Source organism: Lacerta agilis, chromosome 14, assembly GCF_009819535.1.
Source record: "Lacerta agilis isolate rLacAgi1 chromosome 14, rLacAgi1.pri, whole genome shotgun sequence".
NCBI lineage: Eukaryota > Metazoa > Chordata > Lepidosauria > Squamata > Lacertidae > Lacerta > Lacerta agilis.
The window spans coordinates 17,641,748-17,712,336 of NC_046325.1; the positions used below are offsets into that span (position 1 = coordinate 17,641,748).

General features: G+C 47.7%; 3 protein-coding genes across 3 annotated transcripts in view; all 3 read left to right on the forward strand.

The window, feature by feature from the left end:
- Positions 1 to 1,151: 1,151 nt before the first annotated feature.
- Positions 1,152 to 6,674, forward strand: TMEM86B (transmembrane protein 86B). Its single transcript, XM_033169935.1, has 3 exons — positions 1,152 to 1,225; positions 3,823 to 4,075; positions 6,259 to 6,674. Exons 1-3 carry the CDS (start codon positions 1,175 to 1,177, stop codon positions 6,657 to 6,659), a joined length of 705 nt encoding a protein of 234 aa, XP_033025826.1. The 5' UTR covers positions 1,152 to 1,174; the 3' UTR covers positions 6,660 to 6,674.
- A 6,970-nt stretch (positions 6,675 to 13,644) lies between these two features.
- Positions 13,645 to 41,250, forward strand: PTPRH (protein tyrosine phosphatase receptor type H). The gene is made up of 18 exons (XM_033168394.1): positions 13,645 to 13,710; positions 14,031 to 14,067; positions 17,596 to 17,802; positions 19,070 to 19,318; positions 20,889 to 21,140; positions 22,123 to 22,395; positions 24,423 to 24,698; positions 26,261 to 26,524; positions 28,737 to 28,818; positions 30,915 to 30,962; positions 31,126 to 31,216; positions 32,406 to 32,496; positions 33,152 to 33,228; positions 34,341 to 34,475; positions 36,165 to 36,287; positions 38,086 to 38,246; positions 38,615 to 38,750; positions 40,937 to 41,250. The coding sequence occupies exons 1-18, from the start codon at positions 13,645 to 13,647 to the stop codon at positions 41,072 to 41,074; spliced, it is 2,706 nt and encodes a 901-aa protein (XP_033024285.1). The 3' UTR covers positions 41,075 to 41,250.
- Positions 41,251 to 48,603: 7,353 nt separating this feature from the next.
- The window catches only part of SYT5 (synaptotagmin 5), a 26,874-nt gene continuing 4,888 nt past the window's right edge, over positions 48,604 to 70,589 (forward strand). The window contains exons 1-3 of the mRNA XM_033169646.1: positions 48,604 to 48,919; positions 67,939 to 68,097; positions 69,628 to 69,809. Coding sequence (XP_033025537.1) covers positions 67,947 to 68,097; positions 69,628 to 69,809 — 333 coding nt within the window. The 5' untranslated portion in view covers positions 48,604 to 48,919; positions 67,939 to 67,946. The remainder of the gene's footprint in view (positions 48,920 to 67,938; positions 68,098 to 69,627; positions 69,810 to 70,589) is intronic.

Consider the following 70,589-nt stretch of genomic DNA (forward strand, 5'->3'; position numbering starts at 1 on the left):
TCAGGATGAAAGGGAGAAACATGCTAAGAGGAATGCACGCTTGGCGAACCCTCACCATGATCAACCCCCCTCCCGGAAACTTATGTCCCCACTGTGGAAGGACGTGTGGATCCAGAATTAGCCTCCATAGTCACAGAACAAGATGTCGGCTACATCCCCATGATCATGAATACTCTGTGGGAGGCTAATCTCAGCATTCCAGCTTGGCCTTAAAGAGAGGTATGCTTGCTATAAGAGGGTCCTGTTTGCCTTCCCTCTTCCAATAAAATTGTGCATACCTTATGCTTATGATCTGGAAAGCAGCTATGACATGCTGCCCATCAAGATCCACAAGACCTTGTGTGTTATGTGCACACAGGGCTGTTTTAAGCATATGCGATGCCGGGGTGCAAAGATCCACCTGGCGCCCCCCCCCCAGTTGCCCAGTCCCAGGCACGCAGGAGGATGGAGCCGGCTGGCCGCCTCAACATCTCGCTGGCTTGGTCGCCCCTGAACTTGTGGCCCAGAGCTGCGGTGATCTGACTGACAGGCGGGCTCTTCCCCGGACTCAACTCTCGGGCCCCGGACTCTCGGCCCGCCTATGGGTAAGACAGCCCTGTGTGCACATGTGATTAGCCAGGATCTTTCATGACCCACCTCTGCAGCCCCTCATGCCAGCTATTTAATAAATGGCTGCAGCCCTTCGGAGCGCTAAGGAGAAGAAAGAATTTGCCAATCCCCTTGTTCCTCCTGGCCTGCCTATGTGAGCAGGGGCTTTCAGGTCCGAATGGTGAGTATTGATCAGCTTGTGCTTGGTAATGGTTTCTTTTAAACAGAACATGAGGGTCTAGAGCAGGGGTGGGGCAAAGCTTTTATTATTATTCCCCCGTTGAAGGAAGTTTTTAATGTCTGGTGTTTTATTGTATTTTTAATATTTTGTTGTAAGCCGCCCAGAGTGGCTGGGGAAACCCAGTCAGGTGGGTGGGGTATAAATAAATTATTATTAAAATTATTATTATTATTATTACTCTGGTACCTAGCAGAGACAGTGTGACGGGTACCGATTGCCGTCTTATCAGTTGGCACCTTGTACCCTGAGGGAGTTGAAAGTCCACTTTGCAGCGAGGTGCAAGGATAGCTGGCACCCGCTTCAAGACCAGGCAGCGTCTGTTACCCCCCAGCGCTAGGAGTGGCCATGGATATCCTGGAGCTAGATGCCCACTACAGGAAAAAGGCAGCGGCCAACGTAAGAGTCTGTATATCTGCTACAATGGGTGGATGGAAGGGGACAGGAGAGGTACTGGTGGGAGACGGGGCTCCCTGGGAGGTTTATCGACCTGCTAGAAAACCGTGGAGAGGCCCATAGCTCAGTGCTTTGCTTGTCAAAGAGCCAAGGTTCAATTCCTCGCATTGTCTGGTAGGGCTGGGGAACAACCTTGCCTGCAAAGAGCTGCTGTCAGGGTGGACAATGCTGAGATAGATCAGTGAACTAGATCAGTGGCTCCCTGGCGTGTGGGCAGTGGGATTTCCGGGGCTGGGGGCCTACTGGAGTTTTAAATGATTTTTTTTTCATATCACTGTATCAAGTTCATCCTTTTTGTTGAAGTCAACTAGATAGCTTTTATTGGATTTCAAATAAATGTGCAATTAATTGTTACTGCTTTGAATTTCATTGTGTCACCATCATGTGAACATTCTGAATAATGCTTTTCATATAGGTCAGGGGTCACTGGGGGGTGAGTTTATGGAACCAAGGGGGTGGTGGCCTCAAAAAGTTTGGGAACCGCTTAGCTCAACCCACTAACTGTCCGGAGCAGGTTAGGGCAATGTCTTCCTCTGAGAAACCTGTTGATGCCCCAGGTAAGATGCCTGGATTTTTGACTTCTTTTGCTGCACGCCTCTCCTTCATGGAGAAAGCGGGAATCCTGGCTCCCTTTGTGTTGCTTCCTGTTAAAACAAACACTGCACAAAACTCCCTGGTGCACTAAAACCCTACCTTTGAACCCAGGTTTCCTCCAATGTCCAAGTCCTTAAGGAGTCCAGGTATTTGAGTGAAGCCCCACCCAGCTCTGCCAGCCCCTCCAGTGCCAGGAGTCCTGTCATTCATCTCCCCTTTGGGTCACTAAAATGATGGAGAGGGTGGTTGGGTGGAACAAATGGAGAGTTTCTTCCAAAGCCCTCCTGTGTGCAAAAGAAGCCGGGTTCCATTCCATGAAGCTTGACCATGGGAGATCTGGGGACAGTGCATAAGTAAACTGTAGAATTCATCGCATAGGTAAACTATGGAGTTTGGTTCCACATGATGTAGTGATCTCCACCAATGTGGACAGCTTTAAAAGGCGATAAAACAAATTCGTGGAAAATAAGACTCAAGGGCTACTAATTTTATGAAGGTTGCCTATTGCCTCCGGTGTCGAGGTTTGTATGCCTGCAAATGCAAGTTGCTGGGGATTGTGGGCCAAGGAGGAGTGCTGTTGCGCTCATGTCCTGCTTGCGGACATCTCAGAGGCGTCTGGCCGACCGCTGTGAACACAGGATGCTGGACTAGAGAAATCAGACCTAGCAGGAGGATCTCTCTTATGTTCTAAAGATGGCAGCTTCGCTATCATGAGTGTTCAGAGTCCATAAAATTCTGTCAACAAGAAGAGACAACTGGAACACTCCCATTTAATAGCAGGGAGAAAATGGGTGTCTTATTTGGATTTTGGTCCCAGGATTTTTATTCCCTAGGATTGGTGTTTATACTAGCACTTTCTTTTTGTTCTTTGATACTTTTACACACACACACACACACACACACACACACACACACAAACACACACAAACACACACACTTGGGGTGGGGATGGGGAAACAAGCTTTGCAATGGATTCAGGCCTGCCTCTCCCCCCCCCCCCCTCTCTCTCTCTCTCTTTGGTCTGAATAACTATTGTACTGGGAAACTGCAATCTATATTACTTGGCCAACCATCAAAATAATGAACAGCAAAAGCTTTGGGGTTGGCAAAGGCTGCATCCACAGTTTGTGTTCCCCACTGTACGATGAAAGAGTGAGGACAAGGAATTTGCATTCTCTGTCAAACTTTGGCTTTGGAGTATACAAGTTCTGTGTTTGCATATTACAGTTCTTGGATATTTGACTAGGTGTTGAAGAAACCTGATATAACCTGCTTGTCAGTTCAGGCCAAGCACAGCACACAATGCTGTTTGAAATCAAATGGGGAAACTGGAAGTAGCAGCATAGCGGGGGTTGCCGGCACCCAGGGCAGGGCAAGCGTTGTGCCCCCCGGTGGATTGGGCAGCTGGAGTGGGGTGGAGGTGTGCCAGGGAGGCACTCAAGGAAGGTGAACAGAGCCCGCCTCCAACAGGCTCCTTTCCCGCTGCCTCCATCCACCTGCCCACTAGCAGAAGTAATTAAAAGACACAGAAAACAACAGTACCAACACTATTAAAACAGACTAATCAGTGTTAATTGCTGCCTCTGCCCGGGCAAGCTAGCCTGGCATCCTTAAGAAATAATAATGGTGGTGCCTGGCCAGATTGCCTGAGTGAGGACTCCTACTGTTAAAAGCATAAAAACAACTTAAAACAGCCACCATCTAACATAATGCACAGTTAAAATGATAAAACACCAACCCTATTCGGCTGAAAGCAGATTAGAATAATCACGTCTGTAAGGAGCTTTGAAAAACAACCAATGGAGGAGCAAAACACATCCTGCAGAGGAGGCGGGATTCCACAAGGAAGGGGACACCACAGAAAAAGCCCTGTGAGTTGGTGGGGAGAAGAGGCTAAAAGGAGGGGGGAATCACTGAAGAACTCTCTTTTCATGTCGCATCCTTAGAAAAGGAGTTTGCTGTATAAGCTGCTGCCTTTCGCCATCTCCTGCACGTCGTACTTCATCCTCTGGCTTCCTGAGAGCAGTGTGCAGAGTGCCACCGTCAAATGCCTCCCAGTCCTTTCCTTGGCATTCTTCGTGGCTTCCCATGCCTACAGTGTGGCTGTTTTCACACCATATGCCCGCCACATTTTCCGAGGCCTGCTGTTCTCAGCGGTAGGGGACATCTGTTTGGTGTGGTCAGAACTTTTCCTTCCAGGTATGAGGTTTGAGGGACCCGCGGGGAGGAGCCCTGTTGTATTCTGTTAACCACCAGTTTGCATTTTACAAGGTTTGCACTGTGGGGATTCAGTGAGGAGGGGGAGAACCATGTCCACTGCTTTGAGCTCCCTGCAGAAAAGATGGGATAGAAATGCAGTCATATATTAAGTGCCGGTTTTGACCTATAAAGCCTTAAACATCTCAGGACTGCAGTACCTCAAGGACCGCCTCTTTCCATATGAACCTACCCGGACCCTGAGATCATCTTCTGAGGCCTTCCTTCGTGTGCCTCCTCATCAAGATGTCCAGAGGGTGGCAACACGAGAACGGGGCCTTCTCTGCAGTGGCTCCCCATCTGTGGAATGCTCTCCCCAGGGAAGTTCGTCTGGCGCCTTCATTATACACCTTTAGGTGCCAAGCAAAAATGTTCCTTTTTAATCAGGCCTTTGCTTTGATTCACATCCTATGCCCTTTTGGTTTTTTTTGGGGGGGGGGGTTGAGGGGGGAGTTATTGGGTTGTTGTTCTTATTTTGATTATAAATTTTGTGGTTTTTATATACCGCTCTGAGACCTCCGGGTATAGGACAGTGTATTAAATAAATAAGTAAATAAATAGAAAAAAGCACCTAAATGCAGCAAAAAGTGCCCAAAACAACACCAGCAGATATCAAGACGACAGCAGGAATCTAGGCAACCTAGTAAAACAGGGCCCAAATAAGAAGGGAAAAAATGAATATTTATCAGCACTTCAAAATATATGTTAGCCACAGCAGATGAGTGCAAATGCTTGATGTTTTTTATTATGTTTTTAGATATGCTGAAAGCCGCCCAGAGTGGCTGGGGAAACCCAGCCAGGTGGGCAGGGTATAAATATTATTATTATTATTATTATTATTATTATTATTATTATTATTATTATTGACTTGTCCAGTCTGCAAATCTGAATTCACCCACCCACAAATACTATCTCTCGCCACATGGGGGCACCAGCAATACACATACTGTATCACGACAGACGGGATCATTTCCTAGAAAGGCCAGGAATAACATTACCCGTTGGAAAGATCTGGGGCTATTTTTCCTCGGGGACCTGCGCCGGCTGAAGGCAACATCCATTCAACGGATGTTAAAATCTAATTTGCATCCTAGAACCTAGATAAACGGGTGCATCAGATATTAGTAAAATCTAAGGATTAATGTGAAGGGCTGAGTCAGTCGTGGATGGCATGATGGCTCTTACTTGCCTCCCTCTGGCCAAAGGGCTGCCCCATACCAGGGCGAGGAGAGATGAGGCGGCAGCAAGACTGTGAATGCCACAGGTCCTGTCTTGGCCATTTAAAGCAGTCTCATGCCACTTCAGGTGGTCATGGCTTCCGTCTAGGAAGTGTCGTTTGTTAAGGGTCCTGAGAGTTGCTAGGAGACCCCTATCCCCCCCCCCCGCTGCCCCCCAGCTACAATTCCCAGAGTGGTTTAAATGACAATCCCTCTATTCAGGGAATTGCACCTCTGTCGTATAATGTAGGTAAGGCCTTCGTTTCTCGTTTTCCAATCTTAAATCCAGTTCCCCATTTCTGTGTTGGTTTGCGATTATTCCTTTTTAAGTCCTCACAAAAACTCCCCATCGTTTTAGTGCAAATGTCTCCTAAAACACAGTTCTGCCTTGTTTACAGGTTCTGCAAAGTGGTTTCCCTTGAATCTAATACAGTGTCTTACCTTGGTTGTTGAACGCCCTGGAACTCAGACCTTTTGGCTCCCAAACGCCGCAAACCCGGAAGTGGGTGTTCCAGTTTGCGAACATTCTTTTGGAACCCAAACGTCCGACGGGGCATCCGCGGCTTCCGATTGGCTGCAGGAGCTTTCTGCAGCCAATCAGCAGCCGCGATTGGATTTTTTTTAACGTTTTGGAAGTTGAACGGACTTCCGGAACGGATTCCATTCAGCTTCCAAGATACGACGGTACATTTTTGTGTGTGTGTGTGTTTCCACCAAAGTAGGCGTTTTTATGCACACTGAATTTACTGCAAAATTCTATGAAGTGCAAATTTCGAAGGATGGCTGCGTTTTGGTCTGTGTATTTGTTCCGGAAAATGAGAGCTAGGTAGATTAGCCTTTAAGTGCAAAGTGATTCGAATTTCTCTGTGTGTGTGTGTGTGTGTGTTTTCTCTTTTTCTCTCCTCGCAGGGATGGCTGCTTTTGCCGCATGCCAGGTCTCCTACATCTTAGCCTTTGGCCTGAGCCCCTTTCGGCCCTTCACCTTCCTGGTGGTTCTGGGGCTGGTGGCCACGGGGTACGTCACCCTCGTCTTTCCCTGCCTTGAGGGCGTCTTTGCCTACGCCGGGGCAGCCTATGCGGCCGTCATTGGGACCATGTGCTGGCGTGCGCTGTCCCGCATGGAAGCCCAGCTGAGCACTTCGCTTGGCAGCGTGATCTTCATCGTGTCCGATCTGTTTGTCGTCCTCCATCAATTCTGCTCCTCCTCGCTGCCTCATGCCCGCTTCCTGATAATGAGCACCTACTTCACGGCCCAGGCTTTGATCGCGGTGTCTGCGGCCTCCCGGAAGGTCTCTCAGAAGGAGAACTGAGCGCGGGACTTGGGCTGCTGTCGAGTTTCAACCATTTTGTGTGCAGGAGAGAGGGCCGCAGGCAGGCATCCGGCCTCCCGACTCCTCCCGAGTTCAGCTATAAGTTTCTAGGATCTGTCCTTCCTCTCAAGTCTCCTCCCTTCCCCCAGATCAATTTTGCTTTCTCGTCTCTTCCCTTCATGCACTTTCGCCAAAGCAGTGGAAAGTAGTTTGTTTACGGTAAAGCAATAAGCTTTCACACTATAATGCACGGTGTTTGCAGATCTACAGGTACATTCAATAGCGACAGCTTAGCATGAAAAGCAAAAGCAAGATTGTGGTGGTGGGGGGGGGGAATAAAGGGAAATGAACCCAGGTAATAGCTGCTCTCTCCATCTCACAATCTGCTACTCTCGGGGCCAAAAATCATTTATGAGGGGCGGTGTCATTTGGCATGTCACAGACCCATGGAAATCAGGTCTGTTAATTTCAACAGGTCTGTACTAAGTAGAACTAGCCCCAGATACAACCCTTGGCTTACAAGAACAACCAAAAACCACACTAGGATAATACCTTTTAGGACCCACTGGAATGTCACAAACCGCGTGCAGGCTTCTCAGTTCTCCTTTCTCGTCTTCACTTTAGAATGACAAGCAAAACAACAAGTTGGGGGAAGGTTAAGGGAAACGGGCAGAGCTTGTCATGATTCTGAAAGCCATACTGAAGACTTCGCTGTCCAGCTTTGCTTCTCCACCAACACCCCCGCCGCCTCTTCTTTAGTGTGAAGAAGAGTTATTGAAAAGACAGAAGCTCTGCTCACTCATTCAGTCGATTCTAATAAAGGCATTACCCTACTACTGTGTCTTAATGTAGATCAGGGGTATGTTCACATTACCTTTTACTCTGCATCCAGTGAGCTCCTACTGCTAGATTTTGAAGTCATATTCACACAACATTAGCCATATTGATCCTGCACTTTATTTATTTTTATTTTTTTACTGCTGTTTGATGCACATTTCCCCCTTCAAACCAGTTTCAATTCAACTACAAAACTGGATGTGGAGTAAGCAGTGAATGTAGAAGAAGAAGAAGAAGAAGAAGAAGAGTTTGGATTTGATATCCCGCTTTATCACTACCCGAAGGAGTCTCAAAGCGGCTAACATTCTCCTTTCCCTTCCTCCCCCACAACAAACACTCTGTGAGGTGAGTGGGGCTAAGAGACTTCAGAGAAGTGTGACTAGCCCAAGGTCACCCAGCAGCTGCATGTGGAGGAGCGGAGACGCAAACCCGGTTCCCCAGATTACGAGTCTACCACTCTTAACCACTACACCACACTGGCTCTCCCGCAAGCTTCATGAATACAAGTTCTGGGGGTTGTGCGGCTGCAGAGGCAGGGAAACCAAAAAGGTCACGTGTGTAGGATGAAGACACCCCTGTCCCTTCTCTGATGTGAGCAATACCATGCAAACGTGGCTTGAAATGCAGCAGGGGGGGAACTGACCTTGCTGTGTTTTAGGCCTCTAATGTGAACAGACTCCATGCCTGCATAACTGGTGGCCACCCAGATGTTGTTGTACTACAACCCGCATCACCCCCGATGCTTGCCCATGAGGGCTAGGTCTGATGGAAGTTGCAGCCCACAACACCTGGAGAGCCACAGGTCAGCTCCCCCCCCCCCCCCCGTTTAGGTGTTGAAACAGCAACCTGGGCTACTTTTAAAACCAACATATTTACCCACATTATTTTAACACAGGGCTGGGGAGCCTGTGGTGCTCCAGATCATAGAATTGTAGACTTGGAAGGGACCACGGGGTTCATCTAGTCCAACCCCATGTAAGGAATCTTTTTGGCCAACGTGGGGCTCGAACCCACAACCTTGAGATGAAGGGTCTTGTGCTCTTACCAACTGAGCTATCCCATCCCAGATATTGTTGAACCCCAGGGTTTCTGGCAGGGAGTCTGAAGATGTCAGGGATTTGAACTGGCAGCCTTCTCTGTGCAAACCAGATACTCTGCCACTAAGCTACGAAACAGAGAGAAAGAGAGAGAGAGAGAGAGAGAGAGAGAGAGAGAGAGAGAGAGAGAGAGAGAGAGAGACTTGGAAAAAAACAAACAAAAAAACAGCTCTCTCCAAGTCTGGGCAAAATAATGGGGAGCTGTTTGCCCAGTGGGTTGCTGCTGGTGGTTTTGCCACTGGCTGATTCACTTCCTCCTGAGTTGTGGGTGTGGAAGGAGGAGGGGACAAAGCTGCCGCCCAGCCAAAAGGGAACAGGTGCCACAGCAGGTAGAAAGGAAGATCAGGAAGAGAGTGGCCAAAGGCGCATGGTGTCCGGATGCTAACTTCCTTCTGGGTGAGCTGGGCATCGTTTACAACCCTGGGGCCTGTTGGCTGATGGCATCTTGCATGCTACGCCCAAGAGGAGGTTGGCTGCCCTTGCTGCTGGTAAGTGGATTTAAAATAAAAATAAAAATAAAAACAAAAGCAAACCCAAACCCAAACCCACTCCCCCTACTCAGCTGTTTCTTTGGCATAAAGAGCTGTTCCCCCATCCCTGGGGTTGGTTGCGCCTCCCCGGTAAAGGAAGGATCCCTGGATATAGACCCACTGCATACCAGAAGTGGCTGCAGCAGTGTGGTGTAGCGGTTAGAGCGAGGTTTGAATTCCCACTTGGCAGTGAAGCTCACTGGGTAGCCCTGAGCCAGTCACTGCCTCTCAGCCTAACTTACATCACAGCGTTGTTGTGGAGACTAAATGAGGAGGGGGATAACCATATATGCCACCTTGAGCTCCTTGGAGGAAAAGGTGGGATATTAATGCAACAAACAAACAAACAAACACAGGAATCTGGCTTATACTGAGTCAGACCATTGGTTCACCCAAGTAGTGTCCACACCAGATAACAGCACCTTTCTAAGGTTTCAGACAGGGTTCTCTGGTGGCCTTACCAGTGCAGATGCTGAACCTGGGAGCTTTTGCATGCAAAGCAGGTGCTGTACAGCTGAGCTATGGCTCTACCCCAATCTAAGACTGTATTTGCATCATCTTGCCCACACCCAGCAAGACACAACACAAAAGGAAAACACATTTGGGAGGGAGGAGGAAATACTCAGCCACTAGTTCTTAGTCTTGTTCTTGAATGTGGGGCCGCCAAAGCAGCTAGTTTAAGAGCTAGTTTAAGAGCCAAACCAGGCATGGCATTTGATTGTGTAGTGTAAATGCTGTTAATGCAGTTACTTGGCCGGAGAACTGGATTGTAAAAATGGAGTGATGTGAATTTTGGAGGATGGCTGCGTTTCAGTTCACGTATTGTTCTGGAAAGCACAAATTCAGTAGTTTGCCTTTAAATGCAAATTGAATCTCATTTCTTCCCTATCCCTAGACTCTCAACATTTTAACTTCTGTTCTGTAGCTGAGAACAGAACTGGAATATTGGCAGGGCAGGATCAGGAGGTAGTTGAGGATGGCACACCAAGAGGAGTGCGTATGTTAGAGGAAAATTAACACAATGGGAAAGTCATTATTTGCAATTCAGAAAATGACAGAAGGACAGAGCACCGCAAAGTAATTGACTGATGCACATATATAAATGTCCACATTTTTCCAAAACCATTTTCAAAAATGCATTTTTGTATGTCATTTTCACAAATATATGCGCAATAAAATATATAGGATTTTAAAATCTTGCAGCAAACCAGGTTCCAGTGTATTTCAAAGGGATCTGTTCGTCAGAAGGAATTTCAAATACAGTAATATCCTTAGACTCAATCCTTGCATAGAACAATTAAGAGGTATTAAACAGCTGTTTGTGTAAAAACGGCAAGATGTTTTAAAGGGCATGTTTTATTATTATTATTATTATTATTAAACCCAGCCATGGTTTTAATCTACATGTGACGAATTATTGCATAGACCACTATACTATTAGATATATTTTAGACTGGCTTGGGGAATCAGTTGTGTTAGTTAATCCAAGACAGAGATTGTATTTCTGGCGAAATGTTTGACTTTACATTATCCTTCTATGGGCTAAGAGTATTTGCGTGAGTTTGTTGGCGAAATAGACTGGGGGATACTGAGGGACATTGAAGATTTCCGATTGTATTGCACGTATTACTTTGTACTACAAACCTTCACACTGTCATTTGGGATTTAATTGTTTCTATTGCAAACACCACCTATTCACCAAACCACCAGATGCTCAAATACACCTGTACAGCAGGTTACAGGTGTGCATCTGTGTATTGGCTGTGAGGTGTATGTTACGTGACAGGAATGGCGGAAGGGGACTCTAAAGGAGTTGCTCAGTCCTGAGGAGCACATTGTATTCATTAATATTGATCAATGAGGGCTAGAAACCTGTGTTTTGTTTTCAGCAGGCACAGTACATCTCCAAAAGCCACATTCAAGCTCTTTAGCCCTGCTGAGGTGTTACTTTTCTGCAGTTAGTGGAAACTGGAATGAAAATGAAAATTTTCCAGATAGCAGATCATGTACCGTGATATTGTCCAGCAATGTTCTGTGACCAAGACCTGTCTATAACGTTTTCTTAAAAAGAAAACAAGTGCCATTCAGCAAAAGTCCCTGGGCAGCTTCAATTAGAGTTTTGCAGCAGGCTGAACAATTGCTAGAGACATGTATTTGGCATTCCTGGTACAAAACCTAAAGGCTGAAGGCAGCAAAAAAAGTGATATAATTGCCACCTTCACATATTTGAAGGGCTGCCTTGCAGATGATGGTGTGCCCAATTTATTTTCTCTTGTGCCACAGCAGGGATGATGGGGAACCTCTGACCAGTGTGCCAGATCTGGCCTTCCAGGCCTCCCCAATGGGCCAGAAGACACCCCCCCCCCAAGTCACCTGCCCCACACCATTTGTGATGTCAGGTGTGGGGCAATTAGAGATGCAGTTCATCCCTGCAGAAGGCAGGATTGAACTTCTGCTGTATCACCAAGCACCCTTTTGCCTTACGCAGGAATGCCCTGTCAGGAGGCGTCCTACACGCAAGTAGAACCTTGGCAGAGACACATGCCCGACTGGCATGTTCCCTCTCTCCTGGACGATCGTTCGGGAGCTTGAAAAGCATTCCTCAGCCCGAACATCACAGCGACTGATGCCAGAAGACATCAGCACACTTAGGGATCCGCAGAGGTTTGCACAGTTGCGTAACAGAACTCAGCAACTCAGCGTTTAGGCTAATCTACCTTATTTACATATAATCACGCATGGAGCACTTCAACATGGCTCCCTCTCTCTCTATCATCAGGCAGCAAAGAGAGAAAGAACAAAGGACAAAAGTCCCACTTCAGGAAACACAGTAAGACAAACATCCTGCCTTCCGTCACTTCCCATTCTGTGGAATCAAAACACATACCCAGTCATGTGATAGACAATAAACCCATGACTGCACACGGGGAATGAATCTCCAACATGCCCCACAGTCTCAGCTCACAGGCTGGAGTTTAGAAAGCAGCCATTGCTGGGCTGCTGATCCTGACCCAGAGCACAAGATGTGGGTTTCGTGAAAGGCACCCAGGTCACCACCAGCTGCTCATGCCCTCCGACTTGCACTCCTTTGGGGATATATTCCAGCACACGAGGAAACGGTGAGCTGGCTTTTTGCTCTCTCCTTTAAGTAGAAACTAGCTGAAATGCTGGTGGATGGTCTTTATTGCAGACTTAAAGCTGCAATCCTAAGCATCATTACTTGGAAATAAGTCCCATTGAACCAATGGGGCATGCTCCTGAGTAAACATATTCCGGGTGCCAGACTTTGCAGGATATATCTATTTATTTATTACATTTCTATCCCCCCCCCTTTTCCTCCAAGGAGCTCAAGGTGCTGTACGTCTCCCCACCCCTCATTTTCTCCTCACAACAACCCTGCAAGGTAGGTTAGGCTGAGAGACAGTGACTGGCTCAAGGTCACCCAGCGAACTTCGTGTCTGGTTGGGGATTTGAATCTTGAGCTCCCAGGTCACAGTCCAACACTCTAACCACCATAACACACTGGTTTTGACATCTAATCACATTCAAAGTACACAGCGAGCTACACATAACCTTTGCTTGGGAAAAGATAACATTTTTATTTTTAAAAAAATGATGCAAGCTTTTGTGCTACACAGGACTCTTCCTCGGAATGGATATTTAGGGTGGGGAAGAGTGAAAGGGGAAGAAAACAGTCCATAGTGTTTACTCAGCCATAGCAATATAATCTTTACCCAGACTTCTCTGTCGCCGTGTGGTGACAGGGCCCCTGGACAAAGCAGTAAATGCAAATATTCCCCTTGGAAATGCAAAACCATTTTTAAACAAACCCTAGTGCGTTTAGCGCAACCTGGTGCTCCACAGATCACTTGGAAGGTGCAGTGTGTGTGTATCAGTTAGGATCAGGGAGTGACAAATATTTTAGGTCCTCCACAGGCGTGTTTGGATTTTTGACTGAGTGCAGAAGGTGCCACTCTATCTGGGTAAATTTCCTCCACTGGGTCAGCCCCGCCCCCTCGCTCTCTGAGAGACAGAAAGCCTGTACATCAAGACTTCCCTTTTCCCAATGGCTCTGGGTAAAGGTTGGATCCTGCAGAATTGATTTGAGCCTTGAAAATTACACAGAGCTGAAAGCACAACTCTTTCAACTTCCTCCTCCAGCTCTATGGGCTTTTCAAAAAAAGACGTAACCAAGCCTCTTCATGACCAAGGGGGCAGTGAGGCAGGGGCCCCAGAATGCTTGTGGGTACCAGGGGAAGACACCCCCTCCCCAGGGCACCATTGCACCCATGGGCGGCATTTTGGCAACTCCAACTATAGGAAAACATTAGAATCTGAGGCTGTGTACACACCATGCATTTAAGGCACATGGCCTCCCCCAGAGAATGCTGGGAAATGTAGTTTACTTCTCACAGAACTACAACCCCCAGCACCCTTAACACACAACTCTTTCTCAGGATTCCAGATTGGGGTGGCGACGGATGTGCTTTAAATATACGGCACCTTAGAAAGCTGGAGATAATGTTGAAAACCCACGAGGTGGAGACAGAGAACCAGGGGAGCCGAAGCCACAACATAGCTCAGTCAGTAAAGCATGAGGCTCTGAATCTCAGAGTTGTGGGTTTGAGCCCCACGTTGGGCAAAAGATTCATGCGTCGCAGGGGGTTGGCCTAGATGACCCTCATGGTCCCTTCCATCTCTGATGATTCTATGAAAGTCCAGGCTGGTGGGGTTTTTGATGACGTTGCTCTGAAAAGCATGAGGTATAACTCGTACGCGCATCCTACCTATAATGTGAGCAAGGTTAAACGGTGTTCGTGGGAATCACAGTGCCAACACCTGCGAGCAAGGCCTTCTGGGAATTAGAAAACCCTACACCTTTCACATTACGCCCTTTTCCCCTGTAGGTGCTGCTGCTGCTGCTCCTTCAGCCTGGACAACACAGTGAGTTGCTTCTATGACGATAGCCAACATTTTTGTGTATGTCTTTAGCTTTGCAAGGGAATTCAGCAGGTGAAACTTTCTCCAACATGGAGATGCAGCAACGGGGAGGGGTGCACCTGTTGAAATGCTGCCTGCCTGGAAGGCGATTACAGGAAAGCACTTTACTGCATGACTACATTTGGCGGGTGCTGAAATCCTCTTCACTGCAAGGCAGGGCGATACGGAAGAGTAGCTACCCCTGAACTCATCAACCAGCCCTAAATATATATTTTTGGACTACAACTCCCATCATTCCCTGACTAAACTGGCCAAGGATGATGGGAGTTGTAGTCCAACAACACCTGTGGACTCAAGGTCAAAGAACACTGGTTTAGATGGACCCCAAAGGGCAAACAGTGCTTTACATAGAAGTTCATGTAAAGGTAGCTCAACAACCACTTTCCAGGTTGAGAACCCCAGTTTGAGAGGGGGGCAATTTGAGAGGGCACTTAACCCTTTCACCGCCAGTTGTCCCCCAGCTCCAATATGCCCCTACCCACCCACCATAGGGTTTCCAGACTGTTTAGAGGAATGAGAACTTAGTGTGGTGTAGTGGTTAAGAGTGGTATACACGTAATCTGGGGAACCGGGTTCACGTCTCCGCTCCTCCACATGCAGCTGCTGGGTGACCTTGGGCTAGTCACACTTCTCTGAAGTCTCTCAGCCCCACTCACCTCACAGAGTGTTTGTTGTGGGGGAGGAAGGGAAAGGAGAATGTTAGCCGCTTTGAGACTCCTTCAGGTAGTGATAAAGCGGGATATCAAATCCAAACTCTTCTTCTTCTAGTGTGAGAAGGGCCAAGTGGGAAACCCAGCATCCTAGTTACTAAACTACATGATGGCCATTAGCAAAGATGGCTTTTGGAAAGGGTCAGATAAATTCACGGAGGAATATAGGAATTTTGCCTTATATTGAAGCAGACCATGGGGCCCATCTTTCTTGGAATTGTCTTCAATGACCAGCAGTGACTCTTCTAGGATTTCAGACTTTCGCAGGCTTACTTGGAGATGCCCGGAACTGAACCTTCCTGCTGAACTGCAGCCTCATTCGCAAGTAGAGGGCCAGTCTATCAATGCCCACCAGCCAGGATAGACAGAATAGAACCTCCATGTTCTAAGGCAGTGTGCTGTTGACTAATACCAGTTTCTGGGAACAAACATAAAGAAGGCTGCTGTTGCCTTTGTGCCTGGACGGTGTGGGTTTCCTTGAGGTTTCCAGTTGGCCCCAACTATAAATAAGATTCTGGGATTCTAATCCAATCCAGCAGGACTCTTCTTGCTTTATTAAAAGTTTTTTTTTTTTTTTTTTTAAAGAAACGGCCTCCTTCCTTGGGTTTAAAGAGAGTCATTTTGGCACAGCTTGTTACCAGTTTGTTTCTATGCCTGCTTTTTGCCTTTTGCACTTTCTGGAGAATCTGTGTCTTTGTGTGCATGAGGGTCTTTTAGTTTCAGATGCAATTCTGTATATTTTATTCACAAACTGAATAATCCATAAAGGAGATTCAACCTCCCACATACTTGCCTCTTCCCCCTCTGCTTCGCCTCTCCAAAACAGGCAAAAATAAAGAACCCACAACTACTACAAAGCCATCCACAACAACTGCAGGTAAGGAGAATAACAACCTTTCTCTGGGCTTCTGATGTTGCCTCTTCCTGGAGTGGATTAGTCTGAGATTAACTCAATATCTTCTGAAGCAGGAAGACGAGGAGCTGGTTAATGCCGAATCAGATTATTGATCCTTCTAGCTCATTAGTATCAAAACTGGTTGGCAGCCACTCTGTTAGGGGGTTTCACGCAATATGCTTCCTATATACAGAACAGGGGAGAAACCTGTGACCCTCCAGATATTGGGAAACTACTGCTCTCATCATCCCTGGCCATTGGCCATGCTTGCCGGGGCTGATGGGAGCTGTAGTTCACCAACATCTGGAGGGCCAAAAGGTTCCCAGCACCTTGTTTACAGAGACTGGCAGCTCTCCAGGACTTTAGACAGACACCCCTCCCTCTGAAGCCTACCTGGAGATGTTGGGATTTGAACCTGAGTCCTTCTGCACGCATAGCAGGGGCTATACCAATGAGCTGTGACATTTCCCCTAAATACTGGCCTGAATCGAGGAGTGGGTCTGCCACAAACATTAGAAGCTCAATGTCGGAGCTGGTTCAGCTGCAGGTCAGAACAGAGACTCAAAGTAGATTCTTTATTCATGGAATCAGAATACAAACAGAGAAACCTATGAGCAAGACTGACCCCAGTAAAGCAGATGCCAAACTGATGATATGGGTCCCTCACTTCCTCCTAAGTCTCTTCCCCAGCAGTCTTAAGCTCCATCTGGGAGCCCCCCCCTCGCCCCGTGCTCTCTGTGCTCTTTGCTCTGCAACATGCAAAGCCCTCCATGCCCTTGGAGACAAGAGAGAAGTGTGGGAATGTTCAGGTAGGCAGGAGAGGATATATTGTTTATTAATATCCTTCCTAACTAGCGCTACCAAGTTCTATAACTTCGCAGAGTTTCACATTCCCCTTTTAAACGCACAGTGGATAGCTGGTTGCAGGCTTGTTTAAGCCCCTCAATATTAGATTCCTGGTAAGTTCCCTTATATCCCTCTTGAAAGAATAAACATGCCACGATCTTGTGTAAAGTATATAAAAGAGGTTTACTCACATCACCAGTTCACAGTTGGATCCCTGAAGGCAGACTTAGTTGCAAAGTATATACATGTGGAACTATCCCATATAGAGATAACCCCAGTGTCCTCTGGACATAGCAGACAGCTGGTTGCAGGCTTGTGTAAGCCTCTCACTATCATACAATTCAGTATTGAATTGTATGTTCCTGGTAAATTCCCTTTTAATCCCTCTTAAAAGAATAAACACGTCACTACCTTGTGTAAAGTATATAAAAGTTTACAGTACTCACATAATCAGTTCACAGTTGGATCCCTGAAGGCAGACTTAGTTACAAAGTATATACATGTGGAACTATCCCATATGGAGATAATCCCACTGTTGGCTGAGCAATTCTAGTTAAAAGCTGCTCCAACAATGGAGGAGGTCAACGAGAGAGGGTGTGCTGCGTGACTTGGCCTTTTGTTACCTGGACAGTTAAGGTCATGCCCACCTCTAGTCACATGCAAAAGGAAGTATGTCCCAGCCAGGAAGAAAAGGAATTTTCAACTGGCTGAACCAAACATTCCCCTGCATGTCCACTCTAGGAAAACAAGGAATGTTGTACTTGACTGCTACTTATGTATCACATCTCACAAGAAGGAGAGTTGAATACAGTAGGACCAGGCAGGGCTAACACCCTAAACTAGTTCCCTAACCCCCTTGGTATCCTCCAGATTCTGTTGTTGGACTCCAGTTCCCATCAGCCCCAGCCTGCACAGCTATTGGTCAGGGACGATGGGAGTTGCAGTCCAACAAATGTCTGGCAGACACCACACTGGGGAAAGGCTTCTCTAACCCCTGCCTCCATTTTGTTGCCGCCACAGATCCCTGCAAATACCCCGGGGAAGTCGGTGGAAACTTTGTCATTGTGTACTGTCGCTTGGATAATGCAAATGTCACAGATGTTTTCAGAAGACCAGAGATGATGGACCAGGATCTAGGCTGCGACGACAGCACCAGCCTTCCCACTCATTGTCAACAGCATGTGGATAAAAACTGTTCCTCACTCGCTGACTGCCTTGTGTGCGGAGGTAAGGGCCGAAATCCACATTCCACAATCTGTGTCAAGAGGGAACCCGGGTTCTGCATCCCGAAGGCGCTTTGCAAGGCAAATGAGACTGATGAAAGGACCCTCCTTTAAAAAAATATATTAAAAAGACATTTAAACATATCAGTGTAGTATACCGGTAGCATAAAAAAATTCTTTTACTTGAAGAATATGTAGCTGCATTGTTTTATACTTTCTGGATGTCCTATGTTTATATTACAAAGTAGAATCATAGAGTCGTAGGATCATCATTCTAGTCCAACCCACTGCAATGCAGGAATGCTTTTGCCCAACGTGGGGCTTGAACTCATGACCCTGCGATTAAGAGTCTAATGCTCTACCGACTGAGCTATTCCATCTTAAGTCACAAATCATGCATTGCTGCAAGTTGTTTGCTTTTGTTTTCCAGTGTATTTCTTGTCAACAAAAAATTCTATATGGCACAAGCAAATTTATACAGTATTCTCAAAGTGTGGACCAGGTTGTGGGGGGGGGGGGGGAGAAAGAGAGTTTGAGAGCCACTGACTCGGAATCCCCTGGCCCCACCATTTCCTCTTTCTCCACATCCATCACTTTCCAAACTGCAGACATCCCACTTTTTCTTTTTTTCTCTTTTAAGTGGATTTGTTGTGCTAGGGCATGGAGTGCTTTGATCTACTTTCTTTCCGCAAACCAAAATTTTGAGGCTGTGTTTGTGTCCCTCCTGCAAAATAGCAGCATTCCAAAGGCCCCCTAGAGCAGGCCCCAGTGTTGTTGTTGTTGTTTAGTTGTTTAGTCGTGTCCGACTCTTTGTGACCCCATGGACCAGAGCACGCCAGGCACGCCTATCCTTCACTGCCTCTCGCAGTTTGGCCAAACTCATGTTAGTAGCTTTGAGAACACTGTCCAACCATCTCATCCTCTGTCGTCCCCTTCTCCTTGTGCCGTCAATCTTTCCCAACATCAGGGTCTTTTCCAGGGAGTCTTCTCTTTTCATGAGGTGGCCAATGTATTGGAGCCTCAGCTTCAGGATCTGTCCTTCCAGTGAGCACTCAGGGCTGATTTCCTTCAGAATGGATAGGTTTGGTCTTCTTGCAGTCCATGGGACTCTCAAGAGTCTCCTCCAGCACCATAAATCAAAAGCATCAATTCTTCGGCAATCAGCCCCAGTGTTAGGTGCAATGAATTTGGGCCTGGTTTCCCTATAAGGAGTGGTCTGTGGGGTTGAAGTGCTTGTTGATTGCTCATTCTCTGCTTCTGGTTCTGAACAGAGCCATGCCCTGTGCAAAAACTCATCCAAAGGGACCAGACCAACCATTCTGTAACTCTTCACTGGCAAATCTCCAACGACTGCTGCTACAAGGTGCACAGAGTCAGTGCTACAACAGCCCCTAAAGCCAGCCTCAGTAACTGCACATCTAACATTGCAAAACTGTTGCCTGGGCAGAACTACAACATGACAGTGATCAGAAAACTGGATGGACGGTGCAGCAAGGAATCATCCATCACTGCCTTCACCCGTGAGTCTCGCCATTACCTTCTACTTGTGGGAAATTGCTGTCGAACATAGCGAGCAAGCTTAGGGCTAGTTAATGCATGAAGGGGTTAAAACCACAGAATTGTACTCCTATACTCAGCCAGGTCACGCCCCCTCAGCTCTTAGAGGAAAGTTAAGTTTCCTCCTTTCTTCGGTCTTTTTCACCATGTGAGATAGGAGGTACCTGAGCTTGCTCGCTACAAGCTCAGACCACATGCTTAGGGCCATTTCGCTATATTTATTATCCCAAGATTTCTGCCTGTGTTTACTTTTCCTGCTGCATGGATAAATGCATGAACCTTTGGAACTTTGTAAGCAAAGCATTTTTAAACTTACTAAGGTGTGAGGTGTGTTCAGTGCTAAGAGGGGTAGAAATGCGAAGCTCTGGTAGCAGACTAAACAGGATATTAAAAGGTTTAACAGTCTACCGGTAAATCCCCATGCTACACTGCTGCTTGCTTTGGTGACTTTTAAAAACACTGCTGGGGGCTCTCTCTTGCTGGAGAGTGTGTTTAGCTCTGCACTTTGGATCTAGGGATCCAGCCAATTCTTTTATTAATTACCCCACACAGGTGATCTATATCTATTTCCCCCCCACTCTGCAGGCAGCAGCTGAAACCAGGTCTTTGGACAGCAGGGTGGGCAACCCCTGGCCCTCCATCCTTTGTTGGACTATAGTTCCTATCATCCCTGCCTATTGGCCATGCTGGCTGGGACTGATGGGTGTTGGAGTCTTGATGGGCTATGGGTTTCCCCTCCCTTCTCTGCAAGGCACTGTATGTTAGCCAAGGTGTGTGTGGCAATGTCTGGAGCATTGAGGAATAGAGAACAAGTTGTTATCTTGTGTTAATGATAGCGTAGCCTGCTTAAATTTTCTCCTAATTTGCTTGTTTGTGTGCATGCTCATATTGATGCATAAATGGGTGGGTGGGTGGGTGGGTGTGTAGTTAGATACACAGCATATTTCATTTTATTTAAGCTATGCCCTGCCTTCCCGTTCATCAGGATATGAAGGGCAACTTAGCAGCGATATGAAAGCAAGCTTTTAAATGTAATTAAACGGGAGTCAGTATTTCAGCACAGCAGCAATAAACCAGCAGAGTTGGTTAATTGGAGGTAAGTAGTTGAGCTCTTATCCCAAGCTTTACTTGCTACCTGAACTCCAGCAGCGGAAAGAACTGTGAGCCTCCTTCGGAACAATGTCCCACAAACTAGGTAGGCACTGATACCGGGGTGCCCCTGTTGTACGTAGCCAGCGTCACATAACACAACAAATAGCAGAGGCTCTGGTCAGGTAGCCGTGGAATGATGCTACTGCCATTCCAGTAGCCAAGGGCAGATGATTGACAGATGTGGAGGCAAGGAATTGGGAAACTGGAAGGTTGTGTGTGTGTGTGTGTGGTATCATGGAAAGGGTGTGGCATGTGGGAGTCCTGAACAGGAGCTCTCCACACTGTGTCATTTTCTTCCAGGACCCGCTTATGCCTGCTGCCTGTAGGTCGGCTCATATCAAAGAGCCTAGCTAGAGGTTCCTTCTGTTTCTCCTGTCACAGGCCCTTCACCTGTCCCGTACATCAGTATACAGAATCGCACGGTGGACGCGTTGCAGATTGAATGGGCGGCGCCCAAGGACCCTCATGCCAGCTTCTATAGATACAAGGTCTGCTTGCCGGGTTGCCGCAACGCCTCCGGAAACTTGCTTTGGGTGCGCGGCCTGAAACCAGGCACAACGTACAGCGTTGAGGTGTTTGCCATTTCTGCCAACAACATCTCCAGCGTCAGGAGCGCCATACAGGCCACCACAGGTAGGCTGAGGCCAGGGGAGAAAGAGAAGCAGCAGCCAGGACCCTGAGAACTTTCCCCTGCCCCTAGTAGATTGAGTCACATAGAAATCGCTCCCAAGCTCCCGTTTGACATATCAGCACCAGAGACCTCAGCTAGCATGCAGTGCCTTGCGGAGAAGGGAGGGGCACATCATCTCATACCCTCCAACATTTCTCCAAAGAAAATAGGGATGTCCCATTCCATTGCTGTTGTTGTTGTTGTTGTTGTTGTTGTTGTTGTTGTTGTTGTTGTTGATACCACACCCATCTGACTGGGTTGCCTCAGCCACCGTGGGTGGCTTCCAACTTATATAAAAGCATAATTAAACTTAAAAAAACCCCAACAACTTCCCTATACAGGGGTGCCTTCAGGTGTCTTCCAAAGGTTGTATAGTTACTTATCTCCTTGGCTTGGGTGTCGCATAGCTCCATTACCCTCCAACATTCCTCCGATGAAAATAGGAACATCCTCAGGAGAAGCAGGACATTCTGGGATTAAACCAGAAACTGGGACAGCTTCTGTTAATCCTGGAAAATGGGGATAGTTGGAGGGTCTGTCATCACGACCGGCTCCAGGCCTGAGGGGGATTTGTAGGCCCCCAACTCTCTAATTTACCACAGCAACGCTATGTCAGAGTCACGGTGGGAAATTAAAATGGCCGCCGTTCAAATTTCCCACCACAGCAATAGGATGTTGCAGGAACTCTAGACAGCAGCTCCCAGACCCAGTCATTCAGTGGTCAAAGCACTAGTCAAAGGGGCAGGGATCAGGACTGGGCACAGCTGGGGTGCCAGAGCCCTAGCAGCTACCTGAGGGTGCCCCCATTTTGAGACGAGGCGTGAGTATTGTGGGCTGTGGCTTGGAGGGATGTGCGGCTTGGATTAAGGACACTGGGCTCCCAACTTCCACATGGCCGGCCGGGGTTGGCGTGGTGTGTTAAGTGAGCCTGCTCTTTCCCCCCAGCTCCAAATGCTCCCGAGAATATAAAAGTGTCGCACTGCGAGACCAAAAGCATCTCTGTTTCCTGGGATCGGCCCAAAGACCCCAATGCCGCAAACTATTCGTACTGGGTGAGCTGGCGCAGCGGAAAACGTGCAAACCTGTCGGGGAACGAATTGGTTGATCGCCTCAGCTACAACATCACAGAACTCCAGCCGGGGATCCTGTACTCAGTGAAGCTGGCCTCGGTGATCGGCGGGGTTAAGAGCAAACAAGCTAGCAGATGGGCTCTGACATGTGAGTGCAACTGTCATGGGCCGCGGGGGGGGGGGGGCGTGGCGGCAATGTGACTTGAACTTTGGGCAGTGTGGTGTAGTGGTTGGAGGGTTGGACTAGGGGTGGGGAGAACCAGGTTCAGATCCCCACTCAGCCATGAAACTCACTGGGAAACGTTGAGCTAGTCATGGTCACTCCACCTAGCTTTACCTTTCAGGCAAGGGTAGATCAGCTCAGTTAGTTAAGGCCAAGGTTGCAGGTTCAATCTCTGTGTGGGACAGCTGCATATTCCTGCACTGCAAGGGGTTGGACTAGATGACCCTCAGGGTCCCTTCCAACTCTGCAATTATGTAATCTACTATAAAACTAACGAAGCTTAAGCTTCAGGATCCCAGAGGCACCCCAGAAGCGACTTCAGTTCACAGTGCTTAAAACTTTTTGGGGTCTAGAACACCCAGTTTGAGTTGCATGACTCAATTTGATTTATTTTTGTTGTTGAATATATTTCCACAATCCCAAAGATTGAGAGTCGGTAGCACAGATGTTGTGAAGGTGTGGCAATCTGTCGTGGAACAACCCCATTGGAGAGGATAACAGTGGTTACCTAGACCTTGTTGCTGGTTGCGAAGGGGCCCCCCATGGCAGTTCAGTCCGCCATGACTTACAAGGTTGTTGCCAGTGCTTTTTTCCTTAAAAAAAATGTTTTGGGGTACTCTCATTTTGACTCAAGAAAACCACCATTTTATAGTTCAAATCGAGGGGAAATAAATACAGTAAATGGACAAAAGTACAAAGATTCACAAAATGTTTAGGGGTATGCGTACCCCTGCGTCCCCCCAGAAAAAAGCACTGGTTGTTGTGAACATAAATGGGGAGAGAAGTGGGTATTCCACCCTGATCAGCTTGTTCGATTACCTGTCCTTCTTTCGTAGGTGGAATAAATGCATCAGGAATCTTCCGCTGCTTAGCTTTTTAATTCCAAATTTTGTGTGGTCTAAATCAGTACAGTCTAGAAGCAGGTTTACCCCTGTTCATTTTGAGCATTAGACCCAATGCAGAGTGGTGCTGAGAATTAGAGGTGCCTGAATCAGTCAGATTCATCTGCTCACAGCTTCTTATTTTCCCACTCTTGTTTGGTTCATGACATTTCTGCAACAATTTGCAAAACACGCAAAAAATAATAACCAGCACAAAACAAAAGGAAATAAAAAATTCCTTCCAGTAGCACCTTAAAGACCAACTAAGTTTGTTTTTGGTATGAGCTTTCGTGTGCATGCACACTTCTTCAGATACACTTCTTCAGATTCTTCTTTCGTGCATGCAAATGAAAGCTCACACCAAGAACAAACTTAGTTGGTCTTTAAGGTGCTACTGGAAGGAATTTTTTATTTTATTTTGTTTTGACTATGGCAGACCAACACGGCTACCTACCTGTAACCAGCACTTTAATGCTCATTTCCCTGAATATACACATTTAAATGCGATTTTTCTTGACAGATGCATTTTTTGGGGTATTTTCTTTTCCCCAATATATGTATTTTAATGTGCAGTTTTCCCTAGTTTGTGCAGCTTTATGTGCAGTTGTGTTGCAGTTTTGGTTGGAGACCTGCACTGTGTTTCGGTTAGTGCATTGTTTTTGGAGATGCAAACCAAACTTGATTTATCTCTCTTCACCCCCTAATTGAAAATGCATCACACTTAGTGTAGGAGCAGCTGGAGAAAAGAAGTCCCAGGTCCACAGAGAGGAGAGTGGCATTTTATGAGCACACATTAAGGGAGACGCTGTGTCTAGTCTTTGAGAGACACCTCTGTAACTGGGGGGGGGCGCGAGGGGATGGGACCTGCTGTTGGGCAACGTCTTTACCCAAATGTCAGGAAACAGTGCAAGCTTTTGAGTCTGACAGAACTCTTCATCAGGCTGGATGAAGCGGGGGTGGCATTGCCCAACTGTGGGTGGGGGGCAGTTCTCCCCTCTTGTAGACTAACACGACAACCTCTGCTTTCTTTGTGACTCGGCTCTCCTGACAAATCTCGCCTCCTCCTTTCAGGCCCCTTGCCCCCTACAGATTTCAGGGTCCACAACAGCAGCCAGACAGAAATTGAATTATCCTGGAGGAAGCCGAGCTCAGCTTTCAGCAGCTTTCTGCTGCGGTGGAAGAACCTGAACGAGTCCAACGACAAAGAAAAGAGTCTTGGCACTTCCACGGAGACGACTTTGAGAGGTCTCACTCCAAGCTCCAACTACACCTTCACTTTGCTGAGCGTAGCAGAAGGAGAAAACAAGACCGCGTACAGCGTTGGCGTCCTGCAAGAAGGGGCTACAAGTACGTACAGTTTTCTTGGGGGGTGTGTGTGTCAGAAAATGGGGTGGTCGCATCCTCTCTCAAAAGGGGGGTTTGGCATGCAAGGAAGCATAGATTTTTATGGCAGGAGTTCCACAGGCAGTGACGCTCAACGGGGAGCTACACACACACACACACACAAACACAAACACACACTCACTGTGAAATGATTCATTGGCCTATGCTACAAATTAGTAGAGGGAAGATCTAACCCAGCCACACACAGATGTTGAGCCTCACTCCCCCCCCCCATCGCTTGTTGCTGAATCAGGCTATTGGTCCATTTTACCCAATAATGATGGCTGGTGCTTACTGAGACTGGTAGGGCAGAAGGCAGGGAGCCCAACACCAGGGGGCGCCAGAGAGGAGGTGGAGGGTTCGCCATGGGGGACAAAACTAGGATTAGTTGCCTCTGCCTCTCACTGGCTTCCGCCTCTGCTTCTGCTTCTGGACTTCTCTCTGCCACTATTCCTCTGCATCCAACCAGTCTGTGACATACAGTTCCTAGAGTAGTTTAGCAATCATTACCTCCACCCAGTGGTGTGAATGTCGCCTGATGTCAAGCTTTGGGGGATAGGATCCCACCCCCACCCCCCACCCCGGTGCAGTAAAGAAACAGATCCAAAGAAACAGCGCCTTACCAGTTAGTTTCTTTAATAATCACAGTGAGAGACAAAGGAATGTGTCTCTAAAAATATGGCGATGCTCCTAGTAAGGATTCACTCCTTCCATCCCCATTAATCGACGCCACTCCTACGTCGGGTAATCGGAGCTTGTTGCCGCTGAGCTCTCTGTTCTATCACTCTCAAAGCCCATCTAGTCTTAGGCGAAGGGGGGGGGCAGGAATGCTTTCCAAGGACACTGAATCTGCCAGCTATCTCTCTCCTGGTGTTTCCTCTTCTTGCTGTTCCTCACCCAGTGTTCCCCAGCTTTCCCCCTCTGGACTATACCTCTCTGCCAACCACTGTTCTAAATCTATGCTGTCCTCCTGCCCATGGGAAGGTTCAGGAGAAGGGCGTCCAGTTCCTGACACCTGGAGTAGAGGAAGCTAACAGGCACTGCCATCCCTTAGACTGGTTGTAAACAGGTGGTGCACTCCTTGGCGTCTGGATCTGCTGCCCCTGTAGATCCTGCTGCCCAAGGTCAGCACATCACAACATCAACAACAATTACCATCCTATATTTAAATGGGTACCTACTGAGAAGACCCATAAAAAAGCAACTGTACCAAAAAGAATTACTGTGAGAATAAGAAATATTCAAGGGGGGCGGCTCACCAGCCTTTGTCCTTCCCCAGGGCACCATATTATCAAAGTCTGCCCCTCCCGAGGTGGTTGCCTCATTTTGCCTCATGAATGGCCTGCCCTGTCTTTGGGAGGTGTGGCCAGGGAAGCCTAGCCAGATGGGCGGCATAAAATTTGGAACTTCATCCATTTCAGTGAGAGGTCCTATTGAAAAAAGGATGGGATTCACATGTTTGTGGGCATGCAATAGATATATATAAAACACCCCTTCACAGTACTCTCTGCTTCCCACCTGCACAGAGCCGGACCACGTGAATAATTTGAAGTGTGATTCCTCAATGTGGGGCGACCGTCTGGTATTGTCCTGGACGTGCCCAGCCAGCCAGGTCAGTAAATTGCAGGTCTGTCTGTCAGACCAGCTTGTCCGGGAATGGACGGTCTGCAAAGAGGAGACGGAGATTGACAACCTGCAACCCGCCTGGAGCTACTTGGTCCAAGTGCAGACGTTCTGGTATGAGCAGGAGGCAGTGTCTGCCCAGAAGATGTGCACCACCAGTAACGCAGGTGAGACACATCTGAGCAAGCCTTTCAGTGGCCGGGCTGGGGGTGTAGTGTGCTGTTTTAAAATGCTTCTCTATCTTGACGAAAGCAGCCGGGGACCCTAATGATTGTGGGTATGTTCAGGGAGGCAGGAGGGGATATATTGTTTATTAATATCCTTCCTAACTTGCGCTAGCAAGTTCTATAACTTAGCAGAGTTTTACATTCCCCTTTTAAACGCATAGCAGACAGCTGGTTGCAGGCTTGTGTAAGCCTCTCACTATCATACAATTCAGTATTGAATTGTATGTTCCTGGTAAATTCCCTTGTAATCCCTCTTAAAAGAATAAACATGCCACAATCTTGTGTAAAGTACAGTCATACCTCTGGATAAGTTCACTGCGGGTTGCGTTGGTCACGGGATACGAATGCGCAGAAACCAGAAATACCGGAACGGGTTTGGCGATTCACGCATGGGCAGAAGTACTGGATCACGCTTTGCGCATGCATAGAAGTGCTGAATTGCACCGTGCACATGCACAGACGCGGCGCTTCATGTTGCGTTCTGCTCATGTTGCAAACGGGGCTCTGGAACGGATCCCGTTCACAACCAGAGGTACCACTGTATATAAAGGAAGTTTACAGTACAGTGGTGCCCCGCTAGACGAAAATAATTCGTTCTATGAATTTTTCGTCTAGCGGTTTTTTCGTCTAGCGAAGTGGCAATGACAGCCGCGCTCTGCTAAACGGAAAAAAAAGACGAAAATTTTTCATCTTGCGAAGCAGCCCCATTGACTTTTTCGTCTTGCGGGGCAGCTTCCGCTAGACGAATGCCGTTCGTCTAGCGAGGCATTCGTCTAGCGGGGCACCACTGTACTCACATCACCAGTTCACAGTTGGATCCCTGAAGGCAGACTTAGTTACAAAGTATATACATGTGGAACTATCCCATATGGAGATAATCCCAGTGTCTTCTGTTGGCTGAGCAATTCTAGCTAAAAGCTGCTCCAACGACAGAGGAGGTCAAAGAGAGAGAGTGTGCTGCGTGACTTGCCCTTTTGTTACCTGGCCTGGTAAGGTCACACCCACCTCTAGTCACATGCAAAAGGAAGTATGTCCCAGCCAGGAGGAAACAGGAAGTTTTCGACTGGCTGGACCAAACATTCCCCCGCATGTCCACTCTAGGAAAACGAGGAATGTTGTACTTGACTGCTACTTGTGTATCACATCCCACAATGACAGCACCCTTGGCAAACAGGCACAGAGCACCCTGGGGTGAGGGGTCTGGGTTCTTCTGTGCAAAATGCATGAAAAGACTTGGGAAGGTTCAAAGCCGTCTTACGCCAGGGACCGGCTGCTTGTCTAGTCTGCCATTGTCAGGGTTCCGGATGCTGTTGACTCCAGTTCCCATCAGCCCCAGCAGTCACTACGAGCCACAGAAGCTATGGTGCTCTGTCTCTGTGGCCAGAGGCAGCAATACTCCTGAATCCCAGTTGCTGGTAGCCACGGGAGGCTGTTCTTGTGCTCGGATTCTGCTTGCAGGTTCCCCACAGCCATCTGGCTGGCCCCTGTGAGAATGGGGCGCTGGACTAGATGGGCCAACAAGAGCCTTTTCCGGGTCTCAGCCAGAGGTCTGTCCCATTGCCTGCGACTTGATCCTATTTAAATAATATTTAAAAAGGCATTCAGCAGACCGCTAAGCTGTGCTCCCTTCCTTTCCTGTGCACTCTGCTTAGTATCATAGAATTTTAGAGTGGGAAGGGACCACGAGGGTAACAGATTCCTGCACTGGTCACTTCCAACTCTACAATTCTTTGATTCTATGAACGCAGGGAGGACCACGAGTTTCCCATCCCCGACCATTAGGTAAAGGGACCCCTGACCATTAGGTCCATTCGGGAACGACTCTGGGGTTGCAGCGCTCATCTCGCGTTACTGGCCGAGGGAGCCGGTGTACAGCTTCCGGGTCATGTGGCCAGCATGACTAAGCCGCTTCTGGCAAACCAGAGCAGCGCACAGAAACGCTGTTTACCTTCCCGCCGGAGCGGTACCTATTTATCTACTTGCACTTTGACGTCCTTTCGAACTGCTAGGTTGGCAGCAGAAGCAGGGACCGAGCAACAGGAGCTTACCCCGTCGATCGGCAAGCCCTAGGCTCTGTGGTTTAACCCACAGCGCCACCCGCGTCCTTGGCGCACACAGACTTAGTTGCAGCATTTTCTTTCTTTGTCTTTAGGGGTCATCCTGGAAACTCTGCTCCCTGTGCTGCTTTTCTCAGCCCTCCTCGGCCTGCTGCTGTTCTATTTCTGGAGGAAAAGGTGAGCAAGCTCAATATCGCAGGCTTCCGCCACTGCACAGCATTATTGACCCCAGCGGGGGGGAGCATCAGGGCCGCCGTAACCTGAATCTGGAGGCACAAAGGAAAAGAAAACAAGCTGTGTTTCTCGGCTTGTATTTTTCCCCTGACTCATTTCCTCTGCAGGGGTGGGGGGCAAAGGGCCAGGCAGTGCACTGAAGTCTTCTCTCCAGCTACAGAAAATCGGAAGAGCGCAAGAAGAGCCCTCCTGGATCTGGCCCATCTAGTCCAGCATCCTGTTCCCACAGTGGCCAACCAAATACCTATGGGAAACCAACAAGCAGGACATGAGCACAAGAGCCCTCTCCCCTCCTGGTATTCAGAAGTCTCCAACCATGGAGGCAAAGCGTAGCCGTCATGTAGAGGAACCATTGATAGCCATGTCCTCCATGATTTTGTCCAATCCTCTTTTTAAAGATATCCATGTTGGTGGTCATCACTGCCTCCTGTGGCAGGGAGTTCCATAGTTTGACTGTGCCCTGCATGAAGATGTACTTTTCTTTTATATGTCCTGAATCTTCCAACATTCAGCTTCCTTGGATGGTCATGAGTTCTAGTGTCACGAGAGAGGAGACAAATTTCTCTCTGTGTGGATTATTTCTCACAGGCCCTTGGGCGATGCAGTAATTTCCAAATCACACAGCTCTGCTTATGGATTGGCGCAGAGGGCCTTTGGTCTAGCGCCATGGCTCCCCAGTGGGAGGTTTGGGTACTGCATGCTTCCGTTCTATAGTGCCCTGTTAGGCGTTCTGATTAGAGATTATTATTTTTGGAGGGGGGGGGACCACTAGGGTTGCCATGTTTTGAAGAACAAAAATGAGGTCGCTATGACGACTCTCATTTTAAATACCCCTACTATATGTAGAAGGGATGCGGGTGGCGCTGTGGTCTAAACCACAGATACTAGAGCTTGCCGATCAGAAGGTCAGCGGTTCGAATCCCCGCGATGGGGTGAGCTCCCGTTGCTCGATTCCTGCTCCTGCCAACCTAGCAGTTCGAAAGCACGTCAAATCAAATCAAATCAAATCAAACTTTATTCCCGTAGCGAACAGGCCATTGCGACTAAGAATACAGATAAAACAGATAAAAATACTGGAGAAAGACCAGTCAGGTACACAAATATATAAATATACTGATAAATCATATGAAACCCCCAGGCTAAAAGGTCGTTCAAATAGTGACCTCATTCTCAGAGAGTGGAAACGATTTTCTCTGTTATCGTTTCTGTTCCTGCTAGAAATAAGGTAGAAAGCACGTCAAAGTGCAAGTAGATAAATAGGTACCACTCCAGCGGGAAGGTAAACGGTGTTTCCGTGCGCTGCTCTGGTTTGCCAGAAGCGGCTTAGTCATGCTGGCCACATGACCCGGAAGCTGTACGCTGGCTCTCTTGACCAGTAAAGCGAGATGAGCGCCGCAACCCCAGAGTTGTCCGCGACTGGACTTAACAGTCAGGGGTCCCTTTACCTTTTACTATATGTAGGCTATAGAAGCTGTGATATATTGCTGGGGAGGGGGGCAGCAGAAGAGAAGAGTAAATCAAGTCTTCAGCCACCAGTTATGTCAGGGGTCAGCAAACTTTTTCATCAGGGGGCCGGTCCACTGTCCCTCAGGTCTTGTGGGGGGCCGGACTATATTTTGGAAAAAAATATATGAACGAATTCCTACGCTCCACAAATAACCCAGAGATACATTTTAAATAAAAGGACACATTCTACTCATGTAAAAACACCAGGCAGGCCCCACAAATAACCCAGAGATGCATTTTAAATAAAAGGACACATTCTACTCATGTAAAAACACGCTGATTCCCGGACCGTCCGCGGGCCGCCTTTAGAAGGCGATTGGGCCACATCCGGCCCCTGGGCCTTAGTTTGAGGACCCCTGAGTTATGTCTATGTCTCATCCAGAAAGTATAGCAAGAGACATTTTGGCAAATTTTACAAAAATCCACCCGGACAGAAATTTTACTCCTGAAAAAGAAGACATGTCCTGGTAAAAGAGGACAGATGGCAACCCGGCCACTGACAGACGTTGCTTAGTTTTCTGTCTCATTTGCAGGACGAAGAATGTCTTGGAGAAACAGAAAGCAGATATGGGACTGCCTGGGTGAGGATGAAGGGGTATGGGGTACATGGACGTAACCAGGATTTATTTTAGGGGGGGGGGCAGAACCGAGTTATCTGCGACACAATTGGTCAGTTAATTACGTATTGCCTGCTTAAACTTTGAGGTTTAAAGAGAGACCCGTTCTGTCTTTTCTCTCCTGCAGAACCCTGGACTCTGTCCCCGTGTTGACTTTCCCAGCTTACTGCCATGAGCGCTTCTCCAACAGCGGCTTTGGTTTTGCCGAGGAATACCAGGTACAAGGTTGCCGTGGCGTCTGTAGCTTGGTGGGCAGAGCACCCGCTTTGCATGCACAAGGTCCTGGGTTCGATCCCCGGTGTCGCCAGGCAGGGCTGGGAAAGAAAGGCCCTTGTCCCAAGCCCTGAAGAGCTCCTGCCAGCCAGTGTAGACATTACTGAGCTAGGTGGACCAGTGGTCTGACTGAGTACATTATAAGCCATTTACATTCCTGTGATGTGTTTATTTAAAATTAAATCACAGCCAAAATACTCTGCCACCCTTGTTTTAGATTGAAAAGGGTATTCCAGTAATTTAAGAATAAAGCCCATTTTAAAGTACCCTACCAATGTAGTCCCAAGGTGGCGCTGTGGGTTAAACCACAGAACCTAGGGCTTGCTGATCAGAAGGTCGGTGGTTCGAATCCCCGCGACGGTGTGAGCTCCCATTGTTCGGTCCCAGCTCCTGCCCACCTAGCAGTTCAAAAGCATGCAAAAAAGTGCAAGTAGATAAATAGGTACCACTCCGGCGGGAAGGTAAATGGCGTTTCTGTGCGCTGCTCTGCTTCGCCAGAAGCAGCTTAGTCATGCTGGCCACATGACCCGGAAGCTGTCTGCGGACAAATGCCGGCTCCCTCAGCCTATAGAGCGAGATGAACGCGCAACCTAAGAGTCAGACACGACTGGACCTGATAGTCAGGGGTCCCTTTACCTTTCCCTTTTACCAATGTAGCATTAAGCATCTTCCAGACATTGCTTTTTTTGTATTTCTATTATTTTTATTGATTCTGTTTGTTGATTTGCTTCAATAAGATCTTCAAAAACTGAATATAAATCCCAGTTTTCATAACAAACTTTACTCCCGTGTGTCCTTTCCATCTTGTTTCTTTTACTAATTAAATGAGAGCTGTTACCAGATGTAAGAGATTCCGGATCCTATTCAGCTACTCTTTTAAATATTTCGGCCATCATTCTGTTTTAAATACTTTACATATCCACTATTTAAATACTTTAAATATCCACTATTTTAAATACTTAGGCTGCATTCTTTTTTTTCTTTTCTTTTTTGTCAGAATTTTTATATGCTGCTTAACATTTTGAGAAACAAAGAAGAACCTTTGGGTTTGTGTTTTGCTGGAGGAGTCGCCTTGTTTCGTAGCTCTCTGTGCCGCTTGTTTCACCATTTCTCTTTTCCTTGCCCACATAACAGCAACTGCAGGACGTGGGAACAGGACAGCCCCAGAGCGTGGCAGAGCGGCCTGAAAATCAAGCCAAGAATCGCTACAGCAACGTTCTGCCGTGTCAGTTTCGTTCCCCCTGCCCTGTTTTTTCCTTTGTCGGTTGTGCTTAGCAAAAGAGTCTGCTTTAATTTTGAACATCTCACTACGGAGTGGTGGTTTCAGATAAAACCTCAAAAAGACCAGAGATTCAAGCAGGAGGAGGCGAAGGGGGGGGGCGGGTCTGACATTGGTGCTTGAGAGTCACTTGACCCTAGACCCAGAATTCTTGGGTAAGGCAGGCTTTGGCTCAGATCAATGAACTTCTTTGGAAAACTTCTAGCCTCATTCCCCACTACTTCAGATAATTTTTTCTGGCAATGGGAGGAATGTGCATTGACCCTTGAGGGCTGGATTTCTCCCTGCATCTGCCACTTTCTGACCCCCATTTGATATAATTTTTTTTTGCATACATAGTCCCCCCCCAACTTTTCCTTCACAACAACCCTGCGAGGTAGGCTAGGCCCAGAGAAAAGGAGCTTTTTGACTGAGTGGGGATTTGAACCCTAATCTGACACTCTGACCACCACACCACACTGCCTCTGCTGCTCAACTTTATTCCTGCCACTTTTCAGTTATGTAAATCCATATTTGGTGCTGCTTTACTTTCAGTTTTATCCATTTTTTCAGCTCACCCTCTCTGCTTTTACTTTTAACCCCTTTGGTTCCTTCTCTGCAGATGACCACTCGCGAGTTCAGCTCACCATCAAATCCGGAGACCCCAACTCAGATTACATCAATGCAAGTTACATGCCTGTGAGTCCCGTCCCATCCCCCACCCCGGCTGCATTTTTGTGTGAGATGTAGCTTGGGACCCTTTGTGATTCACCCTTGACAAAAACTTTATAACTTAAATTAAGTTTGGCATAGATTTGGGATTAGACTTTAGCACGCTATATTCTCAGCCCCAATATATAATGCCAACTAGTCTCCAGTTTTCTCCCAGGGTTCATTAACCTCAGTGAGCAACAATCTCATGGTTAGAGAGAGTCTGCTTTGACTTTGCACATCTCACTACAGAGTGACTTTGAGTACACTTATTCTCACTTCACGTAGTTTGCTTTTAGGCAAGCAATGAAAACTCTTTGTTTTCAGCTAGCTTTTGTTGGTTGCCATCCTTGTTTTGGCTCTTACTGTTTTCTCTGTCATTTTAAGAGCTGGTTTCATTTTATATTGACACGTTAGTGCTATTATACTAGGGGCTGCACACTTGCTTTCTTTGCCAGTCAGTCCCATCTATCCCCACCCAACCCCAACCACCCTTTGCCAAAGCCACCCAGCACTCACCTTTCACCAAAAACAGCACCCCCTCCTCTCCTAAAGCTCACCAAACCTCCGCGTCTTGCCTGAGCTGCCCACTCACTTGTCAGGGCTGTCTACCTGCCTGTCTCTGGTTCTGGTTCTCTCCTCTTCACCCTCTGACATTGCTGTGAGGCCCAACAGCTCTTGGAACCCAGTTTCTCTTGTCTGTGGCAAAGCAAAGTGCAGCGTGACGACATTCTTGAATTGTTATTATATGTGTAGATACTGCTTTATTTTTGATTAGCAGCCACTTTGAATAAATATACGGAAAGGAAAGGCATACAAATGACAAAAATCTGGGCAACACTTCTATTAGAACAGCTGAGGGCAGGAGCTGGAAGGGGTGGTGTCCCCACGTATGTGATAACTGGTGACTGTTAACGGCATGTGAATGTGTGTGTGTGAAACGCAGCCACCGTTGAAATGTGGCCTCCTTCCGCTTTCCACCACATAAAGTGGCTCTCAGTCTAAACAAGTTTCGCCACTCTTCGTTGTGACTACATTGGATTTCCCCTTGATTCCATACTAAGGCAAAGCTCTCTCTCCTTCCTCATTACTTACTCCAGGGCTTCGAGAGGGAAAAGGAGTTCATAGCAGCCCAAGGCCCACTGCCAGGGACACTGTACGACTTCTGGCGCATGATATGGGAGCAGCAGATCGTGACCGTGGTCATGCTCACTAACTGCGCCGAGAACGGACGGGTGAGAATTGTGCCGTTTGGCTGGGAGTTAGAAAACCGCTTGAACAATGTTGTGCCTCTTAGGGGGTGCCCATTGGGGGATGTGGGTGGCGCTGTGGTCTAAACCACTGAGCCACTTGGACTTGCCGATCGGAAGGTCAGCGGTTCGAATCCCCACAATGGGGTAAGCTCCCGTTGCTCTGTCCCAGCTCCTGCCAATCTAGCAGTTTGAAAGCACACTAGTGCAAGTAGAGAAATAGGTACTGCTGCAGCGGGAAGGTAAACAGCATTTCCATGCGCTCTGGTTTCTGTCACGGTGTCCCGTTGTGCCAGAAGTGGTTTAGTCATTCTGGCCATATGATCTGGAAAACTGTCTGTGGACAAACACTGGCTCCCTTGGCCAGAAAGCGAGATGAGCGCCGCAACCCCATAGTCGCCTTTGACTGGACTTAGCCATCCAGGGGTCCTTTACCTTTTACCTTTACTTGCCCATTCAAAAGGGGCAAGCCATCTAGGGCTGTACAAAATATTATCTACTTTTTTGGAGTGGGTTCAAAACCACCAGTAGTTTCAGTGGGATAGAAATCGCCCCCTCCCCAATACCTGTGAGATTGATCGCTTCTTCTTCCTTAATCCTCTTCAGTGCCATCGTTCCTCCTGTTTTCTTTCTCCTTTATGAATAAGTTGCATGGGTGTTCCTACCCCTTCAGGTTGAGGCCATGATGCTAAGCAGCCAATTCGATGGTAGGTTGTCGATTGAAGGCAACTTACACAAATTAGCAAATCTTTTTTCTTTTTTTCTTCTCTAGAAGTGATGGAATTTTTTTCTGGACATTTTTCAATGTACGTAAAAGGCGACAGTTAGTATCAGGCAAGCAGGGGCATAGCAAGGTAAATTGGTACCCGGGGGGCAAAAAAATTGTTGTCCCCCCCTGAGGCATGGGAAGGTCAGGTGGTACCCAGTGCGGAAAATTTCTTTTCAACCCCCCCCATTGATTCCCCCCCCCCACAAAAATGGTTTTATGTTATTTCATATTTTCTTACAGAGGAATAATAACAAGTAATAATAATAAAAACTTTTATTTATATCCCACCCTCCCCAGCCGAAGTCGGGCTCAGGGCTCAGATACAGAACATTGGTATAAAATAACAATAATTAAATTACCTCCTAAAAACATCTCAAAATCAAAATAAAGTCTAATTAGATTGCTTTCCACAAGGTTAGGGTTGGGAACAGTAAGTGTTCTCTGAACTGAAATTTCAGCCTTCATGACATAGGAAAACAGCCAAGTGAACAGCTATTTTGGTGGAGGAGGGTCAAGATATTAACCCATATGCATGCAATTTCATATATCGCTATATAATCCCTAGTATAGTAAGATAAGACCTTCGGAGCAGGCATTTTCAAAAAAATAAATAAAAAATTGTTCCTTGATAATTTGTCACCCCCTCCATTATGGAACCCGGGGCGACCCACCCCCACCCCCCTTGCTACGCCCCTGCAGGCAAGGAGCAGAAGTGAGGAGCTCATTCCAAAGAGCCTTGCGACTCCCCAGCTGCTGTGAGGAGGGTGTAGATGTAGACCTGGTCTTCAGGGCCCTTGAGCTGCAACAGCCCAACCAAAACCTGACCAAAGTTTGACAGTTGCTCTGCTCCTCCACAAGGCCAGTCCTTCCACTAACGTCCCCTTCCCCACCCTTCTTCTGGTCAGGTGAAATGTGAACGCTACTGGCCTCTGGACTACACACCATGCACCTACGACAACATCACGGTGTCCGTCATCACAGAGACAATTCTCCCCGATTGGACCATCCGGGATTTCACGATCAAGCAGGTGATGGAGCGGGGAGCAGGACTGCCTCCCCCCGGCGTTCAGTCCAAATGGTTTCTGCCAGAATAACTGCCCTGTGAAGCGATATTTACCCAACCGCTTTATCATTGCAACTGAGGCTATTGCCAATTCTGCAGTCTCTTTTTCTCCAGCTTTTGACACCTGAGTGGTAGATTTTTGAGGCCCAGATCTGTTTTCTTAGTTTTCCGATCTTAGTGTTGTGTTTTAAATTGCCAGGACGCACCCTGGGACCTTAGGGTGGAGATTGGGAAGTGAATCAAATTGTTATTGTTTAATGATGATGATGATGATAAATAACAATAATGGTGATGATAATTGTGACAATGATAATGGTACCGGTCGTCATAATTTTAATTAAAGATATCCCTTTAAAAATGATAGTAATGAAACAATCAATCCTTCTAATCGTGAACTTAACAAAATAAAAGGGAGTCACTGAGAGACAAGAGGGAAGTAATCCCAAGGCATGCATAAGCCAAAAATACCCTTTAAAACACTGCGGGATGGGCAGCCTTAAAAAATTCAAATAATTTCTAATTGAAAAACACATTATTATTATTATTATTATTATTATTATTATTATTATTATTATTATTATTATTATTCCACCCTTCATCCAAATATCTCAGGGTGGTTTAGAAGATAAAAATACAGAAAAAAGCAGGAAAATGAGGGCAAGTGGGAGAAGAAGGGGCATTTGAGCCCCTTGCAAGTAACCCATGACAGGCTTGCTGGAGCCCTGAGTGAGAGCACTGCTATTAGGAGGTGTCACAAGCTAATGGGATGGAATAGGAATAGGAATAATTTATTATTGGCCAAGTACATTTTCCAACATACTTGGAATTTGTTTCGGCTACATTGCAATGTAAACATACAGACACTGCTCCTCTCACAATACAAAGAAGCAAACAAACCCCACCCGTAATTTACCTCCCCTTCAGCTATACAACTACGAATTTAACAATTTAATGGCACAAGGGAAAAAACTATCCTTGTGCCTGGCCGATTTTGGATATGAAGTCCTGTAGCAACGTCCAGATGGAAGTAAATTAAGCAGATGATGACCGGGATGTAAAGGGTCTGCTACAATTCTCTCTGCTCTCTGTTAACATCACCCTGGGAACCCTGTCAGACACGGGCCCCAAGTACTTGTGTGGACAACTGTTACCTTGTGTGGTATCTTGTGTGGTGCAGGTGGCAGGCTCTGTACCCTTAGTAACCCCAGGCTGACTCTGCCCTCCTAGATGGGTTATATGATGTTTCTGGGCAGGATATGAGAGAGGCTTCCTGATCCTGAGCCACAAGATCTTACTGAGTTCTGTTGTGCATTGGGTTGTTTTTGGCCCTGATCCCAGCTTGATCCTAGATCCTACCTCCTGAAGTTCATCCTCCGGTTGTAGTTCACTCTTCCGTCTCAACCACTGGCTCATCCCACAGTACCTGATTTCCACCCTGACAGCAGGTGAGGAAGGTACGCTGCAACATTTTGTGGCAGGTCCCACACTTTGTTTTCTCAGACGCCGAGCTCAAGTGGTTGAGTTTGGGAGCGGAACAGAGCCACTTCAAAATAAACTGCAAACGCCCTAGGTATACAGAATCATAGAATTTTTGAAATAAAAACAAACAAATGAAAACTCTTCCCCCTCCCCCAACGGCGTGACAAGGACCTGAGAGCTTCCACGGTTTCAGGATGTTGAGGTGCCAATTGAAAAGAAATGGAGGTGAAACCCAGGGGTGGCTCTGAAGAAAGAGCTTGAATTGTGTGTGTGTGTGCCAACAGGTGAACCTATCCGAGGTCCACCTCGCCAGGCATTACCACTACACGTCGTGGCCGGACCATGGGGTGCCCAAGATCACAAGCACCATCCTTCACTTCCGAGACCTTGTAAGGACCCACATAGAGGAGCACAGGGGCGCTGGGCCAGCTCTGGTGCACTGCAGGTAAACCCAAGAGGAGAGGAAGAGAGGATCGGGGCAGGGGAGAGCCAGGGGGAAGTGTAACCCACAGGTTCTGTGGACTGAGGCTGCGGAGGGACCACAAACGGCAGACCCACTTCAACCCAGAGTGCCTTAACTATACATAACGCCTCTTCCCAGGGAATTCTGGGAATTGTGGCTCTGGGAGGGGAATAGGGAGTCTCTTAGCAACTCCCAGCACCCTTAACGAACTACAGCTCCCAGAATTCTTTGGGGGCAGCCGTGACTCTTTGAAGTGGCATCATGGCACTGTAAATATGTCATGTGAATGTGGTGTTTGGTCTTCTGGGTGAGATGCCTTGGTTGACGCTGTCCTCTCCTTCCCTCTCCAGCGCAGGTGTAGGCCGGACGGGGACGTTCATCTCCCTGGACTCCCTGCTGCGCCAAGCCCAGGTCACGGGTGAGCTTGGAGTCTTCTCCTTCGTTCGGAAGCTGAGGATGAACCGTCCGCTCATGATTCAGACTGAGGTGAGAGGCTCGGAATATGTCGTTACGTGAAGCAGATCTGTCCTGCGGACACAGTTCTCCTCAGGAAATGTTAACATTATCCTGGGGACCCTGTCAGAGACAGGCCCCAAGTACTTGTTTGCCATCACATGAGAAGAGCCCCACTGGGTCAAGCCAAACGCCCATCTAGTCCAGCACCTGTCTTTCCACAGTGGCCAATCAGGCACCCCTGGGGTGTCCATGAACAGGTCTTGAAGGCCCCAGCTTTCCCTAGCTGTGTCTCCCCAGCTACTGGCATTCAGCCGCACAGTTCCTCTGAAGAACCAAGACATTCCACATTCCCTAATGGCGCTTGCCTCTTCCCTGGTTTGCAGTTGCTTCAGACTCTGTCATTATTTTGGCACTGGACAAAGGCATCCGGCTCGCCTTTATTTTATTACTGGTGTATTTAGTTCATGTTCTCGAAGCTACTAACATGAGTTTGGCCAAACTGCGAGAGGCAGTGAAGGATAGGCATGCCTGGCGTGCTCTGGTCCATGGGGTCACGAAGAGTCGGACACGACTGAACGACTGAACAACAACAACAATTTAGTTCATAAAATTTATATACTGTTTGGTTGTGGAAACAACCGCCACCCTCAAAGCCGTTTATAAAACAAATCAAACAATGAAATTATTGGTAAAAAAAAAACCACCCCAATTAAAAACTACGATTTACACCCTTCGAAAGATCGACAGCAAGCTAAAAAAAAAAACCCAGTTGAAAACACTTGTCAGCATTCCGCATGCCTTGGATAGGCTTGCCTGAACGAAGATGTTTTAAGCAGGCGCTGCAGAGCAGAGAGAAGGAGCCTGCCGGATGTCAATAGGCAGGGAGTGCCAAAGTGTTGGGTGCTGCCACACACAAATACTGAATTTGTACAAATGTGGAACGAGTCTCTCACAGTGCCGGTTCCATGGATTGGAGCGGCCAAGTGGGCCTATATTGGGTAAGCCCATATCGCAATGTGCTCCGTTCCATTTGGGGTTGATTTATTACATTTCTAGGCGCCTATTGTTGCAAAAATGTTTTTCGTATATTTCATTATCACGCCCCTCCCCCTTCCTTTGTGGTGTTGTGTTTTGCAATTTGACTCTGGGTCTTTTATTGAACGGTGAGGCATTACTCCGGAAAGCGATTAAACAGACGTGGCTTTTGCACAACTGGTTTCCATGGATCGGCCTCTCCTGCACCATCACAAAACGATAGTATACAGGGATTGTGACCACCTTAAATGGGAAAAACCCAGTTTATTATATCCACTTCCTTCCTCTCCCCTTCTACTCTCCTAGCCTGCTCATCGTCTCGTTCAGGAATTCATCCTGCAAGCAAGGTGCTTGGGATGGTAGTTTCCTTCAAGATAACCTTACCAAAGAGACAGTCTCTCAAAACATATCCTCGAAAATGCAGCACAGTTCATGTTAGACACAAAACTTGCTTCGCTATTCACTAGTTACTAAAAGGGATGTGGGTGACACTGTGGTCTAAACCACTGAACCTCTTGGGCTTGCCATTCAGAAGGTTGGCGGTTCAAATCCCCACGACGGAGTGAGCACCTGTTGCTCTGTCCCAGCTCCTGCCAACCTAGCAGTTCAAAAGCACACCAGTGCAGGTAAATAAATAGGTACCACTGCGGCGGGAAGATAAACGCCGTTTCCGTGTTCTCTGGTTTCCATCATGGTGTCCCGTTGCGCCAGAAGCAGTTTAGTCATGCTGGCCACATGACTCAGAAAGCTGTCTGTGGACAAACGCCAGCCCCCTTGGCCTGAAAAGCAAATGAGTGCCGCAACCCCATAGTCACCTTTGACTGGACTTAACCTTTTACCTTTAGTTACTAAACAGCTTCCCTCTGGCTCTCTTGGAGACTTTGGTTCTCTGTTAAACGACTTAAGAGGAAGCAGGCAAACATCTGGGCCATCCATCACATCTGAAAGGAGCACGACCTATTGATTGGGGCCTCTGGTTGACCCCTGTGAGGGCAGGATGCTGGACTAGATGAACCATGGGCCTCATCCAGCAGGGCTCTTTTTGACATAAGAAGTGCTCAAAGCTGCCCTGACAGAGAGCTGAATATTCCTGAGCTATATATGTGACAAAGCAAGTTGAAATTATGTCCTCCTGGCAGTGCTCAAATCCCACACACCCTCAACACCTCTTTTCTCCGCAGTCCCAGTTCATCTTCCTTCACCAATGTCTCCTGGATGCCCTCCGGCCTCCTCCGCAGAGCGACAGTGAGAAGACAGAGCACACGGCAGTGTATGAAAACACCTGGGCCCTGCAAGGCTACGAGGTGTCCCGGGTGTGACAGCCTGTCTTCTTTGGCCATCGTCCCGGCAAGAGCCGAGGAGGCCCATGTGCCCAAGGGGCGTGGAAACCACAGCAGAGTTTGAGATGTGCTTCCCTAGGGAGGGAGAGGCTGGTTCCTAGAGGAAATGCAAACTCACTTGCGATCCCTTCCCCGGCCCAGTTTTGACATGATTGTGCCAGGAAGTGATGAGGTGTGTTTGTGTGTCCCCCCCCCGCCCCCCTTCTCTCTTTGTGGGTTGGAAGTTAAATTGCACGTGTTGTATCTGTCCGGGAACATACGAAATGGAAATGTGGAGGACCCAGCTTAGGACTGAGAAGCTGAGAGGAGCCAAAATGGAGAGATTTGCTCTTGCAGCGACCTGTCCTTTGGCTTTATGGGCGAAAGGCAGGTACGGAATTTTACAAATGAAATGAAATAACCGATCAGCACACATATATCTGAGGATACGACTGTAGTAGCTCTTCTGTAGCAGCTCAGGTGTGAGAGAGGGGGTGATTTTTGGTGGGGGAACATAATGAGGGACTGGGACAAGCCCCCCCATTTTCCCACTGCACCACTATGTCAGGCTTCCTAAGGTAAGGAAAAGTAGAGGAGGAGAATCACACACACAGGATTCAAAGATGTGCTTAATGTCACCTCAGGATTGACCAGGGGTTAAAGTGGGTGGGGTGGGGAGAGAGGAAAAGAAGATGCATCTAGCAAATGAAATTAGCAGGATCTATCATGAAGAAACTTATAACAAGCTTAATCAAAAGCAGGGAAGCCTCCAGTAGTGTAGAGAGCAAACATTGGGCGATGATTGGCAACCACTTGTCCTAACTACAGGAAGGCAAACCCACTTAGCTCAGTTAGTTAGAGCATGGTGCTGATGATGCCAAGGTTGCAGGTTCAATCCCTGTAAGGGCCAGCTGCATATTCCTGCATTGCAGGGGGTTGGACTAGATGATCCCTGGGATCTCTTCGAATTCTATTATTCACCCCAAGAAGAAACGAATTCAACTTTGTCTATACGTCCACAGCATTGGACTTGAGAGCCAGTGTGGTGTAGGGGTTAGTGTGTTGGATTATGACCTGGGAGACCAGGGTTCAAATCTCCACTCACTGGGTGGCCTTGGGCTGTTCACTGCCTCTCAACCTAACCTACCTCACAGGGTTGTTGTGAGGATGAAATGGGAAGGAGGGAAACCATGTATGCCACCTTGAGCAGCTCCTTGGAGGAAAAGCGAAAAATGAAATAAATAATAAAATTGACTAGACCACAAGCAGATTAACTGGCCCTCATGTTTGTTGCGTATTGATGGCATGGTGATGAGAGCCACTGTATTGTTTACGGGAAGAATGTTTGATTCCTGAGCAGGCATAGGCAAACTCAGCTCTCCGGGTGTTTTGGGACTACAATTCCCATCATCCCTGACCACTGGTCCTGTTAGCTAGGGATCATGGGAGTTGTAGGCCAAAAACATCTGGAGGGCCGAGTTTGCCCATGCCTGTTCATGAGCCTTTGGTTCAGATCTCTGCTCAGCCACGGAGCTCACTGGGCCTGCACCATCTCATGCCCACTGTTTTGTCCAATCTGAACCTACCTCCCAGGGTTGTTGTGAAGATATATTGAGTAGGGGGTGGTAGAATGCCAGGCACAAAGTCCTGAGTTCCCTGGAGGAAAAGTAATGAACAAAAGCAGAAGGGATTGGAGAGGATGAAATTCTTTCCCTGTTTTCAAAAGATTTCTTGTATCATCCCAGAGAGAGGCGATTCTCATTTGCTGTAGGAGTGCAGATTCACACAAACCCTGTGCAAAAATCCCCACAACAACCAGAGCCAAGATGAGGGTTGCAACAGCTTGTCTACATGATTTTCAAGGACAGATCATACAAAGGGTGTTGGTGCAAATTCAGTATGAAAATCCTCATTAGATAAAACCTCATGGCTTCTGGTATTCTAGACGCTTAGTCTTCTCAAGCTCATGCCTAGAAGCCCTGTCAGTTTCCCTCCCATCACAAATGTCAACAGTCTCTCTCTTGCTGGACTTACGAGTCATTGTTTATACAAATTAGGGCTGTCGCCAAACCAAAGAAATTTTACAAATGGACACCCCACTGATTGTAGACTTCGCTGGAGGTGTAGGATTGCAGTCACAGCTGGATCACTGTGTGCATTTGGGTCAGCTAATCAGTTGATTAAATCTACATTGATTTGCATATGAGTAAGCCAATACCATTTGTTTTGGGTTTCTTAGATGGTTTATTTGAATCCACTTATGAATCACTTCCCATAAAAGATCTCAAAACAATTACACAGCAAAAACGATCTGCAATGAAAAACAATTCCATATGTAAAAACAAATTGGATGGATGGATGGATGGATGGATGGATAGAAAGATGGTGATGACAGACAGACAGACAGACAGACAGACAGACAGACAGACAGATGAGTATAATTTATTATACAGTTAAAAACCAGTGTACTCTATTTAATACAACAAATACTAATATGGATAAAATAGAGAGAAATAAAATGGTAGGTAAACAAAACTGAAGATTTAATAACTTGGAAAAGAGATAGAAAGTCTATGTAGTAGACCCAGTAGGTAAGAATGACTGGTGTATTTCGTAGGTTGTCGTGCAAAATTTTGCAACTCATGCTGTAATCTTTGGTTTTCCATCTTCTAGAAGTAAACTGGACAGTTCCAAACTAGAACTTCTGGGCATTCTTCTAAGAAATGAGGCAATGGTCTTGTACAAGCTTCTTGGTAATGGGGAATCATAAAAGGACATGGTCTGTGGTCTCTATCTCTTCATCGTTACAAGGGAAGGGCTGTAAAAGGTTTGTTGGGAAAGGAAGGCCTTCAACGGGTGCCAAAAAGGAAATAGGAGCAGCGTACCTGCCTGGTGCATCATGGGATGGGCTTCCAGAGGGTGGGTACCACCATGCTAGAGGCTCAGTTCTGCTGGGCTGCTCCCCATAGAGAAAGACTACCTTTGTGAATGCAAGAGAGAAAGGGCAGCTCTTATCCTATAACAGATGGAGAACTATTTTGGTCCTGAGGGGGGCAGATCATTCTCAGGCCTCACCCCATGGGTCAGCTTTGGCAGACAAGTGCAACCGGCATGATAGATAGGTGGGCCTTTATGCTCACCTGTCAAAATTCATTGCACAGAGTTCCCAGGCACCCAACAGCCAGCTAGGTAGGGGCATTGCCAGCCCTATGGTTGGCGCTATGGGAAATGCTGAGCATAGGGCTGGCAAAGCACTTCTCCCCCCCCCCCTTCCCATGTGGGGAAATACGGGAAAGAAGGCTACATTTTACAGGCAGGGCTAGGTGAGGGAGAAGTCGTAGGTATCCTTCGTTCAGCTGGTGTCTTTTATTTATTTATTTAATGGAGCTGCTTGCTTCACGACAACTCTTTGTTGCCTGCAGGGAACAGGCGCACACAGCCAAACTGAGCCAGATTTAATCTCCCACCTCAATCGTCAACTGTCCTGCTGCTTCGACTGCATGCACCTATTCCCTGTAAGCAACAAACAGCTGCATCCAAAGCAAGCAGCTACCCCCCCCCCAGCCAGCACAGAAAGGACCCCTGCACTCCCACAAGATGGTGGGCAAGTGACTGCAGTTTGGGGAAAATAGCCCCAGGGGCAAATCTGGACCCCCTTTCAGGCCAGGATTGAACCGTGGGCTAAGGGTTCCCACTCCTGTTCTAAAACAATGACTTCTACCTGCTACTCTTGTCGTTGATTTTTTTTAAAAAATAAAATAAATAAATTCAAGTGGAACCAAATGAACCAGCAAAACTGTTTTAGTCTATCAAAATATTTTTATTAATCTAACCCATTAGATGACACAGCTCTAAAATAGAAAACATGCTGGTGTGTGTGTGTGTGTGTGTGTGTGTGTGTGTTTGTGGGCACATAGATAGTTGTTTTGTGCTGCAGCAGACTAGCACCGTTACCCTTCCCGCATATATTAAGGCACAACAAGTTATAGAGTTTAAACAAACACATTAGGCAGCATCTGAGTCAATGACGGCTGGGGCATGAATTACTTACTTTCAGTGGGTTGCACGAGAAGCAGTGAAAACATAATTTCCCATGCTGCCAACAAGCCCAGGTGCTTGATGTATACAGAAAGCTGGTCTGCATTTCTCTCCCAAAACACTCCTCTCCCTGCTCTCTGCCCCCCACGCTGCTGGGACTGAGGTACCTGGGGAATCTCCTAAAGCATCTCTCCACCCAGTTCTACTGTGGGCATTTTAAAAACATCTCTCCTACCGAAAGATAAATTGGTTGAATCATCCCCCTCCCCTTTCACGGAAAGGACAGAGAATTATTTGGTTGCTGAGGCAACCTAAGTGTCAGCTCCCAAATGTTGCCATGGTGCTGTCAGATCTTTCCTCACTATTTTTATTTCTTATTTTTTACACATCAGGTCATGGCTCTTAGCAAACGATCACACCTGACTCTGGGCTGTAGCACGGCTGAAGGGATATGAGGAGGAAGCCAGCCAGATGTCCAAAGGGGCTCTCTCTAGGATGGTTGCTGGATGAAGTGCGGTGGTGCCCAGCCAAGGATGCTGAGTTCCTTTGGGATGGAGGGTGAGGTCTAGGAACTTGGGATGCTGAGGGTGAGAACCTAGAGTGGTGGTGAGAGTTAGAACTCACAGATGCAAGAAGAATTAGGCCCCAGATAGTGCTAGGGGTCAGGATTCTTAGATAGGAGAGCGGGATGCTGGAAGCATGAATCCTGAATTCTTTAGGAGGAGAATGAGACACTGGGCCCCTCCACACTCGTGTGGCGGTGTGGTTTTTGTAGTTGTATTCTGCAACATTATCATTTTGTTTTTCTAATGTATACTGTTTATATGCCAAAATGTATTTGACACAATAACTGTGCCTTAGTGGTAGATTGATACTGGACTATCCACACACTATTCTGCTTTGTTAGCATTGGGGAAACATTTCTTCTGCAATGCTTCCCCAATGTTACCGCATTATTGCCATCAAAGGGGGGGGGCGATATATACAAGGGGGGCGATACACACACACACACACACACACACACGGGACATAAAATGAACTGCAGCACATTTGTGTTATGAAAAGTTGCATGTTTTTAGAATGAAGCTACTGGTATGTGGCATGCACTGATTGGAAATGATCCAGGACATTTGCCCTGAAGCTTTCGCAGAGGTAAATGGTGTGGAGAGCAGGCTTGCATCTACCTGCCCCATATGCCATTGTAAATGCACATAATGAAGGATGCACAGTAAAAGGGATGCCTGGAGGGATCGTTGAGCTGAAAAAGCTTTTTTTTACCCTTGCATGCCAAACGTCTTAACTGAGATGTTTGTCCCTCCACACCCACACCCGAGCTTTCTCTTCTCTTCACTATCGAAAGCATGGATTTACACAGTGCTTCCCCCCCCCCCTAGAAAAATAGGTGCCGGTACTCACCATGAAGTTGTTACAGTAAGTGCCGCACTTTTTAACAACAACAAAAAAGAGGTGTGTGTCGGTATCCCCCTGGAAAAAAGCACTGGATTTACATCTATTTGCACCCACACACACCCACACACACCCACACCCCACAGTTTGGTACAGGTTGGTCGCTCAGCTCCAGTCAGTCCCAACCCTTTAATTCCCCCCCCCCCTCTGCGGCCATTGCCTGCATCAGATTTTGGGAGGACACTGATTGCGCTGCCCCCACGAACTGCTTTTGGGCAGACCTCCCCAAAGGCAGTGGCCAGTTTGGGAAGCCTTGCTTCAAGGGTGAAGCCGTGAAGGATCCGAGGCTGCCTTGCACTGGGGGACGGGGGGAATGTGTGCAGATGGGTTTTCGCGGTGCGGGGATCCAGGTTCTTGTGACGGAGAGTGACTACCGGGCAGCCTAGAAGCTTGGAGGCGTCCTCGCTTTGGATTCCCCCCAGAGCTCACATAGTCTGGTGGCGGCTTCCCAGCAGGGGACTCTTAGCCACCAGGGACGCGGGCGCGCCGCGCTGGTGGCACAGTAACTTGCAGAACTCGCTCCCTCCACAGGAGGGCAGTCATGTCTCTCCTCTCTCACACAGACGCTCTCACACAACCTCCCACACTGTGTCCACCCTCCAAACCATGCACACGCCTCTTCCATCTTCCTCTCCTTCATACAAGCGGCGCGCCCCTCCCCGTGTCGCCAAGAGCAACGCCGTCCTTCCTCTCCGTCTCCTCCTGCCTTTTCCAACCAGCTCTCCTAAGGTCCTTTTCTGTGTGCCCTGTGCTATAGTCACATTGAGAAATGTGCTTCTTTCTCCCTCGCAGTTGTGAATGACAAACCTCTCCACTTTGCCTAGAGCTCCGCGCACCCCCAACACTGACCCCCACCATAAACTCATCATTCTACAACACACGCGCACCTCAATATTTCTCTTTCTACACACACACACACACACACACACACACACACCCATCCTCGTTTCCTGACATTAATTCACATTTCACCGGACATTAATTCACCTGTGTATCTGATGCGTCCCAAACAGAATCCTAACCCTTCCCTGGCTCCACAGATTAGATTCCAGCGTACAATATAAACATTTTCCAGAGGCGATCACCCTCTGGGTGTTGCTGAATCTTCCCCGATGATGAGGTGACTTTCGCCGTGCAGTGCTTAGCAGCTCAAAATCTCAGCACCATTTGGTGAAGGGGGCGGGCATAGACCCCCTTCCCCAGCTAGCCTGTCTTTTTAACATACCTGGTGGTTGCTATGGCATGGTGGGTAAAGGGTGGCTTATAGGAGATCTTATAGCTCTCTGTCTCATGCACACATAGGAAAACTGCCTTATACTGAGATCCACTGGTTCATCCAGCGCGAGTATTCGTCACAGTGACTTGCAGCGGCTCTACCGGGTTTCAGGCAGGGAGTTTTTCCCAGCCCTGAGATGCCGGGACCGAACCCGAGACCTTCTGCATGCAAGGCAAATGCTCTCGCATCGAACTAGGGCCCTCCCCACATGCCGAGATGCACACAAACACACCTCTCGCATACGGACCGTATAGTGGCCATATCTGTGCACCTCCTGCAACTTAAATCGATTGCACGTTCTTCGCAAGTTATCTCTGTGTTTAGGAGAGTATCCAGGGGATTTTAAAGCAGATCCCTGCCGCGTTTGTTGGAGGGCGGCGCAAAGTGGAAGGAGGAAGGAGGAAGCCATATTTTCACTTGTCTGAAACAGGTTGAAGTTTGCGGGTATAATATGGCAATATCTATAAATCTCTGGGTTTGCTCCCCCCCCCCATGGCAGACTGACAGCTCTCTCGGGCTCGGTCATTTTCTCACAAAGACCTAAACAGTGAGGTGGGTCTCCACCTGCTAACGCTAGTTCCGCCCCCCTCCGCCCCCCGCCATCTTCTTATCATCACTTTCAAAAGATTTCCTCCGGCGTTAGACCCACAAACACCTGAATGCTTCTAAGAACTGATCTGGCTTTGTTTTCAATTCGCCATTTCGAAGATCCCTTCTCCTCCCCCGCCCCCGCTACACCCACACACACACCCACACATACACACACACCACACCCCTCGACCCCTCCTTTCTTCACTTTTCTAGTTAACCCCACCTCTTCCTTCCCGGCCCCACCCCGCAGCCAGCAACGTTTCAGCACCACGGAAAGCGGACAGCTCCTTCGCGCGCTCTCGCTCGCTCTCCCCAAACACACAAGCATAAAACACTACCAGCCTGCGCTCTTCCTCGCTGGCGCTGCTCCTTTTCAAGAGAAGAACTGTTTTGATTTGCCTCCGTCCGATCTTTGCCTTTGATCTGTCCAGCAAACCTCACTTCTTCTGCCGAGAAAGCGGGAAGAGAAAAGGGTAAGATGCGCCCCTTTGGGACTTCGGTTTTCTAGCCAGAAGTGCTGTGCAAGAGGGTGGCTCTGCACCCAAGAGATTATGAGTTGTGTTGAATTTCTCTTTCTTCCTTTTGCCTGAGAGGATATATCTTTCTCTCTCAAGCCATCAAGGGTGGGCAGGATGGGATCTTGAGAATAGAGGGGAGGGGACCCCTTCCCCCGGAAAGGGGGACGCTTCCCCCAGAGCTTGGGGAACAAAGGCAGGTTGCTTACCTGTGTCCAGGGCGAACAGGGAGACGTGACCGGTGAGCTTTGCACAGCTGATGGAACTAGGTGGGAGGTGGAAGCGGAGGAGGACGCTCGCTTGTTTTTCCTACCCAAGCGATGCCAGGTGGAGACTGAGGCCCAGGAGGGCGTTAGTACCCAGGCAAGACCCAGTTGGCATCGAAAAGGGTGAGCGGGTGGAAAAACGGTCAACAGAAAGCGCAATTGTGATTTTGAAGAATTGGGTGCTGAGCAGGAACTTACCGGTAAAAGGATTATGGCACCTTCCCACGGCAGCTCAATGGGGCATGGCCAGTTGACCCCCACTCCCCACAACACACACACTCGCATGCTGCAAATATGACACCCCGCCCCTTTTAAACCCATCTAAATAAATGAACTCCATCTATAAGGCTTGAGAGCACAGGAAGCCAGCAACCCCTGATGGGGATGGGAGAGGGAGGGTGCGTGTCGAGGGGAAGATGCGGGTCTCCCGATCCACAACCGTGCAGGAGATGGAAGGGATGTGTGTGGGTTGCTTGGCTGGAGAGAGGGAGGGTGCGTTTAAAGGAAACAGCCACTGCTTGGGGAAAGCGAGACTCATCCAACTGCCCTGTCCTTGGGGAGATAGACTTCGACAGGGAACCTGGTTAGGCTGCAAGATTTGGGATCCCCGGTGGCTCGGCTATCCTCCGGGAAGGCAGGAGACGAAAGAGGCTCATTTGGGAATAATGTCCTCGGTCTGGCGTCTGAGCCCATGGGAGTTACCATCCACAATTGACGGCGAGGCAAGCTGTGGTCTGTTGTCTCCAGGGCGGGGCGAAACTTTAACACACGCACAGAAAGCTCGCGGAGGTGAACGGAGGCGTCTTCCAACTCGATGCGCGTCAGGGCAGGCGGAGCCTTCCTCTCAGTAATAGGCCTTGTCTTTGTAGTAGCATAGGAAGTAATGCTAAGAGTGCGTCTGAGCACGTTAAGAGAGCATCTCACCACTGAGTGAATTGCGGGGAGGGGGGGGCAGGCAGGCATGAGTTTTCCACTCTTTCTCCAAAGAGTTCGAAGTGTTGTCCATTGTGGCTTCCTCCCTAATTTATGCTGGGAGCTACCTCGCCAGGTAGGTTTAGGATGGAGACTGCGTAAAAGCCACCCAGAAAAATCCATGGCCAAATGCAGAGATTTAAACCCAGGCCTCCCCAGGGCCCTCTGGCACCCTAACCGCTATGCTACACTGGCTGAGGATGGAGAGGGCGTTTCAGGGTGTCCAGGCAGGATTGGCCCCTTTTAAGAAACACCAAATCTCCTGCTTTGCCAACTTCTCCCTCTCCTACCCATACTACACATGCATGCTCTGTATGCGGAAGGCCAATATCAAACTGGATCATAGAATCATAGAATGGTAGAGTTGGAAGGGACCTCGAGGGTCATCTAGTCCAACCCCCAGCAATGCAGGAATATTTTGCCCAACGTGGGGCTCAAGCCCAAGACCCTGAGATTAAGAGTATCATGCTCTACTGACTGAGCTAACCCAGCTCAGTGACAGTGATTAAAAGGGATTAATTTCGATTTCGGCTCACCAGGATTAATTGGAAACATGTTGCCAGAGTAGCTGTTGAGTACCAAGCAACCCCCCCCCCCAACCTGTAATTAGCAAGGGAAATATAGGAGTGCTAAATTTCAATGTCTGCTTTGGCTTCTCACCTTTGTTCATGGCAGGGCTGTTTAACCCCCTCTTTGACAGGCAAGGAATTCAACAGGTGAAGCTTTCTCCTCATTGCATCCTTATGTAGCTGGGGGCGGGGGGGGGGGCTCCACACATTAACTTTGTGCCTATGGTGCAATTGTTAGAAGCACAGCAATCCAACCATCAAAAAGAAGGCAACGCAATACAACAAACCTCACGCCCGTTAGGATTGCCGCTTTTGAAACAAGCAAAACAACTGGCTTGGTTCTTTGATAGCATGATATGCAGAAATTAAGCAGACAGGGCTCTTCCAGGCATTGAGATAAAGCCTCTCAGGCAGAGAAAGATCTGGAGAGCCTTTTAACCGAGAAATGGACTATTGTCCCTCCCACTTATTAGAAGGTGAGTTGGCTTTTGAGGACAGCAATTGCAGCCAGGACTTCATTTTGGGGTGTGAAATCTGGAGTGACACAAGGGGTAGAAAATGGGGGGGGGGGACCAGCTATTTTGCTCCACTACAGACTTGTGTGTGGCCTTGGACAAGTCACTTAGTCCCTCATCTGTAAAAAGGGAACATTCTGCCTTGGCAAAGCTAAGCTTTAAAGGCCATGCAGCGCTTCAAAAAATTATTAACCGCTTGACCCTTTAACATGGTTAACACTTCAGCATGCTTCTGTTCCTGCAGGGCTGTGAGCCAAGGGCTCCTAGATTTGTGCGGCTTCTGAAAAGATGGGAGGTGCCCCCTCTCCCAACCACACCTCTTTCTTTTCACTCGTAAGCACTCTGTGCATGCTCTACTCTTGGAAGGAGGTGGAAGGGAGGGATGCAGACCTTGCTTGTGCAAAGGACGTGTTGCGCATGGTGTGCGCGTGTGTCCCTGCAAATGGCTCCAAGAGGAGGCTTGCGTTTGGTTGCCATAGTTTTCCTAAGGAGATGGAAAGAGTTGCTGTGAATGTTCCTACATCGCCAAGCCAGCCACACCAGTCCTCAGCCAGGCATTTACCGTATTTTTCCCGTGTACAAGACTAGGTTTTTTAAAACCCCCCCCAAAAAAGGTTTAAAATTGGGGCTCATCTTATACACGGGTAGTGCTGAGGGGGTGCTTTCTTAATTTAGAGTTGCCAAAAATAGGGGGCGTCTTATACACTGAAAAATACAGTACAGTGTGTGTGTGTGTGTGTGTGTGAATGAAACTGCATCTCTGCCCCTTTTGCAACACACACACACACTCTCTCTCTCTCATTCTTTGCTTGGAGTCTCTGCTTGGACTCTCAGCAGGTCTCCACTGTGTGCAATGGTTTTCCTTGAGCTCAGAGCTTGCAGTAAAATCTGAGGAGGGAGCCCCTGAAACGAGCTTCAACAGGAGTGAATGAGAGCAGGTGAGGTTAAGAGGGGCACTCAGATTCATAGCTGTCAACCTTCCCTTCCCCCCCCCCCACCAGTACTATACTATAGACTATAGTACTGATAGGGGAATTTCCCGCAAAAAAGGGAATTCCTAATTCAGTGGAGGCTGCTCTGTTAGGACAAATGGGGCATTGCCCACCGACCTCAGTTTGCCCTCAGTCAGTCTCCACCTGCCTGCCTTCTTACTTAAAAGCTGGGGGGGGGGAAGAGAGAGAGAGAGAGAGAGAGAGAGCTGGCTGCTAGCTTCCACCTTTTCCTTAGGAAGAAGAGAACTCAGCAGGGGAGAGGGGGATGCAAATCTAGACTTGGTTGGTCCTGCCCCTCATTGGCTCTCTAGCTCCACCTACTGTTTGGGCCTCTTGCCTTCTACCCTGCCACTCCCAAAGGGCAGGGGCCACCACTGTCCTGATTCCTCTGGAAGGATCCGGTTGGTTTTATTGGGCTTAATTTGAGCCAGATTTTAGGACTTTAAGCTCATGCCACCAGTCCAGTATGTCCCTGAGGCATTTGATCTGGGCTTCGTAGTGGACAACTGGCCAGAACCCGCTTTCAGTGCCTACCAAGGTTGGAGTAGTGAGAAAGAGCATTCCGAGCCATGTGCAGAGTGCTCCCCCCCCCCCAGTGTCTCACCAGTAAACAAACAGCCAGCTACATTGCACCTGGGATTCAAAGGAATGCCTCTGGTGATGTCCCAGCATCCCTTGATTTAAAATACATAAAGAAATCCAGCGGGTGAGAGGTTTGGGAGGAAATCAGGGGTCTTGAGTCTTCTGAGAGGTGAGGGAGCAAGTTAGAGCCGGAAAGAGGGTTAAGGTCAAACACACCTCTTTTGTCATTTCCTGATGCAGGGAGTGGGGTGGGCGGGCTGAGGGTTAACTGGAAAGAGCTTAGCAACCAACAGTGCTGTTATTCTCAAGCTGGGCATCTTTTGGGATTACATATTTAATCATGTTCCCAACCCAATCATATGTATTATGTATAGTGGTATAGTCTCTCTCTCTCTCTCTCTCTCTCTCTCTCTCCCTTCCTTTCTCTCTCTCTGTCACACAAACACACACACACTTTGAACACCAACACTTAAAATCATCAGAGGCATGTGGTGCCTTAAAGTAGGAATGGTAAAAGCCTGTTCCCCTCCAGATGTTGCTAGACTCCACCTCTCATCAGTCCCAGGCAGCATGGTCAGTGGTCATGACTGATGGAAGTTGTAGTCCAACAACATCCGGCAGGTTCTCCACCCCTGCCTTAGAGACTGGCAAACCTAGGCCTCTCTGGCACAATACCTTTGAAGCACCGTGATTCCTCTTTAAACATCAGTGGCTCCCCTTCCCCCAAGAAACTGAACCCTGGGAACTGTAGTTTGTTAAGGGTGCCGAGAAGAATTGACGGTGTTAGATCACTTTGTGAATGGTAGCTCTGTGAGGAGAATAAGGGTGCCCTAAGAACTCTCAGCAACCCTTAACAAACTACAGTTCCCAGGATTCTTTGGGGGAAGCTATATGACTGTTTTAAGTGATTCGATACTGCTTTGAATGAACAGCGGAGATGGGACACATTATTGTGGCATGAGCTCGCCTTGTTCTCTTGTTTTTGCTGCAAGAAGGCAGCTACCCCTTGGGAATTTGTTACAAACTCCTAAAGCAGCTCAGTGACCCACAGAGCAACCTTATGAACACTTATTTGGGAGTAGAGCCCATTGGAGCAGAGGCACTGTCTTGGGTCAAAGATTGGGGGCCCCCAGTGGTGCAGCGTGCGTGTGTCATCGGGAGTAGGCCTTGCCCAGTGCTGCGGAGCTTCAGTAGTGACGGCACCCCCTCTCATGCGCTTAGGAGGAACCTGCCTTTGATGCTACATCACACTCAGCTGGGCATTTCGGCCTCCTCCACCCCCCTCAATATGGGGGGGGAAGGTCCTGAGCTGCCTGCCAATGAATATTGAGGGGGCTGACACCCCCTAGAATTGGCATGCCTGCATTTATGTCAATAGGACTTCCTTCTGAGCAGACAAAGAGAGGATTGCCCTGTGAGATGTTGAGCTATGAGCCTGACAGGGAGTTCAAAGCACTGGTTTTAATATCACAAGAGAATAGTTTGAAGTCAGCCTACCTATCCCTTCGTAGCTGGAGCTCCAGAATGTTCCTGCAGGCTCAATCTAGTCAACAGGAACTCTGGGCTCCTCCAGGTGACCTATTTATTATTGAGCACTCATTCTGATTTGCTTGCACAAAGCTTAGGCTGTGGCTACATCTAGTCTTTGTGGAGCATTTGTTCAGATCTGTTTACAGGGCTGTCATGAGGCAACTGTGAACCTCCATCCTTTATTCCTCCTGATTTTACACATCTTTCTCATTGGTGATTCACCCACCCCACACATTTCAATGCATTCCCCCATCGCTTTCCAAACTGCAAAAGGCCCGTTGTTGACTTATAATTGGATCTGTCTCACTGGGACAATAGGGTGCTTTAATCCACTTTGAATGCAAACATAAAGTTTTGTTATGTTCCTGATTCCGTCTCTCAAAAATCATGACCGTCCACTGGCACCTTCTACGTTTTCCGGGATATGTTTCCATCCCATCCCATCTATATTCCACCTCTCTTTCATGATGAAACTGAAAGCAGCATGGATGTCTTTGCCTGGATAATTGCCCATCCAGGGACTTCTTACAAAATCCAGACCTCCTTAGCTTCAGCAAGATGCCTGCTGACCAAGCCTGGGGTGCAGATTTCAGACAGGGGTGGGATTCAGTAGAGGCAGACTCCGGTCTTTCAAATTTCAGTGGTGCCTTGTGTGAGGCTACAATTTGGTACCTTCCCACCTCTCACCTTCTGTTCTGCTCGAATCACTCCATCATAGTTGTGGTGCTCTGCATTGTCCCCTAGGCCGGGCGCCCGATGCGATGGAACCAGACACACTGTGCTAAATTCGCCTCTGGATTCTGTGTCTCCCAAACAAAGACTGCAAAGTAAGCTCCACTCCATCCAGGAGGAATGACTTCTTGGTAGACCTGTATAGGATCCTTGCTGTGCCGTATGGTTTGAGAAGCCAGCCCTGCATTGAACCCAGCAATGTCATTAGCTTTGACTCTGCTTACAAATCCCCCCCCCCAAAAAGAATGGATCCCACCATAGAATGCTGCGGAAATTGTTCTTGAATTCCAAGAGCTTTCCTGCATGGAACATTTTGAACCGTTAGCTAATTTGCAGCCATTTGGATGCCATCCTTCTGATCTGTTGAATGCAGGCAGAAGGTCTAAGCATTGATTTGTTTTATAATACAGATCTTGAATATTCCTGCCACTTCTTTTCCTTTCCAGATCCCATCTCACTAGGTGGTGGTAGGCCAGGGCTCAGCAGAAAGGCCTCACCCATGTTCTAACAATCTAACTCATTACTCCTCTGGCTACCAGTTGTTTGGGGGATTTGTTTGGCAGTCAGCCTGAAATGTTTGTCTCTGTGTTAATCTCTTTGAATAGAATGGCTGGCACGGCCATTGTGATGTAATTATGGCACTCTCTCTGCTGTCTCCACTTGGATGAGCTCTGTGCTGATGCCACACAATATTTCCTTACTTGTAAAGTTATGGCACAGTCTTAGTTGGGATGCTGAGACCTTGTCTGTGTCTGCCCTACTTGCTGCCCCCAGAGGGAAAATGTCGCCAAAATAAGCCTTCAAAGCAGCCTATCCATGAGCTTGACAAACTAAGAGGCTGATTTTGTGATGTAGACTGAACATCCTGATTTGTGAACCTTGTCTGGGATTTCCTAAATAAGGAGTTGCCAATGTGGTACCTGTTAGTGGCATGGGACCCTTGAGGTCTTTGCATGGCTGGATGGATACCTTTTTCTCCCTTGAAAAAAACATAAATGAAGGAGGAAGTGGAAAGAGTGGTGCTCTTTCTCACTTCCTGTTTCAGCTCTATGTGCTTTTCATGGCTCGGATGAATTCTGCAGGATCCAACTTTTACACAGATACCTTGGGAAAGTGAAGTGTGTTTCTGAGTACACACGTGTGAATTTTCTATCTCTTTGGGTGGAAGAAAGCTAAGCAAGAAGTGATCAGAGTGGGTTGTGCCCATGGTACTTAAAAAAAAATGGCCCTAAAAACTGTTGGTGACCCCCTGATGTAAATTAAGAGCAGTATATAAACAACCCTAGTAAAAACAAGCATGGCTCCCTTACCTTTATCCTATTTTGAAAAATCAACTTACAGAATTCATTGCCATGTGGTGGTGGTGGTGATTCCTGGTTTAGTCGGCTTCAAAGCCCTCAGCAGCTATTTGTCCACGAAAGCTAAATAGGCTTCCATGTTCAAGGATAATACACCTCAGAGGATTAGACAAGCAGCTAGAGCAGGTTATTGCCTTTGGGTTCTGCTTGTTTGCTTCCTGGAGGCATCTGCTTAGCCGCTGCGGGAAAACAGGATGTTGGACGTGTTGTTTGAGTTCTAGTTGATGAACTGAAGACAACTGCAATTTATTACATCTGTATAAATGCACCTGTGAATAAATAATATTGCTGAAGGGGAAAAGATACATACTTCACTGGCTGTGCTCATAAGGTCATAAGAAGGCCCACTTCAAAGGCCCATCGAGTCCACAGCATCCTGTTCTCACAGTGGCCAGCCAGAGGCCTTTGGGAAGACCACCGGCAGGACCTGAGCAATTCTCCCTACTTGTGATTCTGAGCAATATGGTATTTAGAGTTATACCATTTCCAATGCTGGATGTAGTACCCAGACATCATGACTCTTGTTGCACAGCCATCGCCATCTTAGAACACAAATGGAGAAGCTGGCTCCCCCCATCCCAAGTTTGTGTGAGATATATATATATATATATATATATATATATATATATATATATATGTGTGTGTGTGTGTGTGTGTGTGTGTGTGTGTGTGTGTGTATATATATATATATATATATATATATGAATGCAGTTGCATTTTTATTTGAAACAGGGTAGTTTTAAATGATTGATCTAATCACCATCAACAACAATAATTTTATTATTTGTACCCTGCCCATCTGACTGGGTTGACCCTACAAAACATTACAAACTTAGTAGTGTGTGTGAGGGAAAGATCATCTAATAATGAACTACTAGGCAATTGATAAATTGTTCTTCTTCAGTGGCACCCTATAATCTCCCTCCTGGAACAGACTGGTGCACCCTGTCTCACAGTAGGGCCGGCCGTGCGAGACTGACTGAGCCCAAAGATCTGTGGGGTAAGAAGGTGAACCTTTGCTGGAACAACCACCAGCTCAGCAAGGAAATGCTCTTCTCTGTCTTACCCCCCCCCCCCAAATCTATTCCTTGACACTTCACAACGTGTAATGCGAGCGAGTGTGAGCCACCCACAAGGCAAGAGACTGAAACTGCTAATCTGGTAAGACATCTGCTCTTGGAGGGGGAAGAGGGAGAGAGGGAAAAATGAGCCTGGGCCTTTGCCATCCACTCTGGCTATTACGTTCCCTGCTGTTTACAGCATTAAGAGCAAGGTCTTAATGCTTTGTTCCTCTGTTCGAAGACAGTGTTCCCGACTTCCTCCTCCTCTCAGTGGATGGGATGTTCAGAGTAGTGCTGTTGAGACAAGAGTCAGGAGCCAGGGTTCACAAACCAACAGGCAATGTTGATGATTAGGGGGCGGGACGGGGCCTTATGATCCTCCAGAGGTTGTCTGAATCAGGCTCCCATCAGCCCTACTCATCATGGCCAACAGACAGGCCAACAGCATCCAGATGAGATGACCACAGGTTCTTCTTCATCCCTGCTGAAGATACCCAAGTAATGTGCTGCTGCTGATACCTTCACACACAATGCGTGAAGCTGCAGCCGGTGAGATGGCAAGCAGTTCAGTGCTCCGAGCCTTAATGTTAATGTGCAGGAATTTACATGCACGTTCTCTGGAGATGAGATACACTCGCTGACTTGCTCGGTGTTAATTGGGAGAGAAGGTGGCTGAATCTCGAAGCACGATTGCTCTTGCAACTAGCCCTGGCAACAAATGTTAAAAGTCCTTAACCCCAAAAGGGGTGGTGGTGGGGATTACAGAGACTGTATTTCAATATGGGTCATGATTAGAAAATGGGAACTGTCCCTTGTAAACAGGGATAGCTAAAGTGTTTGTACTGGAGCAGGCTATTGCTGCGAGGGCCCGCAGCAGGGCTGCATGTATGTAACCCTCAGCCTAACTGCAGGAAAAACCTTCAGCCTAATTTTGTGTGTGAAGGGGAGCCCAGAAGGAGAGAAAGAGAAGGAGGAGGGGATGGTGGAAGAAGATCTGGCAAGAGTGAACTCTCTCATCTGTCAGCCCACTGGGCAGGGAAAAAGAAGGGTGTGAGAATGAGAAAGGGGTAGTGGGGGGAAAGTGATACAGAGGGGAAGAGAGAGAGAAGGGTTGACACAGAGAGAAGGGAGAGGAAGGAGTGGTACACAGAGAGGCCAAGAAGGCATGAGGAAGAGAGAGAAAAGCGGTGGCAGAAAGAGAGAGGAAGAAGGAGGAGCAGCCTCGCCCACTTTCCCTTCTGGTCCTGCCAACCGCTCGATGCAGGCATGTAGCCCCTCCCTGACCATTGCCCACTCCCCCAGGGGAATATGGCTCTCAACAGGAAAAAACAAGGTTATTCATCCCTGCTGTAGAAGCTGAGTCCTGCACCCCCACAGAAAAGGGAGTTCCCTCCATAGCTACACACGAATTGCATGCATCCTTTCCCCCAATCCACTCAGAGTTTTATTGTTATGCCTGCCTTTAAAACACCACTAACTCCAGCACTTAAATCAGGCCTGAAATGAGAGAAAGTACTTTTGAGAGGGGGAAGAATTTAGTTTGTTTAATCTGATTCCCTCCGCTGCACACCCAAGTCAATCAGCTCAAGAGAGGAAGCGACTTCTCCTAGGAAATGCCCGGTTTTCCCCCCACCCCCAATCCCTCCCTCCCAGCAAGACTCTTCCTTTCTGACAGCCTTGTGAAGTATGGATGAGCAAACTGGAGGACGGGGAGTGAAGCTGAAGCTGACAGGAAATCTGGGGACAAGTTGGAAACAGGCCCCGGGGTTGGGAAGGCGTCGCTGGAGCTTGGAGGAGAGGGGTGTCACTGCGCATTCGTCCAGGAAATGATGGGGGGGGGAGGGAGGGAGAAAAAGAGGGTTGATCTCAGGACACACACTGTTGCATAAACAGGAGTTCTGGAAATCTGAATTTAAAACACACGCACACAGACCAAGATTCCGTAATTAGCTTAATAAATAAATGTGGCAAATTTAAGCAAATGAGATTCATTTTCTTTAATGTGCCTCACTTTGAATGAATGTACTTTATTCGGTCACAGACCAGCATAAAACAAGATATTTGCATTTATAAAAAAACAATGTAAAAACAATGTAAAAAATATAAACCATGTCCTTAAAATCATTGATTAAACATAGATATAACTAATAAAATTTAGACTCGGGTATCAGTTCTATGAGATAGGCTACTAAAATATAGATCCAACAATATTTTAGGCCACTATTTAAAGTTGATTTACATCACAGACCATCTTTCGACGTATATCTATCAAGGCTGCACATGCCTCACTTTATATCCTCTCCCTGCCACCGCCACATGAAAAGCAAGATGGGTGCGGGGAGAGCAGTGGGGCTGAAGGAGTGGAAGCGAGTTCATAGAATCATAGAGTTGGAAGACACCACAAGGGCCATCCAGTCCAACCCCCTGCCAAGCAGGAAACACCATCAAAGCATTCCTGACAGGTGTTGACCAAATAACTTACAGTATGGGGGGCAGTATTTCTCTGAATATCAGTTGCTAGGAAACACAAGTGGGGAGAATGCTCTGTTGCACCCTGGGCCTGCTTTCAGGCTTCTCGTAGGCATCTGGGTGGTCTCTGGCCTGATCCAGCAGGTCTCCTCTTGTGTTAACATGGAACTGAGACATTTATTTGAGAGTCCTGCTGTCTTCTTGGGAAGGAAGGTCCTGTTGTTTGTGGGGACAGGATGCAGTGGTGAAAGGAAACCACTCTGTACATGCTCAGAGAGGTACATTCAATTTCTCATATCATATTATTTCATATATTTCTCTTAAAAAGAAAAAGGGGGGAGGAAGCAGAGGCCTGGCCACAGGTAGGAGAGGTTGGTGCTAAATGAGTATGCATATGGGGGGAAGTATGGTTTTTGTGGAACCAAGATCAGCAGGACCCACAAGAGATGTTTGTTTTTTTGCTTAGAGCACTGTTTGCACCACATCAGATTTGTGGGAATGCTTGGCAATGTGGATGAGCATATATTGTCTAATATATCCTATCCCAGCTTGTGTTAAAAAGCTCCAAACTTAGCAGAGTTGCATTCCCTTTCTAAAGCACAGCAGGAACGGTTACACAGGCTTGCTAAAGCCTCAGAATAACATGGTATATATATTCCTGGTATATTCCCCTTCTTCCCTCTTAAAAGTAAAGACACAATACAGTGTTCTTTATAAGTATAAAAAGAGTTTACTCACAGCTTTTCATCCTGAGTTACAGTACAGTCTCAGAAGGCAGGCTAGCTTAGATAAATGTAATTTACATGTGTGAAGCTAGCTCCATAAGAGAGCAGGCTTCACCGGGGCTCTGGCATCCTTGTTCCTTGAAGAGATGAATCCAAAAGGGGGAGAGATGGCGTCTGGTCTCAAGAGTTTTGTATACAGGTGAGACCACACCTACTTCTAGTTACATATGTTTTGACTGCTCTGTGTTTACATCCCACAAGATTAACAGTTTCTAACCTAGGACTAGAGCTGGGTGATATATTGATATATTGTCCCAAACTGGTTTGAAGTCGTGATATCAGTGTCATAATTTTGAGCTGGCAATATATTGCAGATCATGGTGAGTGAGTGAGTGTGTGTGTGCTATGCAGAAATCACAATGTGGGAAAAACTGTGAAGCCAGCCAATGCCTCTACCAACTCCATCTTTAGTTCAGACATTGTGATATATCAGTATATTGTGGTGTTTAGCTGGTGGTACATCAAGAAGTTGAAAACCAGATGTCACCCAGTCCTACCTAAGACCCATTTACAGCAGATACTGTGATCCTTTGGGGGGCAGAGCCCTGCCTCAGTGGTAGAGCATTTGCCTGGCATGCAGAAGGTATCGTGTTCAGCCCCCTGCCTCTCTACATCGGGCTGGGAGAGGCTCCCTCCCTGAAATCTTGGAGAGCTGCTGCCAGTCAGAGTTGACAGTACTGTGCTGGGTGGATCAATAGTCTGACTCCATATAAGACTCCTTCCTGTGTAGCTGCAATGGCAGTATGTTTGGAGGGTGTTAGTTTGGGAGCACAGAAGACGCAGGATGCAGTTTCTTAGCAGGTCTGGGTCTGTTCAGTGCCTGGATGAGAGATTCCCTGGAAGACCCGGCAATGCTCCCTTTGCTTGAGTGTTGCCATGGAGGAAAGGTGAGGCCCAGACCTGCTTAGCTACAGCAAGGCAGTTGCATCGCTTGCCTCCAGACCATCCCCTGGTAAAGACACGAATCATCTCTCCTTCTCCTGCACTCAAGCATCCCTTTCTCCTCACAGCAGCTGCAAGGTGTTAAATCCTTGCTTCTGAAACAATGTCTCGAGGATTTGGGCTGTGGAGAAGCGCATAAGCTTTGCCAAGCCCATCTGTGAGCTGTCAGAGGCGGGGAGGCAGAATGAGTGTGGCAGGTGGGTGACAGACTTCAGGGCCTATCATGCGAGGCAGACACAGGAGGTGGAGATGGGCAGGGCAGGAGCAAGAAGTGCAGAGCTCTCTGCTAATAATAAATAGAACATCTGTCAGCCCATTGATTTCTTTGTGTCTTTCCGGCTCCACAGACGCCGTTTCTCTTCCGTTCAGTTTCTCCATCAAAACCGAAACAATATTTAAAAGTAAAATTGTGCCTGATAGACTGTGAACATCACTGTTCATGGCAGTCAGAACAAGCCCACACAGTGTATTTAAATAACTGGGTCCCTTTCACGTATAAAAATAAATAGTGTCATTTATGTAATAACATTTTAAATCCCTCTCTCTCTTTTATTATTATTATTATTTTTAATCTATGGACAGTTAAATGCAGTTCCCATTTTCTTTTCATTGAAAAACCCCTAATATCCACCCCTCTCTATCAAACATCCATCCTTTCATGTGCATTGAACTGTAGTTAACTCTTCCTGCACACAGTAGCCCAGTTCAGACGGAAGGATCTCAGTGAGTAAAATAAACCATGGTTTATTGGGCCACGAATAACCAGTGTGTTTGCATGGTCCCCTTCCCTGCTCTTTCCACCACATTTTTATGCAATACGCTTGAGGTTTGCTAAGCCAGATACAAATTATATCTGAAACAGGAGCTGCTTTAAGCCCTGCCTGTAAGCCAGGATTGTACAGCGTGGGTTGTATTCAGTTCTATTCAAAGTAGACCCCTAAATTAATCATGGTCATTACCGGTAACGTCAATGGGTCTATTCTGAGTAGGACTAGCATTTGATGTTTTATTATTATTATTATTATTATTATTATTATTATTATTATTATTATTATTATTAAAATGGTGGAAAGCAGCATCTGCAATCAATACTAACAGCAGATCACCATTTATCTATCTATGTGGCTGAGCTGAAGTCTGAAATGCAGGCTTTCTTGTTCACAGCTCTTTCTCATAACCACTATAAGCACATATAGCTTCTGCATAACCGCGCAAGTAAATTTTCCCGTGAGTGGCTATCAGAACAGCGCCCTTAAAACCCCCAATCAAAGAGTCTTTCCGTGCCTCTTTCATGTTTTCCTTTCAGCCACATACAGAATGGGGGAGGGGAGGAAAGTTGATGATGATGTTTTTAAAGTGGTCTTGAGTTCAAATGCTGCCGCCAGGAGCAAGTTGGGCTTGAGCTGTGCTCTTTTATTCATTTATTCGGGTGGCGGCTGCTTTCGAATCCCGAGGCCGTTCCGGCCTATTTGTCAGGAGATAAACGGGAGTGTCCAAGCAAGAGAAACGGCCTGTCAGTCTGATTTGCGGAGAGACGGTGGCCAAGCGCTGTGGATGATAATCCGAGGCGGGCGCTCCCTCGGGCTCCCTCTCGTCCTCCGCACCCAGCTCTTTTCGGTCCTCCTTAATTATTTAGAGTGGAAATCATTACCACTCTAAAGGGATCTAGGGAGAAGGCCATTTTGAGTGGTTTGCACTGTAGAGGCGGGGCGAGGGGGGGGAGGCTAGTGAGTTAAAAGGGAGGGGGGAGTGGCTGGGAGCCAGGCTCCGATCTTCCCTGGAAAGGTTAGGTAGTAACAGAAGGAATTGGGGTGGGGGTGGGTGGGAGGGATGGCTGCACTCAGGACGCCTGGGTTCTCTAGATGGAGTGTCTTAAAAGGGAAGGAGGAGGGGCAGCTCTCTGCTAAGGCGATCAATAGCGCACTTGTCCACTCCATGCCCGCAGGGCGCTGCTGCTGCTGTCCGTGGTCCTGAAATCCAGCTCTGCGTCCCTGCGTTACGTGCCTGCTTGCCTGCCTGATTAGAAGGAAAGTCCCCGAGGGGCTGCCGCCCCCTCCCTCCCTCCCGCCTCGCCAAGCTGTTGCCTTTCTGTCCATCAAGCGTCAGGGGAGATGCCCCCGTCCAATCAGCGGCTTCCCTGTCGCGGGAGTCCGTGCGCCCCGGCAGCTGCGTCTTCCTTCCCCCCCGCCAAACCCTTATTCAGGCAAGATGGCTCTCAGCAGAAGGGAACATCTTTGTTTTTGAGTGAGGGGTGTGTGTGTGTGTGTGTGTGTGTGTGTGTGACAGAGAAGCTGCGAGAGAGGAGACTATGAAGGAGAAGCAACACGCCCCATTCTGCAATGTAGATACACTACAGCCTTTTGCAAGGATGGGGAAGCTCCTCAGGCCGGATATGGCCCTCCAGACCTTCCAGTGTGGCCCGCAGGACTTTGAAGCCACACTCCTCACTCGCACTCTCCTCAGGAGTGCTTTTGCCTGGCTGGGATTTGTCTTGATAGGATAAGGATTCATGCTTGCCTGGCTGGAGGATAGAGATGGGGGGTGCAGAAGTTAGCCAACTGTGCAAATATATATATTTCATTTTGCCTCCCAGAATCCAGCCCTCAGGCTAAGGTTTCCCAACATTGCTATTCTGTTGGATGAGAGCACAAGGATTCAGGCTCCTGCCTTCAAACGAAGTATTATCATCATCATCATCATCATCATCAAAATTTGTATTTGTTGTTGTTTAGTCGTTTAGTCGTATCCGACTCTTTGTGACCCCATGGACCAGAGCACACCAGGCACCCCTATCCTCCACTGCCTCCCACAGTTTGGCCAAACTCATGCTAGTCGCTTCGAGAACACTGTCCAACTATCTCGTCCTCTGTCGTCCCCTTTTCCTTGTGCCCTCCAACTTTCCCAACACCAGGGTCTTTTCCAGGGAGTCTTCTCTTCTCATGAGGTGGCCAAAGTACTGGAGCCTCAGCTTCAGGATCTGTCCTTCCAGTGAGCACTCAGGGCTGATTTCCTTAAGAATGGATAGGTTTGATCTTCTTGCAGTCCATGGGATTCTCAAGAGTCTCCTCCAGCACCATAATTCAAAAGCATCAATTCTTCGGCAATCAGCCTTCTTTATGGTCCAACTCTCACTTCCATACATCACTACTGGGAAAACCATAGCTTTAACTATATGGACCTTTGTATACCACCCCTATATCCATAGATCTCAGGGTGGTTCACAACATAAAATTGCAATATAAAAAACACAAAATATATAATAAAAACAAAAACAAACCAATAATGTCACTTTCCACACTCTGCTGCACATAGTGCTGGTCACAGATGGCCTCTCAAATTCAAGGAAGAGAAATGGAGGGTGGGCTCAGACATTTTCAGTGATTTATTTTTCCCAGGGAGAGGATGTATTATCCCAGTTTCTTCAGGATGGGGGCTCACCAATTAGCCTTGGTAGTTTTTTTCTCTTCCCACCCCCCGCCAAGAGTCTTTTTTATTTTATTTTTTTGCTGCTGCTGCAAGTGCTAACCATGTAGCCACCATTTTCCACCCTCCCCAGTGCACTGGACCTAGCAAAGCTCAGGGAATTGTGTGCCTGGGGGTGGTAGCCACCCCACCCACCCACCAAAAAACATTAATATAACCAAATAAATCATGGAGAATATTCAGAGAAAATTCTGCAGTACTTTGGCTTTCTTTTTCTAAGGCTCTGAGAAAAAGGAGAGGGGTGTGTGTGTGTCAGAGATTATACCCCCAAAAAATGCATTCTGAGAAACTTTAGCTCAGAATGACCTAATGCATTCCACACCCACACCCTGCCCAAATATCTCACATCAAAACACAATTCTGCATAGGCAAACCTGGGGCAACTGATCCAGAAAACCAGACAGCCAATGAGTGAAATCGTTTATGGTTTTATCCATGTGCTCATTTTACCTAGTTCCCCCCCCACCCATCGCATCATTGTATTAATCCCCCAGATGTATATGTAAATCATCCTCATTACATCTCCTCTCACCCTTCTCTTTGCTCTGTTATAGGGAGCCAAGCAGTCCTTTTCAGTTTATCTCACAGTAAAGCTGGGGGTTTTCTATTGTATTTTGGCAAAGTTATAGAAACAACAAAGAGTTTGGTAACAATTTACACAGGGGTGGTCACTTTAGTTCTTCTGGAGCAAATCAGCACAGAGTCTTGTGGTGCCTTAAAGATGAACATATTTATTAGGATGCAAGCTTTCATTCACAGTGACAGCCTACTTCATCAGATGCAACTCTCGTTCATAAAAGCTTCTACTGTACTCAGTGGCGTAGCAAGCCTCTGTGCTGCTGTCACAACGCACATGGATGCAGAAAGGGGGAGTTTCCCCCTTTCCGCGGCTTTTTCGGTGGGAGGGGTGGCCAGCAAGGAGGGGTGACAAGCATGACCCCCCCTCGCTGGCCCGCCCCCCCCCACCGAAAAAAGCGGCGGAAAGGGGAAAAAGAGAAGCAGAGTAGGCGCTTGAATGCGCCTGCTCTGCTTCCTTCCCCCCCCCCAGCATGACACCCTCCTCGCTGGCCCACCCCCCCGCCGGAAAATAGCCGCTGGAAGGGGGAAAAGGCGACATGCCCCCGTTCGGGGCCCGCCCAGCGGGGCAGGGTGAGAGGGGTGGCCAAAGTGTCACCCCCCCTGGAACTAGGGGCGGCCCACCCCCCACCCCTCCTTGTGATGCCCCTGACTGTACTTGAATAAATGGGTCAGTCTTTCAGATGCAACAAGACTCTTTGCTGCAGCAGATGAATGCAACTGCTCCCCTGGACACCATTACTAAAGTTATAGCCAGCAGGAGACTGACTGAAATTACTTTCAAAATCACTGGGAAAAGCAACAAATGAATGAACTAATTATGAATGGATGGAAACGGAAATGAATGAAAAATAAACAATAAAAATGAATAATGGATTATTATAACCTTGTACACCTCTAAGCTTATTCAAGAGAGAAGACAAATGCATTGGATGGCTGCCTTGAAAGATCATTTGGAAGCTCTAGCTAGCTCAGAATACAGCAGCCAGCTTATTAACGGAGACTTGTAGAGCCAACCACATCTTGCCAGAGCTTAAAGATCTGCGTTTCTTTCCAGGACCCAAAAGAAATACTAAAACCAATTACAATAAACACAATCAATAAAAACTTTTTTAAAAATTAAGCATAGGTCTTTGCAGATCCCGCACAACTAAAAGAGGCCACAAATACTTGAAAAACCTTCAAATTAAGGGCCAAAAGCCTGGATAAAACAGGCAAGTTTTTGCATGGTGCCTGAAAATACATATAAAAAGTGTTGACAGGCAAGTCTCCCTGGGAAGAGCATTCCACAAGTGGGGAGCCACCACTGAAAAGGCCAGTTCTTGCATTGCCAACCTCCAGACCTCTTGTAGAGGTGGCACACAGAGAAGGGCCTTAGATGCCAACCACAGGGTCATATATAGGACCTCACAATTTCTTACAGCAACCTTAGCTCTATTTGGATGTTCTTCTCACAGTTATGGAGAACACATGAGCAGCAAAAACAGGACTGTGCTGAGTGATTTCCCCACTCCACCTTGCATCCATCTGTCTATCCATACAGTGCAAATGCCTGGAGCAATATGGGGAGCCTTTGCGTATGAGAAATCCTGGGAAACCCTGGGGTTCCAGAACATGTGGATTTCTGTACCCCAGGGGTGCGGTGCCTTTTTAAGCCTGAGGCTTGATAATTACTTTGTCCTTCTCAGATAATGCTTCTTGCTTGACTACATGGAGGGCAAGGAGGGGTGAATGTGTACGTTTGTGTAGAAACGAGCCCACTGTACAAAGGTGGTTTTCTTGCACTTCCCACTTTTGCCTCTGGCTGTGAGCATCACTGGGCTTTGGGAGGTTGCCCAGAAGAGATTCTGGACCTGAAAAAGGTCATCTACCCCTATCTTAGGTGATGGCAGTGTGACCTATTAAGAGATGCATCGCAGAGCTCCAGAACTTGGACCTGTTTACAGCTAGGTATAAGGTGTAAAGGGACAAGTCAAAGGCTTGATGGGAAAACAAAGAAAGGATCTGAAAAGGGAGGGAGGGACACTACCTTAGGGAATGGGGTCAATAGTGTTAAACTGCACAGGGTGTTGTGTGTTTTGTTGTTGTTTGTACCTGATCAGTAGTTAACAAATTAGCCTTTCCTCCCTCTATCTCATCTTCCAGGTTCCACAATGAATGCAGCCCGGAGGTCAGCCAAGGTGGACTCGGAGGTGACAGAGTCCCAGATGGAGCCGTCCCTCAATGCCACCGAAATGCCCACCAAAGAGAACGTTTTTTCTGACTTGAAAGACAAGTTCATGAACAAGCTGGGCGACCTGCCAAGTACGTAGAGCTTGAGCACCTTCTGAGCTTACATTTCAGCTTGGAGGATGGGTCTGACGAAACGGGTTTGAGAGGGCATCGAGATATTATACTTTGTTGTTGTTGTTCAGTCGTTCAGTCGTGTCCGACTCTTCATGACCCCATGGACCAGATCACGCCAGGCACGCCTATCCTTCACTGCCTCTCGCAGTTTGGCCAAACTCATGTTGGTAGCTTTGAGAACATTGTCCAACCATCTCATCCTCTGTCGTCCCCTTCTCCTTGTGCCCTCCATCTTTCCCAACATCAGGGTCTTTTCTAGGGAGTCTTCTCTTCTCATGAGGTGGCTAAAGTACTGGAGCCTCAACTTCAGGATCTATCCTTCTAGTGAGCACTCAGGGCTGATTTCTTTAAGAATGGATAGGTTTGATCTTCTTGCAGTCCATGGGACTCTCAAGAGTCTCCTCCAGCACCATAATTCAAAAGCATCAATTCTTCGGTGATCAGATATTATACAAACAATGCCTAATCTATCTGAGTCGCATACGCTGGTGTTTCTTGGCACTAAAATGAGGGTTCGGTTTTAATTTTTGCAAAGACTGTGTGTGTCCTCTAATTCCACACAAGTGGAGCAAAGCAAGCTTGCAGAATGTACTACTGAAATACCAGTTTGTTTACCCCCTCCTGCCGCCGTGGAGCTCTGCTTAAAAATATATGGGCTTGGATTGGTCAAATCTCTGAAGCTAAAGGGTGTGGTGTGGATTGGCAAACAGTTTTAATGCAAAGCATACATAGCCCTGATTAGTGCCCCCATCATGGCCTAGATGAACGCTTTATATCTGTTCCACGTTCCACATGTGGATATAACATTATAACAGTCCAGCTGCCTGTATTATTCTTCCCTGGCCTAATCAGTGGAACCTTTTGAGATGCATAATCGACAAAGAGATTTTTCTTCAGGCAGAGCTCCGTGGAATTAGGTGACTCTGGAGAAAGAAGCCAGAGCTTAGGCCTGAAGGAGGAAATGGGAGGTGTCCCCCCCCCCAAATGTGACAGTGACCCAAAAGCAGGAAGGCTTGCAAGGGCCTGCGAGGATACTGTCATGTGGATGAAGGGCTTGGAAGGCTCACGGATGGATTTAGGGAAATGGCCTCACTACTAAGCTTGGACTTACATCATAAGCGTGCTTATTAGGGAGTAAGTTCCATTTCAGCTCAGGGAACAATAGGATTCTTTTATTCGAGGACCAAAAGCAACTACTATAGCAGAATATCTTACAGAAGTTGCTCAAGAAGGGAAGGCTGAAAAAGTCCCCCCACCCCTGAAGTTTCACAATTAAATCTCAACTCCTCCAGTAATTAGGCAAACCAATATTTCCCCTTCTGCCATGGGTGTGGGGTGTGCTTTACTGGGCTGTCGTCAAGATTCTTGCATTAACTAACATGCTTTCAGAACTTAGAAGATGCACTGTATATATATTATGTCCCCAAAGAGAGAAAAGCTGTTGAACCTCACACGCCTTCACTTCCCCTCTGTCCTGCTCCTCTCCAGTCCCGCCCTGGGCTTTGGCCACCATCCTCATAGTGGCCGGCCTCCTGCTTCTCTGCTGCTGCTTCTGCGCCTGTAAGAAATGCTGCGGCAAGAAGAAGAAAGGCAAGAAAGGCAAAGACAAAGTGAAGGCCCAGATCAACATGAAGGAGGTGAAGGAACTGGGCAAGAGCTACATCGACAAGGTGAGTCAAGGCTGGCGGCTGCTTCCCTCTCACGGCACCAGGGGAAGTCGTAGCTTTCCTAAGATATTTCTGAACTTCCACGCATGCAGGCACCCATAATCCATATATAAACTGACTTTTAACTAGGGAACTACACAAAAAGCTGCTATCAATTTAGCATTGCCTGTTAGGCGCTTGCTTCTGTGCCTCCAAAATACATTTTATATACCTGATCAACACGCGCGTTTTAAGAATTGTTACACACGTCAACATTTCTGGGCAGATCCACACCATACCTTAAAAGCACATGTAGTTTTTTTTAAGGGCAGTGAGGATATTAGCAGTGTGAGGGGGAACTACAGTTCCCAGGGTTCTTTGGGGGGGGTGGGAAAGAGCATGGAGTACTTTAGATCAGGGCCATCTTAGAGGGATCGGCCGCCGTGGCGCAGCGATCCCTCGGTGCCCCCGGCGTGCCGGCTCTCAGGAGGGAGGTGGGCGAGCGGGGGATGTGGGGCATGGCGCTGGAGCGGCGCGGGGCTTTGCACGCCCTTCCCAGTGCTCCAGCTGGGGCTCCGGAGGGCGGGCGGCTTGCAGCCCGCCCGCCGGCGCACGAGTGCCCACCCGCCTGCCTGTGAGGGCAGGGGCGGGTTGGGGAGGGGGCGCCTGGTATGCCGGCGGGCTCGCCCCTGGGGGGCCCGGTGCCCTGGCGTGCTGCGCCACCCAGCCCCTATGACGAGACGGCCCTGCTTTAGATATATGGTGTGGATTGCTCTCTTTGATACTAATACTTCTCTGGTGGCT

What these genes read in the sequence shown, in the direction of transcription:
- TMEM86B (XM_033169935.1), top strand. Translation starts at nt 1,175, where the DNA reads ATGGATATCCTGGAGCTAGATGCCCACTACAGGAAAAAGGCAGCGGCC. An exon ending in GGAAAAAGGCAGCGGCCAAC is followed by an intron (nt 1,226 to 3,822) that starts GTAAGAGTCTGT and finishes TCGCATCCTTAG; the next exon opens with AAAAGGAGTTTGCTGTATAA. An exon ending in GTCAGAACTTTTCCTTCCAG is followed by an intron (nt 4,076 to 6,258) that starts GTATGAGGTTTG and finishes CTCTCCTCGCAG; the next exon opens with GGATGGCTGCTTTTGCCGCA.
- PTPRH (XM_033168394.1), top strand. Translation starts at nt 13,645, where the DNA reads ATGTTGAAAACCCACGAGGTGGAGACAGAGAACCAGGGGAGCCGAAGC. An exon ending in GCAGATATGGGACTGCCTGG is followed by an intron (nt 30,963 to 31,125) that starts GTGAGGATGAAG and finishes TCTCTCCTGCAG; the next exon opens with AACCCTGGACTCTGTCCCCG. An exon ending in GGGATTTCACGATCAAGCAG is followed by an intron (nt 36,288 to 38,085) that starts GTGATGGAGCGG and finishes GTGTGCCAACAG; the next exon opens with GTGAACCTATCCGAGGTCCA.